At 31.3% G+C, this 51,410-nt stretch overlaps 3 protein-coding genes across 4 annotated transcripts; 2 read left to right on the forward strand and 1 right to left on the reverse strand.

Moving 5' to 3' along the window:
• The first annotated feature begins 832 nt into the window (after positions 1 to 832).
• On the forward strand, positions 833 to 25,159 carry LOC111419081 (GRIP domain-containing protein quick-to-court). 2 transcript variants are annotated; one of them, XM_071195684.1, is made up of 7 exons: positions 833 to 918; positions 1,643 to 2,036; positions 11,300 to 11,520; positions 11,580 to 12,396; positions 12,455 to 12,550; positions 16,062 to 16,163; positions 24,942 to 25,159. In XM_071195684.1, exons 2-7 carry the CDS (start codon positions 1,650 to 1,652, stop codon positions 25,140 to 25,142), a joined length of 1,824 nt encoding a protein of 607 aa, XP_071051785.1. In that variant the 5' UTR covers positions 833 to 918; positions 1,643 to 1,649; the 3' UTR covers positions 25,143 to 25,159. The 2 variants fall into 2 exon arrangements, with proteins under 2 accessions (XP_071051785.1, XP_071051786.1); XM_071195685.1 differs by lacking the exon at positions 16,062 to 16,163.
• A 261-nt stretch (positions 25,160 to 25,420) lies between these two features.
• On the reverse strand, positions 25,421 to 26,117 carry LOC111423067 (ribosomal protein L11). Its single transcript, XM_023056320.2, has 2 exons — positions 25,966 to 26,117; positions 25,421 to 25,912 (listed from the first exon to the last, which is right to left on the reverse strand). Exons 1-2 carry the CDS (start codon positions 26,044 to 26,046, stop codon positions 25,487 to 25,489), a joined length of 507 nt encoding a protein of 168 aa, XP_022912088.2. The 5' UTR covers positions 26,047 to 26,117; the 3' UTR covers positions 25,421 to 25,486.
• Positions 26,118 to 36,517: 10,400 nt separating this feature from the next.
• LOC111423066 (dynein regulatory complex protein 1 homolog) lies at positions 36,518 to 47,419 on the forward strand. Its single transcript, XM_023056319.2, has 6 exons — positions 36,518 to 36,765; positions 36,820 to 38,054; positions 46,169 to 46,552; positions 46,608 to 46,938; positions 47,003 to 47,178; positions 47,232 to 47,419. The coding sequence occupies exons 1-6, from the start codon at positions 36,593 to 36,595 to the stop codon at positions 47,399 to 47,401; spliced, it is 2,469 nt and encodes an 822-aa protein (XP_022912087.2). The 5' UTR covers positions 36,518 to 36,592; the 3' UTR covers positions 47,402 to 47,419.
• The last annotated feature ends 3,991 nt before the right edge of the window (positions 47,420 to 51,410 follow it).

Consider the following 51,410-nt stretch of genomic DNA (forward strand, 5'->3'; position numbering starts at 1 on the left):
ACTTCCTGTTTAGGTTGATCAACGGTTACTGCAATTTGTAGTGGTCTTTCTATTGTTGCTTACATATGTAGTTGTGAGGTAGTTCCTAATGGGATTTGTCCTATCACTACCTCTATGTTTAAATAAATAAATAAAAACATTTCTAACCTCAAAAAATTTTTAAGTCAATTGTAGCATTAATTAATTATTTGAGTTAAGTACTTACCCAAATAAAGTTTAAATCACATTTTTCATCTCCTAAATATGGAAATTATCAAAGAATAAAGTATCTCGTTTCATTTCTCGCCCTCCTAATAGTTATTTTAGCACCTCATTTTTTAGAGGTTATGTTTTCATCTGACATCTACATCTAAATATAAAAAAAAAACTTACAAATTAGTTTTCTAATTAATCCTTATAAAATTAAGTTATCATAACAAAACTGAATTAATTTTAATTAAACCTAAATGAATTAACAAAAAGTTAAAATTTTAAATTAAGAATTAAATTACAGATTTCTGTAATTATCGTAACGTGAAGTTGGTTGCTGTCACTTTAAGTTATGTGTCAAAATATAAATGAAAACGTTTTCAAAACGTCATAATTTGTAGAGATCGCGATAAAACGCGAATAATCTCGTCGAGTAAACAAATAGAGCGTATAGAAGACGAGGAGTTTAGCACGCGGAAAGAAAGGCGCCTTAAAACAGAAACGCCGACAGTTTCTATACGAAAATCATCGTGTTAGAACCGCAACTTTTCGCTCGGAAAATGAATTGTTCGCGTCGTCAAGTCAGTAGTTAGCAAAACCTCGAACTTGTAACACATAATATAATCCAATTATCTCATCCGAGTTGAACACGTATTTATATAGAAAATTTAATCAACAATAAGTTGTAAAGAAAAAAATAAAAATTATTTAATTGTTCTAAAATAACAGGTAAGTGAAAGTTGTTTTCGTCAATTTACTTCCGTTTTCATTCAAATTATTTATTATTACGCAAAGTTCTCGTTAAAAATTGTATACGTGAAAGGTAATGTTACCACATAATTTTATTTTAGGTTAGTTTAGATTGAGTATTGTTTAAATTTTTCCGTTATCGTTCTTTTTAATGAGATAAGTCAAGTTTATTTTAATTATTTTTTTGTTGGTTTGATCGTTATCTCAACCCGTTTTGAGTACAATTCAAAAAAAAGACCTTGAATTCGAGCCAATTTTTGTTGCAGCTTTTTTACTTTTATGTATAATATTTCAAGCTTTTTAATTACGCTAATGGTTCGTTTTATTTTTGTATTTACGAAATTATTTTATCTTGAATAATACAATAATCGTTTTCTATTAATTTAATAATTAACAAATCGCTGATAACTGCATTTATTTTTTTTTCAATTTCTAGCGAAGAAAGCGTAAAATTACCGGTATTTAACCCAGATCATTTACAAACATAAAGAAATCTCAACATTTTCCTTTGAAGCGATCAATTTTTATCACCACTTATTAAGAAAGTTGAAAGTTTTTAACTGTCAAATTTAAATTAAACGTCAAAATTGTTTCAAAATGGCCGATTTCAAAGTTACCAACCCCTAAGTTTGAAATAAAACTAAATATTTTTGACGTTTATCATTTTTTGTGTTAATTTTGTGTTAAATTTGAATGTGTTTAGTTAAAGGATGTCAAAATCAAGCCACATCGTCAGTAATTCAGAATCAACCACGAAAATCCCAACGTTAAGACGTTCGGGTAGTTTGCGATCGTCAACGAATTTAAATTTTCGTCGTTCAATAGATAGTGGTAGTTTCGCGGCGTCGCCGTCGCATAAATCGGGGGTCGCCACCGCGGCTCTGCAAAGACCACCCCCGCCGCCTCGCCTCCAAAGGGGCTACTCGTTCGTTGAAAAAGGAACCGTCCCCGTCGTCGGTGGGGATGGACTGCAACGGAGGCGATTTTCGATCAGCACCGGCGGAAGGAGACGGAAAAACGTGACCACGGAGGGGTCGACGATTCAAGAGCCCCAAAACGGGGGGGCCAACAACACTCCGTCAAGAAGCAGAAGCCTGGTAAGTTGCTACATCTTTTTTTGTATCTAGTTAAACGGAAATTAACGAGTAAGGGTATTGATTTTTAAGATATTTAGGTTAAATTTAAGATTATCTTACATAACCTAGAATATTTTTTTAAATATTATATCGGGGTGAAAGATGGTGTGATTTTGTGTAGAAAGTATCGATTTTTTGCACTTGTGCAACTGATAGGTTTGTGGTTTCACTTTCTTGCGTTAATGTTACGCTTCTTGCTTGCAATCCATCCATAAAGAATCATTTTCGCGTGAAAGTATTAAAAAAAAAATAACAATAAAATCACAAAATTGTTGAAAATTTTGACAAGTAATTCAAAATGGTTGATTTCAATGATGCCAACCCTAAAAACTCCTAAACTTAATTAAGGCAACTGTCAGTCATCGCCCTTAATGACCCCATCAAAACTTGAAAGTTCTCTTAACCTTGTTGGGTTTTTTATCTCATTTGTTCAAAAGCAAGTAATGTTGAGGAACTTCAAAGAACGCAAACGATTATTATTATGATCTTATTGTAATAATCAAAATTCTTCCAAAACTTTGTGTATACAGGCTATTTAATACTTACCTAATACTCAGGCCCTCCACATCAAGCCATTTCTGTATCTGATCTTCTAATAGCAGTATCTAGTCCCTTGCAAGCTGTAAATAGTCTTCTGCGCAGTACCTACTCTTCTGCTAAGAAAATGTAGACTGCTGTAAAGAGTACCTAGTGTTCTGATAAAGAAATAATTAATAACTCTGCTACTGGGCCTTAACAGTTCCAACCCCAATACCAGCTAACAGCCAAAAACTTCTTAAAAATAACCTTCCCTCCACACACTGCACTGTACCTATTAGGGCACGCAACTTTTGTAACAAAACGACACGATTTCCTCCCTCCACTCGTTCTCAGCAGAAAATTTCATACAAAAGTTGTTCTAAATTAAATTCCAAAACAATTTTCTCAATACAAAATATATAAAAATATATATATAAAAATTTTTTTGAGGCTATGTTCTTAATTATTGATCAAATCAAAAATTTTTATCAACAACATTTGTTTAGAATTACTTCAGGAGCAGTGTTTGTTAATAAAAATTTTTGCTAACTTGAAATTTTAATTTCCCTCTGAATAGTATGCTATCAAAATTAATTATCTCGATAATTATTGTTTTTATCAAAGAATCTTTTAAATAAAATTTGTTTCAATTTCGATTTTGAATCAATTATCTTAATAAAAAAATTTAAATCTCTATTAATTAAGCATCTAAGTGTTAATATATATAAAAACGGAAAAATTATTATTTTGAGGTTATCTCCTTAATTATTGATTAAATCAAAAAAGAATGTTGACAAAGTTTGTTTAGAATTGTTTCAGGAACAATGTTTGTTAAAACAATTTTTTTCTAACTTGAAATTTTAATTTCCCACTGAACAGTATGGTACAAAAATTAATATTTTTGAGGTTATATCCTTATTGTTGATTTAATCAAAAAATTTTGTTAACAAAATTTGTTTAGAATTACTTCAGGAACAGTGTTTGTCAATACAATTTTTTGCTAACTTGAAATTTTAATTTCCCTCTGAATAGTATGCTGTTCTTTTAATCAAGATTTTCTTGCTGAGAACGAGTGGAGGGGGAAAATCGTATCGTTTTGTTACAAAAGTTCCGTGCCCTAGTACCTATACATTAATATATCTACGCAAAACGTAATAACTTATTAAATCTCTCCAAAAACAGCATAGTTCAACGTAAAACATGTTATATATATAGAAATATATATATATATATATATATATATATATATTATAATAATAAGTTATAGTCTTACTTAATCCTACCTAATGTTACGATGTTACAACGTCCATACTACTTCATTGCCAGCAATATGTAGTTTTCTGCTAACCATATCTTATCTTCTAATAGCAGTATCTGATTTTCTAATAGCAGTATCTAGTCTTTTCCAAAATATAAGTAGCTTTCTGTAGCAGAATCTAATCTGTCGGCATCATCCGGTGTTGTATCAGCAGTCTTGTATCTAGTCTTTTGCCGGCAGTGTCTAATTATCTGTTACTGGTAGTGTCTAGTCCATCATAGGCAGTAGATAGTGTTCTGCAAACTGCATGAGGCCTTCTCTTGGCTGTTGCAATGTTACAACGTCCATACTATTTAGCACTAAGCAATCCTGCGTCCAACTCGAACTACACAATAAGGTTTCAATAAGCTATTATACACAACATTAATTTTCCATAGCCTCGAAAAGGCCTTCAACATGGTTGGGATTGAGAAACCTGTACATAACCCAAATAAACAACTCTCCCCAATTCATCAAAGTAGTAGCCTGTAGTAGCTAGTCTTCTATCAGCAGTATCTACTTTGTTGTGAGGACTATCTAGTCTTCTATATACAAGATCTATTTCATTGACAGTAATATGTAGTCTGCTAATCATATCTTAAACTGTATCTGATCTTCCAATAGTAGTATCTAGTCCCTTGCAAGCTGTAAGTAAGTAGTCTTCTGCAGCAGTACCTACCCTTCTGCCAGGTAAATATAGACTGCTGTAAAGAGTAAGCAAGCAATATCTTGTCTTCTGACAGCAATAGTTAGTCTTTTGCGAGGTGTATCCAGTCTTCTGTTAGTAGATCTAATTCTTTGGTAGCAATATGTACTCCTTTTCCCAAAACAAAACATGTAAATAATGCAAACAATACAAATAATGGAGTTCTATATTAGAAAATAATCAATTTCTGGGAAAAGAACATTAAACAATATTATTTTCTAATATAGAACTCCATTATTTGTATTTATTAGTGTAAATATTTTTTGGTTTTTATGTCTGTTACATTAGCAGACATGTATGTCCTATTCCAACTGCCAAATATCAAATCTTTTGGGTCTATGGCTCCTACTTCTTGTAGATAGCTTGCTATCTACATTATAAGATGTGATAGCTAAATACAACTATGTTTTCTATTGCATACTAGATGTACCTAACAAGAATCATTATTCGAGATATCGAGACATATATCATTTTTAGCCACAATTTTTTTTTAATGTTTTTCGCCTCAACATTTTTTTAACACCTATCTTGAAGGTATCATCATATAACATCCACAATCATGTACTCCTCTTACGATGGATAATCCCGAAATCATACAACCTAACTGCACAACTCGATAAATAATCTGCCGCATCTTTAACATTTAGAAGGCATGTAAGGAATCTGTAGTATGTGTCTTTTTAAAGATGCATTAATTTTGCTCTTTATATGTATGTCAGTCTTATGAATGTAGTAATATTCAACAATATAGTACCAACACTGAAATTTGGACATGAAAGCTTGAGAATAACAATGACGCATTCGTGTAAAAATAACCATCTCTGTCTTCTTGGGATTGACGGAGAGGGATTGTTTAATACACCAGTTCGCAGTTATATTGAGTGCCTCCGCATCCTCTCAAGGAGTACATTGACGTACTTCCCTCTAATAAGGATTGCCAGGTCATCTGCGTAGCCGACGGTTTTAAAACCAGCTAGTTTTAAGCGTTTCATCAGACTATCCAGGTTTTTGCTCTTTTTCTCGAGCTTTTTATGTAAATGAGTGTTCGAGAAAACGAAGTAGTTTGCTCCTCTAATTGATTCTTTACTGATTGGTCTACAGACGTTATAGTAGATAAGATTAGTTCTCCAGGCATTTGAATTTTCTTGACATTGTTCTTGACATACACACAACTTTCACAAAAAAAAATGTTGCGCTTTAAATCTGACACCTATATTTTTTTATATTGATGCTCCCCACTCCTTTTACTTGAAGCATCATTCCCTAATCTGACGGTTCTCACATGTATCTTTTCCAAGATGCTGAAACAATCTTTGTTTGAGGTTATGTGATATGATGCACCCACAATTCGATATCTTGCGCTACTTCAGTGTTGAGGGCAGTTCTTTGGAAATCCGAACGTTTGGTGTTGTTGTACTTCTTGCTCCAGAAATCCCTAGCACAATATCCCTTTGGAATTTCCATTGCTGGTAGTTTTTCTCATCAAACTTATTTACTTGCATAAAGCTTCATGTGTCAGCCATTTTTATCTGTTTCGTTGACGTTGCTTGTATACGGTCCGAATATAGCCACGCGAATATCATTCAAAAGACTACCACTATTATTATTATTATTGCTGCCGGGCTGAGGAGAGCGGCCCCTCTCGTTACCGCGACCTATAAGATCTATTGTAACTTTAGCCCTCCAAAGGTTTTGGGCAAATGTAGGTCCTTAATGAACCTTAGTATTGTCCCGATGTCTTGAACCTTTATGTCGGTAGGTAACAGGGGAGTTTTACCGAAGACGTTGTGCCTTAGACGGCCTCTGGCGACGCAATTGCAAAGTATATGTTCAGCAGTTTCTGACTCGTCGTTGCATAGTCGACAAGTTTGATCCTCAGCTTGTCCAATGTGGAAGAGGTGGTATTTTAGAGGCACATGGCCGGTCAGGTAGCCTGAGAGCGTTCTTAGATCCCCTTTGCTGAGGCATAAAACCTCTTTGGTTTTGTTTTGCGACGGAGTTATCATACTCTTCGCTTGTCTGTGACCTCGAAGTTCTTTTCAGCGTAAGGCTATCTTTGAAGCCTCCCAGTTGTTGATTATTTGTTTTAGGTGGCTTTTTTGTAGTCCACATCCAGGTTGGGTTCCAATGAAGAGTGTGTTTGCTGCCTCTTTGGCCAGCTTGTCAGCCTTCTCATTGCCCTCAATGTTGCTGTGACCTGGGACTCACCATAGGGTAACATCATTGCCCCTAGCGAGTTCTCTCAGGTTGTTGGTACACTCTCTGATCAGTGCGGAGCCACACGTGTAGGCCTGAATTGCCTTTAAGGCGGCCCGACTGTCTGTGAAAATGTTTATGGATGTACCTTTTCGTCCCTTCTGTAGGTTCAAAGCGGTGCAGAAGTTTATAGCAAGAACTTCTGCTTGGAAAATTGTTAAATCCGAGCTGAGGGGCAATTTGATGTGGCTATTTGGTCCACTGATGCCCATGCCTACTCCAGATCTTACTGTCTTTGAAGCATCGGTGTATCAGGCTAGGGCTCCTCTTTTTAGTTGAGGCCCTCCCTTCGCCCAATCATCCCTGCTACTAAATATGACCTTATACCATTGCACCCGTTATGTTAAGACATGCTAACCGCTGGATTTGTGCCAGCTGTTGTTGAGCTGTCTTATGTTTTGTTTTGGGCCACCAAACCAATGAGGCGTAGGCGACCATGGGTCTGATTATTGCTACGTAGGCCCAATGAGCCATTTGTGGTTTTAGACCCCAGTTCCTTCCTAGGAGCCTGCGGCAGATCTGGTTTGCCATGATGGCCTGTTTCCTCGCCTTATCTAAGTGTGAGTTCCAGTTTAGTTTACTGTCAAGTATTACCCCTAGGTATTTAGTTTCTGTTGTGAGGTTAATAGTTCTGCTTTCAATGGAGGGTGCTTTTATTTGTAGCTTCCTTCTCCGAGTGAAAGGGACTATTTCGATTTTATTGGGATTGATGCTGAGCCCATTGCTTCTGCACCAAGTACTGGTGAGTAGTAGGGCTTTCTGCATTAGCTGAGTTATGATTGAATCATATTTACTTCGGATTGTGATTACCAGGTCATCAGCATACCCTTGTATCTTAAATCCGTTTTTAGTTAGGATGTTCATCAAGTCATCAACTACCAGGCACCATAATAGAGGTGATAGCACTCCCCCTTGGGGACATCTTCTTAGCGCCTTTATAGTCAGCGACTCGCCTCCCAGACTGGTTGTGATCTGCCGACTTTTCAACATGGCTATACACCACTTGATTGTCGACGGATGTATGTCTTTTATGTTTAGAGCCTTCTCTATGGATTCATATGAGGTGTTATCAAACGCACCCTCTATATCTATGAAAGCATAAAGGGCTATCTCTTTGGTTGCAATTGCCTCCTCTAAGGTGCTAGTCAAAGCATGGAGAGCGGTAATTATTGATTTTGCTTTCTGGTAAGCATGTTGGCTAGGGTGGAGTGGATTTGTGACAAGCACTCCATTCCTTAAGTATTGATCGATTACCTTTTCCATCCCTTTGAGGAGAAATGAAGTTAGGCTAATTGGTCTGTACGCCTTGGGGTCCGCGTTTGAACGCCTACCACCTTTAGGTATGAAGACCACCTTTACTTTCCTCCATAGAGTGGGTATATAGCTAAAGCTGTAGCTACCTATATATAGGGATATTATTATTGGGAGAAGGTCTTCTAAGCCTTTTTGCAGAAAGATAGGCAGAATTCCGTCTCCTCCAGGCGATTTTAGGGGCTTGAAATTCGAGATAGCCCATCTTACTCTGTTGGGTTTGAAAATATTCCCAGCTGTGCTGCGAACCCTACCTGATGGACGGGTTATGTCCATTACTTCAGGGTCGGCATCTGCATGGGGGCAGACTTTTGAGGAAGGAAAGTGTGTACTCAGTAAGAGCTCCAACGATTCCTTAGCATCCTCTGTATATTTACCATCTTGTTTGCATAGGTGGCCTAGATCAGTGTTGTGACCTTTTGTCAAGATCTTATGCAGACGAGCAACTGTAGGCGTATTGTCTATGCCTTCACAGAAGCTGCGCCAGGTTTTTCTTTTGGCTTTGCGGATAGCCAAGTTATATTCCGTTAGGGCTTTTCTATAGAGATCCCATGTTTGTTCGAGTTTGGAATTCCTGACTTTATTGTATAGTCTTCTAACCATGACTCGCTGGTTTTCAAGGTCCTTATTCCACCAAGGCACATTGGATTGTGCTCTTTTGTGTTTTATTGGACAGCTTGATTCATACGCACTATGTATGAGATTGTTTAGTTGAAAAGAGGCTATTTATCAACCTCTTCGCTGATGTGTCTACAAAAAGAGCACCAATCAGTGAGTGAGGGGATTCCAAATTCTGTTTGTTTTGTCATGTCTGCTACAATGACAAAGCGAATATGCTTGTGATCTGCTAAAGTGATTTCACGTGAAACATGCCAGTTTGTGATTTGCGAACTGAGGCGAGGCGTGGCTAAGCTTATGTCTAGCACCTCTTGTCGACTCTTGGTAACAAAAGTCGAGATGATGTGCGTTCGCATCGCAGCCCAGGATGAGTTGTTTCCCCCTCTTATTGCAGTAGTCGATGAGGTCTTTCACCTCTTGTGGCGGTGTATCGTCCGATTCACCGGGGAAGTATGCCCAGGGTATAATCGCCTCTTGCTTACCTCCCGGCGTCGGCAGTACCGCTGACATTGCAACCAGGCTCCTAGAGATAAACTGGGTTAAAGGTAGGCAGTTTAAAGAGGATTTAGCGAGTATCGCTGCTCTCGCAGGGCACTCTCCTCTGTGATAAAATAACTTACCTGCTTTTGTTGATAGTCTTCTGACTATTCCTCCATATACATATGGCTCCTGAATCAGCGCAACATGTATGTTGGCGCCAGCAAGTCGGAGGCGCTTTTACAGTGCTGGATGTTAGCCTGGATGAAGCCTACTCCCGCCATTATTGTTTGGCGGGTGCAATTTTGGGAGCGGCAGTTTTGCCCTTACCCTTTTTTTCGGAACTAACCTTACCTATACCCTTCTTGGGGTCCTTGGCGGTTCCGGAAGTTCCAGGTGTTGGTTCGGGTTCTTCCTTCTGTGGCGTAGGCTTGCCGCTCTTTTGCCTCGGGGTGATTTGCCCAAACTTGTAGCTAACCTTGTAGTTAGTTCTTTGTATGTATGTATGTAGTTTCATGTGAGGTTGGTTAAACCACAGGTGGTATAACCAAAGCACTTAGGCCCCAACGGTCCCTTTGTACATCCTCACGGTTTACTTCGGCCATGTGTAGGTCTATTTGGAGGAGTGAAAGATGTTCGAAGATGGCATCCGATCAGGCTGATACTCGCCTCGCCTTCAGCCGGGCTGGTACTCCAACGCCCAGCAATTTGAAGACGACCCCCAAGCCGGGCTGGTACTCCAACGCCCAGAAACTTGGGTGCATGGCTGAGTACCGCTCAAAGAGCGCAGACGCGCTTTCAACCCGTTTTTACGTTCACAACCTCCAACTACACATGTATCTGACGACAATCAGAGATGTTAGACTGGTTGCCGGGACCGACGGCTTAACGTCCCCTCCGAAGGACGGGGAGGCGACTCGGCGTGTATTCACTGGGAATCGAACCCAGGACGCCGGCGTGGTAGCCCGAGAGCTTACCACGGGGCCATTCGCCCCCCTTAGTTAGTTCTTTTAAGGTTCTCTACAGAGGGATGGTCAACGGACAACGTAAGAAAGGCACTGCTGCCTTCGGTCGTCCTTTTGAACACCCTCCATTCGTTGGTGTTCAGGCCTTCGTTTTGGCCTTTAACAATTTTTAAAAGGCGGTCTGATTTCTCATCCGCACTGTTGGGGAAATAGGCGTTCATGATAGTCGCTCTAGGTAGCTCCTTTTCATCGATAGCCATTAGGAATGCCCCCTCCCATGGTTGTAGGGTTGGAGTTACGGACTTTATCCAGTCCGCTGTTTCCTGGTTTTCGCAGTTGACTACCAGCCATCCTGCCTTAAATGTGGTGCCGAGGAACTTTGGCTTCATGTCCCTCGCTAAGATCCACAATTCTTGAGATGATGACCTCTTGAATAGCCTGCATTTGGACTGTTGTGTGGTTCACCTCTGGAAATAGGGAATCTGCAATTCCCATCTTTTTGCCTTTGAAGCTGGCAGCTGTAGGCTTTTGCCCCTGCGGAAGATTGCCTCCGCTAGGAGCGCTACGCCTTTCAGTAGCAGCTCGTTTGGTGTCGGGCCCTTTAGGCGTTGTGCTTTCGGAGCGAGGTCTCTTAGCCCTCATCTCCTCCTCACTGATAGGCTGTGTGGCCTTTGCTCGGGCTTCCTCGAGAGTCAGCCCAAGAAGACTACCACTAGATGGCATTTCAAACATGATTTCCTAGAAATATTTAATTACTTCAACACAAGATGTAGCTAAGTCTTCCAAAGGCAGTTTAGATTAACCCTATTCTTTTGTCTCATGGCCTTCATGTCTTAGGTATTTGGACGAATATACTTGCTCAACATTGGAATATTGGAATCTCAACCTCTCTTGATGCCAGGTTCCAGCTTGCGTAACATTTCCATTGTTTCATACCTGCGTTTTTATTTCACAGTCTTGGATCCACCTCAAAGACCATCTTCCCCGCTTCCTCAAACCATTCTCTCAATCCAATTCATTTTCAATTCACTTCCTACAATCATCTCAAAATCAATAACTTAACTAATTTTTTTAGTCGCTCTCTTTATCAACAACTCACCTGGGAGTACCAAAACCGTCGACGTCGCGAATATCATCACCAAAAACGCCCCCGGTTTCACCGGAAGTCCGAAAAAAATATAAAGATTGGGATACAGAGAGTTTAACGAGTATTAATAGCGGCCTCAGTGTGGCTTCGTCATGCGATCACGCAAGTGTGGCTCTAAACGGAACCACATTTTCTGGAAGAAGCATGAAGTAGCATTAATAAATTTAACTTTTAGATATAAATTACTTAATTAATTTTTTAATTTTAGATATGTGGTTCATTGCAATCAACACGCTGGCGTTACCGGCGAAGATTACTTAACACCAACGCAAAGAGCGCATAGGCAAGTTAAAAAATTAAAATATTTATTACAACAGGCGCAAAAAGATCTAGAACAACGAGATAACGACATAGTAAAATTAACCAAAGAAGTCGTCGAATTAAGACTATATAAAGCAGCTTTGAGCTCGCCCGAAGATAAATCGAATTCAAGCGATGCCGTTACTGTTAGAGAAAATCCTACGGATGAGCAAGCGACCCCTGATGATCTCATCGATACGATAAGTAACCATTTAGTTAATGATATGAGTTGTTCTTACGCCGATTCGGGTCATTACGATGATTTTACAAACTCATCGATTCATTCCAAAGATTCCTCGGTTGTTTTAAGCGAAGATTTTAATCCTTCGCCGTATAAACAGCGTAAACATGTTTTAATGAGCGATAAAAGTACGAGTGTTGATACAACCAGCAAAGATTTTCAACAAGAACACCAAGAATTAATTATGGAGTATGAGAAGCGATTACATGAATTAATTAGGACTCACGAAGAGGAGACTCACGTGATTAAACAGAAACATAACGATAAAGTCGAGGAGTTATTACAAAGAATAACCGAGATTAATAGTAGATATTGGCAGTTGGTGCCGGAATTGGATTGCGCGCGGGAAAAAATTAAGGAATTGGAGAAAGAATTGGATGAAGCGTGCAAAAATTTGGAGGATACAGAGGAAAAAAATAAAAAAATGTATTTGCAAATGTATAAGAAAGGGGAGGAGGCTGCTAAAATAGAACAAGAAAATAAAGTAATTAACATAATAATCAAATAAATATTAATAATCGATTTTATTATTTTTATTTGAGGTTATGGAAATCGCAGTTCAACATCCGAGTAGAATATCAGTTCCTGAATTACTTCATCAGTTACAAATAACCCAAACTGAATTAGATAACATAAAGGTAAGTAATCATTTAGGGCACGGAACTTTTGTAACAAAACGATTTCCCCCCTCCACTCGTTTTGACACCATACTGTTCAGTGGGAAATTAAAATTTCAAGTTAGCAAAAAATTCTATTAACAAACACTGTTCCTGAAGTAATTCTAAACAAATTTTTTTAACAACATTTTTTGATTAAATCAACAATAAGGATATAACCTCGAAAATATTAATTTTTATAGCATACTATTCAGTGGGAAATTAAAATTTCAAGTTAAAAAAAAATTGTGTTAACAAAAATTGTTCCTGAAACAATTCTAAACAAACTTTGTCAACATTTTTTTTTGATTTAATCAATAATTAAGTAGATAACCTCAAAATAATAATTTTTTCGTTTTTATACATAATTATACTTAGATGGTTAATTAATAGAGATGTAAAAAATTTTTATTAAGATAATTGATTCATAATCGAAATTGAAACAAATTTTATTTAAAACATTTTTTGATAAAAACAATAATTATTGAGATAATTAATTTTGATAGCATACTATTCAGAGGGAAATTAAAATTTCAAGTTAGCAAAAAATTTTATTAACAAACACTGTTCCTGAAGTAATTCTAAACAAATTTTGTTAACAACATTTTTTGATTAAATCAACAATAAGGATATAACCTCAAAAATATTAATTTTTGTAGCATACTATTCCGAGGGAAATTAAAATTTCAAATTAGCAAAAAATTGTATTAACAAACACTGTTCCTGAAGTAATTTTAAACAAATTTTGTTAACAACATTTTTTGATTAAATCAACAATAAGGATATAACCTCAAAAATATTGATTTTTGTAGCATACTGTTCAGTGGGAAATTAAAATTTCAAGTTAGAAAAAAATTGTGTCAACAAAAATTGTTCCTGAAACAATTCTAAACAAACTTTGTCAACAATTTTTTTTGATTTAATCAATAATTAAGGAGATAACCTCAAAATAGTAACTTTTCCGTTTTTATACATAATTGTACTTAGATGGTTAATTAATAGAGATGTAAAAATTTTTTATTAAGATAATTGATTCAAAATCGAAATTGAAACAAATTTTATTTAAAACATTTTTTAATAAAAACAATAATTGTTGAGATAATTAATTTTGATAGCATACTATTCAGAGGGATATTAAAATTTCAAGTTAGCAAAAAATTGTATTAACAAACACTGTTCCTGAAACAATTCTAAACAAACTTTGTCAACAATTTTTTTTGATTTAATCAATAATTAAGGAGATAACCTCAAAATAGTAACTTTTCCGTTTTTATACATAATTGTACTTAGATGGTTAATTAATAGAGATGTAAAAAATTTTTATTAAGATAATTGATTCAAAATCGAAATTGAAACAAATTTTATTTAAAACATTTTTTAATAAAAACAATAATTGTTGAGATAATTAATTTTGATAGCATACTATTCAGAGGGAAATTAAAATTTCAAGTTAGCAAAGAATTGTATTAACAAACACTGTTCCTGAAGTAATTCTAAACAAATTCTGTTAACAACATTTTTTGATTAAATCAACAATAAGGATATAACCTCAAAAATATTAATTTTTGTAGCATACTGTTCAGTGGGAAATTAAAATTTCAAGATAGCAAAAAATTGTATTAACAAACATTGTTCATGAAGTAATTCTAAACAAATTTTGTTAACAACATTTTTGATTAAATCAACAATAAGGATATAACCTCAAAAATATTAATTTTTGTAACATACTATTCAGAGGGAAATTAAAATTTCAAGTTAGCAAAAAATTGTATTAACAAACACTGTTCCTGAAGTAATTCTAAACAAGTTTTGTTAACACCATTTTTTGATTAAATCAACAATAAGGATATAACCTCAAAAATATTGATTTTTGTAGCGTACTGTTCAGTGGGAAATTAAAATTTCAAGTTAGAAAAAAGTTGTGTTAACAAAAATTGTTCCTGAAACAATTCTAAACAAACTTTGTCAACAATTTTATTTGATTTAATCAATAATTAAGGAGATAACCTCAAAATAATAATTTTTCTGTTTTTATGCAAAATTATACTTAGATGCTTAATTAATAGAGATGTAAAAAAATTTTATTAAGATAATTGATTCAAAATCAAAATTGAAACAAATTTTATTTAAAACATTTTTTAATAAAAACAATAATTGTTGAGATAATTAATTTTGATAGCATACTATTCAGAGGGAAATTCAAATTTCAAGTTAGCAAAAAATTTTATTAACAAACACTGTTCCTGAAGTAATTCTAAACAAATTTTGTTAACAACATTTTTTGATTAAATCAACAATAAGGATATAACCTCAAAAATATTAATTTTTGTACCATACTGTTCAGTGGGAAATTAAAATTTCAAGTTAGAAAAACATTGTGTTAACAAAAATTGTTCCTGAAACAATTCTAAACAAACTTTGTCAACATTTTTTTTTGATTTAATCAATAATTAAGGAGATAACCTCAAAATAATAATTTTTCCGTTTTTACACATAATAACACTTAGATGCTTAATTAATAGAGATGTAAAAAAATTTTATTAAGATAATTGATTCAAAATCGAAATTGAAACAAATTTTATTTAAAACATTTTTTGATAAAAACAATAATTATTGAGATAATTAATTTTGATAGCATACTATTCAGAGGGAAATTAAAATTTCAAGTTAGCAAAAAATTGTATTAACAAACACTGTTCCTGAAGTAATTCTAAACAAATTTTGTTAACAACATTTTTTGATTAAATCAACAATAAAGATATAATCACAAAAATATTAATTTTTGTAGCATACTATTCAGAGGGAAATTAAAAATTCAAGATAAAAAAAAAATGTGTTAACAAAAATTGTTCCTGAAACAATTCTAAACAAACTTTGTCGACAATTTTTTTTGATTTAATCAACAATTAAGGAGATAACCTCAAAATAATAATTTTTCCGTTTTTATACATAATTATACTTAGATGGTTAATTAATAGAGATGTAAAAATTTTTTATTAAGATAATTGATTCAAAATCGAAATTGAAACAAATTTTATTTAAAACATTTTTTGATAAAAACAATAATTATCGAGATAATTAATTTTAATAGCATACTATTCAGAGGGAAATTAAAATTTCAAATTAGCACAAAATTGTATTAACAAACACTGTTCCTGAAGTAATTCTAAACAAATATTATTAATAAAAATTTTTGATTTGATCAATAATTAAGAACATAATTTCATAAAAATTTATTTTTATATATTTTGTTATTGAGAAAATCGTTTTAGAATTTAATTTAGAACAACTTTTGTATGAAATTTTCTGCTGAGAACGAGTGGAGGGGGGAAATTGTATCGTTTTGTTACAAAAGTTCCGTGCCCTAGTAATCATCATAAAAAAGCTTCAATAATTAACGCAAAAATCATCAAAATGTGTGTGTTGAAAAAACGAAAAATGTGTTTCTGTTTTTTTTCCATGTCTTACTATAAAATAATTAAATAAAAACTAGGATATAGAATATGCGTCATCATCCGCTAACCAACACCCTCAATCTCATCCCTTATTAAGCGCTAAAGAAGCTGTTTCCTTATGGGTTTTAGGTGCTAGAAAGGTAATGATAACTAATAAAAGTACCTTCTTAATTTATTTGCATCATAAGTTCAGATATGCGCGGATTTTTTTCTTATCACCAAAACTACTAGTTATAGAAATAGGTATTATTTACACTATTATAATTACTTAATGTACTGGAATGAACTTAACACTATCATTAGAACTAACACTAAATCTAGAACTAGAAACATTCGGATATACTGGGTGAAGACTAGATACTGTTTGCAGAAAACTAGATACTGCTAATGAAATACTAGAATCTGCTGGCAGTCTTACTGTGCTCTGGCTGTATTTATAATTATTAGATACTGTTAATGCAAGATTAGATACTGCTAGAATATTGCTAGATACTACCAACAGAAGACTAAATACTGCTGACAGAAGACTATAAACTATTGGCAGAACGTTTGACGAGAAAGAAGAGGTTCAATTATTATGTTGTGAGTTGTCAAAGGTGTCATGTTGTGTGCAGAAACTTTATTAAATAAACTGGGACATTATGGTATAAGAAGGCTACCAAATCACATGATCCGTAGTTATCTAAGCAATGGAATGCAGTGCGTGCAATAGAAGGGTCGAACTTCAGAAGTTACCAATATTACTTCTGGTGTCTCACAAGGATTAATTCTGAGTCCAGTGCTTTTTATTATTTATATAATTGACCTTCCTGTAAATATCTCGGCAGAAGGTAAATAAATGTGAGCTTGAAAAAAGAAGAGAACAAGAAAGAAAGAAAATCGGAGAAGCAAAATAAAGCTGCCAGCTGAAGAGGGAAAAGAGAAGAGGCAGATGATGTCAAAAATCAGTCTCAGATAACTGTAGATACAACAGGTGATTTCTTGGCGAAGCTTTGAATACGGAAAAGCTACGAGCATTACGCAATTCTGTGGTTAAATTATTCCACAGAGTTATAGCTTGTACAGTGAATGATCTGTGATATATTTCAGTAAATGAACGGGAAACATGAGTGAGACATCAGACTGTGCTCTTGTGGGAAGACCGCGAGATGCCATGAACTGAAATGCAGTGAGCTGTATAAGGTAGTTAATTTAAGCTTCTCAACGCTGAGCATCTCGAGATGATTACGATATGGTATAACATAGTCATACTTTCTCAAGTCGAAAATAAAACGCAGACAATTATTTTGTACCTTCTCTAATTTGTTACGGAGACTAATCGAAAGGTTTGGGTACACAGCTTCGGCATGGTCCAAATGGGGGAGAATTAAAAAGTAACAGAGGTTGCGACGAACAAAAGGTGGAAGGAAACAACCAAGTTTGCGAAGGGATTAGAAACAGAAATAAACCTTCCTGCAGACAGACTGAATCTCGGACTGCCAGGACAATGCAAAAATGGATGATGCTACCATCAAGTGTCAGATGGGTATTGATGGAGTAAAATTTTGTTAGCAAAGGTCTTAATCCGAAAGCAATTGCTTGAGTCTTTGTCTTCAAACTCAAGCCATAGCATCTAGACCAGTCTAGAACACTAGCAAGATCTGCATATAGGTTAATATTGCACTTAATCATCTTAGTAATGCAATTTATGAAGACGGAAAAGAGAAGTGGACCCAAAACACTGCCCGCAACGGCTTGTAAATACAGACGAGAAAGATGAATAGTCACGTACATACAAAGATTTGCCATCAAAAAGCTATGATCAACAGAATCAAATGCCTTGCTCAAATTAAGCAAAACCAATAAGCTCAAACGCCGGTCATCACAAACACGTCTAATATCATCAGTAATTTTGATAAGCGCCGATGTGCTATGACCTCGCCGGAAACCAGATTGAAAATCACTGATAATCTTGTGCTCATCAAAATATCGCATATACACCAAGTGTTTAAAAAATTACAGAAATAATAGATATAGGACGAAAATCACTTAGAAGAGGACATAAATTTTCACAAAAATAGTGGCAGTAATTTAGCAGAATGCATGATGAACTGAAGTCATCTGTCAAACGGTTTCTAACCGAGTCTTTAACTCTCGAGTCTTTGCCTCGCAGGCATAGGTTGATGAAAATATTGTTAAAATAGCATGAGCCAGCTTCTTCAAACAATTAAATGTATCTGATAACGCATTCCATGTTTTCAGAATTTTGTTATTAGCATTTTCACTTATATTACTCTGTTTCAATTAATTCTAACTCTTTCCTTGTTTCAATAAATTTTTGAATCCATATTGAACTAGACTGGAAATCAATCAGGTGCATTGCAAATTCTTCAATTTCCAACCAATCCAATTGGGACAAATTCAGTTTATCCAATGACGTCACATAAAGGTACATAATAAGCTTGAGTATTTCCGATAATTCTTAGAACTGAGAAAATTTCCTGATTGAAGAATCAATCACAAAAATAAATTCTTGAGTAACTTGGTCTTCGTCTGGTTTCATTCAAAAGCGCGAATGAGGTATACCATGACGATAACTGTTTTATTTATGCCTCATGTTTAACTTATTTAAATGTTGGCATATGTCTGTAAAAAATATCAATTTTGAAAGCCACATAACATCCAAAAACTGTGGGTATTCTTCAACTTTTCCTTCATTTTGCAGAAACAGTCTGATTTCTTCCAAGCAATCAACAAATCTTTGAAGTACGATCCTGCGACTCAACCAGCGAACATTATTGCATTATTTTATTATGCAAACATTATCGCCTGTTTAAAGCCTGCGATGAGATGAGGTTGATTATTTTTGTGACTACCGCCATTACATTATCAAGAGACTGTTAGCACACAGGCTTGTTGGTGAATGATGCAATGGAATTGCAATTTTAGTCTTTAAAAAGCATTATTTAGTGTTCCAGACGCTGTATTTAGACCTGTCGGAAGTATCTAGTCTTCAGAAAGCAGTATTTAGTCTTCTAGAAGCAGTATCTAGTCTTCTGCCAAACTTGTGTATGTTTTCTCCAAAATATTTTATCTTCCTTTTGCAGTATTTAGACCTGCTAGTAGTATCTAGTCTTCAGAAAGCAGTATTTAGTCTCCACAAAGCACTTTTAGTCTTTAGAAGGCAGTATTTAGTGTTCCAGACGCTGTATTTTTAGACCTGTCGGAAGTATCTAGTCTTCAGAAAGCAGTATTTAGTCTTCTAGAAGCAGTATCTAGTCTTCTGCCAACGTTATGTATGTTTTCTCCAAAATATTTTATCTTTCTTTTGTAGTTTTTAGACCTGTTAGCAGTATCTAGTCTTCAGAAAGCAGTATTTAGTCTCCACAAAACAATTTTAGTCTTTAAAAAGCAGTATTTAGTGTTCCAGGCGCTATATTTAGACCTGTCGGAAGTATCTAGTCTTCAGAAAGCAGTAGTTAGTCTTCTAGAAACAGTATCTAGTCTTCTGCCAACGTTATGTATGTTTTCTCCAACAATATCTTATCTTTCTTTTGCAGTATTTACACCTGTTAGCAGTATCTAGTCTTCAGAAAGCAGTATTTAGTCTCCACAAAGCAATTTTAGTCTTTAGAAGGCAATATTTAGTGTTCCAGACGCTGTATTTAGACCTGTCGGAAGTATCTAGTCTTCAGAAAGCAGCATTTAGTCTTCTAGAAGCAGTATCTAGTCTTCTGCCAACGTTATGTATGTTTTCTCCAAAATATTTTATCTTTCTTTTGTAGTTTTTAGACCTGTTAGCAGTATCTAGTCTTCAGAAAGCAGTATTTAGTCTCCACAAAGCAATTTTAGTCTTTAGAAGGCAGTATTTAGTGTTCCAGACGCTCTATTTAGACCTGTCGGAAGTATCTAGTCTTCAGAAAGCAGTATTTAGCCTTCTAGAAGCAGTATCTAGTCTTCTGCCAAACTTATGTATGTTTTCTCCAAAATATTTTATCTTCCTTTTGCAGTATTTAGACCTGTTAGTAGTATCTAGTCTTCAGAAAGCAGTATTTAGTCTCCACAAAGCAATTTTAGTCTTTAGAAGGCAGTATTTAGTGTTCCAGACGCTGTATTTAGACCTGTCGGAAGTATCTAGTCTTCAGAAAGCAGTATTTAGTCTGCTAGAAGCAGTATCTAGTCTTCTGCCAAAGTTATGTATGTTTTTTCCAAAATATTTTATCTTTCTTTTGCAGTATTTAGACCTGTTAGCAGTATCTAGTCTTCAGAAAGCAGTATTTAGTCTTCTAGAAGCAGTATCTAGTCTTCTGCCAACGTTATGTATGTTTTCTCCAAAATATTTTATCTTTCTTTTGCAGTATTTAGACCTGTTAGTAGTATCTAGTCTTCAGAAAGCAGTATTTCGTCTCCACAAAGCAATTTTAGTCTTTAGAAGGCAATATTTAGTGTTCCAGACGCTCTATTTAAACCTTTCGGCAGTATCTAGTCTTCAGAAAGCAGTATTTAGCCTTCTAGAAGCAGTATCCAGTCTTCTGCCAAAGTTATGTATGTTTTCTCCAAAATATCTTATCTTTCTTTTGCAGTATTTAGACCTGTTAGCAGTATCTAGTCTTCAGAAAGCAGTATTTAGTCTCCACAAAGCAATTTTAGCCTTTAGAAGGCAGTATTTAGTGTTCTAGGCGCTGTATTTAGACCTGTCGGAAGTATCTAGTCTTCAGAAAGCAGTATTTAGTCTTCTAGAAGCAGTATCTAGTCTTCTGCCAACGTTATGTATGTTTTCTCCAAAATGTTTTATCTTTCTTTTGCAGTATTTAGACCTGTTAGCATTATCTAGTCTTCAGAAAGCAGTATTTAGTCTCCACAAAGCAATTTTAGTCTTTAGAAGGCAGTATTTAGTGTTCCAGACGCTGTATTTAGACCTGTCGGCAGTATCTAGTCTTCAGAAAGCAGTATTTAGTCTTCTAGAAGCAGTATCTAGTCTTCTGCCAAAGTTATCTATGTTTTCTCCAAAATATTTTATCTTTCTTTTGCAGTATTTAGACCTGTTAGTAGTATCTAGTCTTCAGAAAGCAGTATTTAGTCTCCACAAAGCAATTTTAGTCTTTAGAAGGCAATATTTAGTGTTCCAGACGCTCTAATTAGACCTGTCGGAAGTATCTAGTCTTCAGAAAGCAGTATTTAGCCTTCTAGAAGCAGTATCTAGTCTTCTGTCAAAGTTATGTATGTTTTCTCCAAAATATTTTATCTTTCTTTTGCAGTATTTAGACCTGTTAGTAGTATCTAGTCTTCAGAAAGCAGCATTTAGTCTCCACAAAGCAATTTTAGTCTTTAGAAGGCAATATTTAGTGTTCCAGACGCTCCATTTAAACCTTTCGGCAGTATCTAGTCTTCAGAAAGCAGTATTTAGCCTTCTAGAAGCAGTATCCAGTCTTCTGCCAAAGTTATGTATGTTTTCTCCAAAATATCTTATCTTTCTTTTGCAGTATTTAGACCTGTTAGCAGTATCTAGTCTTCAGAAAGCAGTATTTAGTCTCCACAAAGCAATTTTAGTCTTTAGAAGGCAGTATTTAGTGTTCTAGGCGCTGTATTTAGACCTGTCGGAAGTATCTAGTCTTCAGAAAGCAGTATTTAGCCTTCTAGAAGCAGTATCCAGTCTTCTGCCAAAGTTATGTATGTTTTCTCCAAAATATCTTATCTCTCTTTTGCAGTATTTAGACCTGTTAGCAGTATCTAGTCTTCAGAAAGCAGTATTTAGTCTCCACAAAGCAATTTTAGTCTTTAGAAGGCAGTATTTAGTGTTCTAGGCGCTGTATTTAGACCTGTCGGAAGTATCTAGTCTTCAGAAAGCAGTATTTAGTCTTCTAGAAGCAGTATCTAGTCTTCTGCTACGTTATGTATGTTTTCTCCAAAATGTTTTATCTTTCTTTTGCAGTATTTAGACCTGTTAGCAGTATCTAGTCTTCAGAAAGCAGTATTTAGTCTCCACAAAGCAATTTTAGTCTTTAGAAGGCAGTATTTAGTCTTCTAGAACCAGTATCTAGTCTTCTGCCAAAGTTATGTATGTTTTCTCCAAAATATTTTATCTTTCTTTTGCAGTATTTAGACCAGTTAGCAGTATCTAGTCTTCAGAAAGCAGTATTTAGTCTCCACAAAGCAATTTTAGTTTTTAGAAAGCAGTATTTAGTGTTCCAAACGCTCTATTTAAACCTTTCAGCAGTATCTAGTCTTCAGAAAGCAGTATTTAGCCTTCTAGAAGCAGTATCTAGTCTTCTGCCAAAGTTATGTATGTTTTCTCCAAAATATTTTATCTTTCTTTTGCAGTATTTAGACCTGTTAGCAGTATCTAGTCTTCAGAAAGCAGTATTTAGTCTCCACAAAGCAATTTTAGTTTTTAGAAAGCAGTATTTAGTGTTCCAAACGCTCTATTTAAACCTTTCAGCAGTATCTAGTCTTCAGAAAGCAGTATTTAGCCTTCTAGAAGCAGTATCTAGTCTTCTGCCAAAGTTATGTATGTTTTCTCCAAAATATTTTATCTTTCTTTTGCAGTATTTAGACCTGTTAGCAGTATCTAGTCTTCAGAAAGTAGTATTTAGTCTCCACAAAACAATTTTAGTCTTTAGAAGGCAGTATTTAGTGTTCCAGACGCTGTATTTAGACCTGTCGGAAGTATCTAGTCTTCAGAAAGCAGTATTTAGTCTTCTAGAAGCAGTATCTAGTCTTCTGCCAACGTTATGTATGTTTTCTCCAACAATATCTTATCTTTCTTTTGCAGTATTTAGACCTGTTAGCAGTATCTGGTCTTCAGATAGCAGTATTTAGTCTCCACAAAGCAATTTTAGTCTTTACAAACCAGTATTTAGTGTTCCACACGCTGTACTTAGACCTGTCGGCAGTATCTAGTCTTCAGAAAGCAGTATTTAATCTTCCAGAGCAGTATCTAGTCTTCAGAAAACAGTATTTAGTTTTTTAGACGCAGTATCTAGTCTTCTGCCAACGTTATGTATGTTTTCTCCAACAATATCTTATCTTTCTTTTGCAGTATTTAGACCTGTCAGCAGTAGCTAGTCTTCAGAAAGCAGTATTTAGTCTTCTAGAAGCAGTATCTAGTCTTCTGCCAACGTTATGTATGTTTTGTTCTTGATACTGACAGCTACTTCTTTCTGGGGGGATAGATCATCATCTTTTTGGGAGCCTCTTATTATCTATACGGATCTTGTACCACCCGGTACCTCATTTCTGCAGCTGTTACTTTGCTTTTGTGCTTATCCTGCATTGCGAATTTTTAACAGCCGTACAAATATCAGTGCCCTTTGCAGTTGTTAGCAACGATTTGATTGCAATTAATTCTTCCTTAATGACGTTTCCAACGTGATATTGAGCAAAAACAGCTAAACGAGCAGATTTAGTGCTTTCGTCAAGACATAGCGATATAAAAGAAGCAGAGCTAATGTCAATTTTTTGTTGATCTGTTACATTTTCGGCCAGTTTTAAGATTCCTTCTTTTATTGTGTTTCTGGACAGAGGAGTATCTTTGATGCGCTGAATTATCTTATCTTTATTATCGAAATCATCAAAAAGAGAGGGCGCGCATGCTAACCAGACTTCCTTCAAAAACTCTCCCTCTTGAAAAGGTTTACTATGCCGAGCAATGACATTTGTAGCCGCATAACTATTTAGTCATAGATGTTGACTGTTTATTTCTGTCTTTCAATGCACTTGCAATTAATTCTTTTTGCTCTGGTTCGCTTTTTTGACTAACGGATTTGTGACTTGTTTCAAAATGCCGTTTCACAGATGATGTTCCAGAACATAAAACACACCGGCTTGTCACCTTTACTAATCATGCCATATTCCTCTGTTCATCAAGTTTGAAATTCTCTGATACTCTTTCTATCTTGCACTTTTTGTTTTTTTTGCTGAACTTGCCATATTAAACAACAGTTAAAATCATAGATAAATCTATGCCATACGAGCCTATGCGGACAACGAAATTGGGACACCCTGTATAGAGTGGGCCAAATTGGGCACTTTTAAAGGAAAACTCCTATTTCTATAAGAGATACAGGAAAAATGATATCAGTGTCTGAGGCTCGATTTTTATAAGAAACTTAATGGCGAAAACCGTATATCGATATCTCTTACGGTTTTAGAGATACAGGGTGTTTGTCAAAAAAGTGCATTTTCGAAAAGTCGTCATAATTTTTTTCTTGTTGATAAATCTTTTTTCCTGTGAAAACATTTCCAAAGCAACTTTTTAGGTAAAATTCGATGGAATAAGTTAGCTTTCCCTCAAAGCAATATTTTATCAATTATTGACATAAAAATGATTTTTGTTAAACGGAACATCCTATATATTTTTGCTAATTCGACGAGAGCATAAAATTTCCTTTCCAAAAATATAGCACAATTGAAGTCTTTTTTGAAATATACAACTTTAAAACTTATATGTGCAAATTTTGAAAAGGTAGGCTTTGGAAATAAAAGAAAAACATCACTTTAACTTGTAACATGAATCATAGTATTCATGAAATCAGTTCATTTGATACCTCGCTCATAAAAATCGGAATGTAAATGACAGAGTTGGAGCGTTTATTGTGTGACACCTGTATATTCAGATTAAACACTTTTGTACGTATACAGGATGTTCAATTAGTCCGATATCGGACGATATCTCCTTACAAAGTAGTTAGAAGGTCGCTAGAAGAAAATGTTTATATATATTTGGTGCTCGAAAGTGCATAACCTAAAAATATTTTTGTTTATACAGGGTGTTGCAAAAATGTATAATAAAAAAAGTTTGGTGATATGAACCATTTTATCATTTCGTCTAATCTAAACGATGCAAATGGGTTAAACAAACTCCTTTTTTACGCTTAACTATTTTCATTTAATTCTTAAGTAGAATTATATCAATTTTTAATATTATCTTTTTCTTTTAGGCTATGTACAGGCAATTGATGGAGGCTAAAAACGCCAAAAATAAGATCGACCCGGAAATAACACTGCAATTTTTAAAATCAGCAATTTACTACTTCTTAACTGACAAAGAAAATAGTCAAGGTCATCTAAAAGCGATCCAAAGCATTTTAGGATTCACCCCAGCCGAAATTAATCAAATTGATAAGAATAGAACTAATTAAATTTAAATATAAACGTATTTAAAAGTATTTTTTTTTGCACAGATATTAATATTAATAATTTAAGAGTAATTTAGCACAAGATATTTTTCTATATTATCAAATTCGTCCATTTTTGTTGTTTTAAGGTTCTTATTTTTATTTATTTAGTTTTTGTGCAATCATAGGAATTTCAATCATCTCTAGCTTTCAAATAGAAATGTTTTTGAAATTAATAAAAATGATATTGTTATAAACAAGGAAGAAAGAAATTGGTGTTGTTAATAAAAATTGTTTCTAAATCAAAAAAAAAAGTTTTATTCTCCTCCTCATAAACAAATTAACTTAACCATTAAAGTTAATTTAATTTATTTTTTACTTGATAGAATAATTCCATCATATTTCTGTTGGAACCATTTCATTGCATCCTCTTTAGTTAATCTGTGTGGATGTCCAACTTTCCCTTGCTTCCTCCTCCTATGGGCTACATTAAATCCAGGTCTCCCCAAAACAACGAAAAAGTCCAAACCATAAATACCAATACTTGGGTCATATTTAATCCCTAAATCAATATGTTCTTGGATTCCAAACCCAAAGTTACCAGCATCTGAGAAATTATCCCTTCTCAATTCGTATTCTCTCACTTTTAACCCACGCTCGAGGATTTCTTCAGCTTTGGCCCCCCTTACAGTGCAATGTACAGCAATTTTTTCATTACGTCTAATACCGAATGAACGAACGGTGTAACGTGCTTTTGAAAACACCGGTTGTTGCCCGGTTAATTGCTCAAGTACCTTTAATTAATTATTATTTAAAACATAACTTATTATTAATTAAAATTACTCACTTTTGCAGCCCTTGTTAATCTATCACCAGACTCCCCCACACAAATATTTAAACAAAGCTTTCTTATGTGCAAATCCCTCATTACATTTTTGGATTTGTCTTTAACTTCTTTCTTCTCTTTCTTTGCAACGGGCTAAAACATAAATAATTAAATCAACAATTAACATAACCTCAATTAATAAATTTTTTTTATCAATAAATCATTATTGAAGCAAATATGAGTTAAATCTAACTCAATTAAACTATATTTAAAGTATTAGCGTAACAAAGTTAAGAAATAAAGCCGAAAAAAGGTGATTTTATGCGATTTTAACATAACCTCAAATTGGTTCAACATGACAACAACGATTATTTTATGAGTTTTTGAGAAAAAATTTTGTTGCAAATTAATGAATTTAGTACTAAAGGGCGAGATTTAAGTAGATTTAATAATTTTAGGGCTTTATTTTTTAAGATGATTGCTGATTTAAGCGAATAAAAATAAATAACGCAAGTACTCACCGCCATGTTTGACTGGAAAAAGAGCTGTTTGACAGTGTCGGTAAAACAGCGTGCTTTTTATGAAATTAACTCTTTGATATTTTTATTGATAAAATAAGTTTTATTTTGTTATTTATTATTTAAACGTTAAAAAAACGATTTATATTTTAAAATCGAATTTAATAATCATAATCAAGGTTGAGTATCCATATGAACGCTGTTGTTATGAACGTATCCCCCCTACGTTGTGACGTCATTGGAAGAATTGATATTTCTATGTTTTTATTTATTTCACTTAAAAAGCAATACACAAAAATATTTAAAAAAATATATAAAATAAAATTAAAAAAATTAAAATATAAAGCGAAATATTAACGGTTATAATTTTATTTTTGTTAGGTTATCCAACTTGACTCTGTTACCATGGTGATTAAGATCCAAATATTGCAGTCAAGTTGCTTGTCAAAATTGACGTCGAATTTAAGTTTTTTTAATAAAAAAACACATAATTAATTGGATTTAAAGGTTGTATTTAATTCAAAATAGGTAAATGGACGAAATTATAAGCAAGGTAAGTGGATTAAATCGAAAAAAAAAAATTTTTAGATCAATTAAAATGTGCAAGAATTTAGGGTTAAATAATAATTAAAACTAGAATTACCGTTTTAGACTAGCGTCTTAGACACGAACTTAGAACAGTCTGAAGACACACGACTAAACCCGAATATTTCTAGGGTTAGTTCTAGTTTTACCATTGATTATACTACTCTATAGTATAAAATAGTCAATGGTTTTACACTAGCACCATCGCTAGAACTAACACAAGACCTAGAACTAGAAATAGTCGGGTTTAGCCGTGAAAAAAATTTTCAGTTGTCAATGTCAACTTTAATTTTATTATTATAATCGTAATCTTCATAAAAAATCCTTTAAAATGAGTACAAACTCGACATATTTAACTTTAATATTAATGGAAATATAATCACTTCCGGTTTGAAACGTCAATTTTGACGTTTGTCAATTTGTCATTTTCATTAAAAAACCTTTAAAATGAGTCCAAACATGACGCACTTATCTCAAAAAACAAAAAAGTCAGAATAAAAAACGTTAAACCCGATGTTAGCAACAATGAAGATAGCAATTTAATTATTAAATATTAATACCAACCTTAATTTTTAATTTTTCTTTATTGTATTTTTATTTTTGTGATAAATTTTAAGAGATTTTATAAAAATTAAGAATTTGTTAAAATGACATTGACATTTCAAACCGGAAGTTGCTTATATTTTGACTAATATTTGAATTAAACGTATCATGTTTGGGCTCATTTTAAAGGATTTTTCACGACATTTACAAATATGTCAAAATTGACGTTGACATTTCTAACAGGAAGTTGACCATAACTTCATTAATATTGAAAATAAATATGTCGTGTTTGTACTCATTTTAAAGGATTTTTAATGAAGGTTACAAATATGTCAAAATTGAGGTTGACATTTTAAATCTGAACTTGGTTATCGTATAATAAACAAATGGACAACTTCATAGTGTTCTTTTATGATGTATTCTTTATTAAAAAACTTTTAAAATGAGTCCAAACATGACGCACTTATCTCAAAAAACAAAAAAGGTAGAATAAAAAACGTTAAACCCGAAGTTAGCAACAATGAAGATAGCAATTTAATTATTAAATATTAATACCAACCTTAACTTTTAATTTCTCTTTATTATATTTTTATTTTTGTGACAAATGTTAAAACATTTTATAAAAATTAAGAATACATATGTCAAAATGACATTGACATTTCAAACCGGAAGTTGCTTATATCTCGAGTAATATTGGAATTAAACGTATCATGTTTGGGCTCATTTTAAAGGATTTTTCACGACAATTACAAATATGTTAAAATTGACGTTGACATTTCTAACCGAAAGTTGACCATAACTTCATTAATATTGAAGATAAATATGTCGTGTTTGTACTCATTTTAAAGAATTTTTAATGAAGATTACAAATATGTCAAAATTGAGGTTGATACTTTAAATCTGAAGTTAGTTATCGTATAATAGACAAGTGGACAACTTGATGGTGTTCTTTTATGATGCATTCTTTATTAAAAAAAACATTAAAATGAGTCCAAACATGATGTTGCTAGACGTCATGTTTGGACATCATCTCTATGTTGTATATTTTTATTGCACTAAAACTAGAACTAACACTAGACAAAGTTTTCAAAGTTTTTTTTTACAAATTTTTCTAGTTCTTTGAGGAATTCCGTGTACTTGACGATCTCGAATATCTAAATTCATGTTATTAGTTAAATTTTCTTAATAAACAATTTCTAAATTTTTTTCAAACCAAATAAAATATTAAACAACTTTTGTATAATATGTTTTTTTATGAAGTCAATATTTACCGAGATATATACTATATTTCATACGTATCGTCAAGTACCTCTAATTATTACCGTAAATTAAAATTATATACAAAATAAGACAAATAAACGAAAAATTAGTGTACATCTCCAATAATTCGAGGTAATCGAACTCGATAAAAACTTGATACACTGGTCATCTCATCTCACGTCTAGTGCAGAAAAGTTGTGGCGTTGCAGCAGGGATGCGTAATCCGTTCCACGATCCGGGCATGATCCGTCCAAGCGTAGAGACAAATATTTGAAAAATCTTTTCTGAATTCGCTCCAACATAAGTCTATGACACACACATTGTGGCTACCAAATTACAGAGCCATACTCTAATTTGGACAATACAAAGGTCAAAAACAGGCACTTGTACACACCGATGTCAGAAAAGGCACGCGGTGCAGCAGAAGATGCAATATTTTCAATGTGCGATACAAAAGACAATTTGCGGTTAAAAATAACTCCCAAATCATCCGCATAAGCTAGTACGCTTGATGAGAATTCGTTAAGAATATCATTCAAGAAGATAACAAATAGTAGGGAGCCTAGATTTGAGCCCTGAAAAACACCAACTTAGCCATAAACTCCATAGACGCATAACCGATGTAGTACATATAATTTATACGACCTGATAAGTAAAAGCTAAATAGTTTCATAAACTTAGGAGATAAGCCAAAAGCATTAAGTTCATACAAGAGGACGTCATGATGAATCATATCGAATGCTTTAGAAAAATCAGTGTATACCACCTGACTCCAAAGATTCACAAATCACCTCAGTAACCACCGCGAGATTTTTAATGGTTGAACGACGGTTGATAAACCCATGTTGATATGGTGATACAAATGACTGAACATGCGGATAAATCATCTTGTAAATAATCTGTTCAAATACCTTAGCGAGATTGGACAATAACGATAACGGCCGATAATCAGTAATGTTGGAACCATCTTTGAATACAGGACCAATACGTGAGTGCTTCTAAAGTTTAGGAAACGAGCAAATGCTTAAGGATAGGTTAATTATTAAATGAAGCGGAACTGCAAAAACTGCACAGCAATTACGAACGAAAAATGCAGGAAGATCATCATCACCAGCAGTAAATTTATTCGGTAACCTTTTTAGGAAATGAAGAACCTGTTCTTCAGTGACATCGGCAACAAATACTGGAGGATACGTAGAATGTACATCAATCATGTTGTAAACAGAGACACCAATATATACTCTAGAGAATTGATCTGCAAAAGCATTAACTATTTTTTCAGGATCATTTTGTCGGGAAGTCGTGAGGTCGTTGTTTTCTGTCTAATGTAACTCCGAAAGTTACGGGAATCAGAACTAAGCGATTGTTCAGCACTAATAGTAAAGGAACTATACGTATCAGAGAATTTTTGTTTAGTCAAACACCTCAGTCTTTTATATTCCGCTGAATAGAAAGTACCATTGCTTCTACTTCACTTCTTCCTATAATACTCTTTCAACTTTATTAGCATCTTAATTTCTGGAGTGTACCAAATAGGATATGAGAAGATAGAACATATGCTTACGTAACCTGCAGCGTCCGGTTAGGAAGTGGATGAAGAGCCTCAAATCACTTTTTGATTTTCTCAGGAACTGAGTAGACATCTTCAGGTCAGAGTAGAGCGTAAAGTTTTCTTTGCAAAGACATCTACTACAGACTCATCCCATCTATCCCAAAAAGCTCGATGGGAGATGGAGTTGATCAGCTTTGATGCTGTATTAAAAGTTAGCGGTACAAACGGTTCAGGGGAAACCGGTGACTTCTTAACCGCCAGTTTCGCTAGCTTATCTGCATGATCGTGTACCTAATTTCCGATATGTCCTTTCCGCCACTTTATGGTGACGTTGTTATAAACATTATCCTCCTCAAGTGATTGCCGACAGAACTTCACTAATGGTGATGTAGTTCGATGCCTATTAAGCGCTAGCATAGCCTGTCTGCTATATTTATAGCAGTTATTTCGGCCTGAGCACTCGTGTAGTAAGACCCTAGCGAAATGAACAAGTGCAGCTGGAGATCGTGCGAGAAGATTCTCGCTTCGGAGCCTCCAGTCTTTTTTGATCTATCAGTGTGGTCCGCGTTTTACCTGTGCTAAAATTGCTCTGGGGTATCGTCTCAGTGCCAAAGTGTAACCTGTTTAAGAAAATAGGTTTGATGTAGTCTATGCTAGCTTCAAGGAGGGGTTGTTTACGAACACCCTCACTCCAGAGTTCGCTCCGGACTATTTTTACAACCTGCTTATTATCCACTGATCGCAATCGAAGCAACACCATCACGGCCACCTCCCTGATAATAATATCTAGGAACAGCACATTCAGCATAGTCTCAGGAGTTGCAATTTTCGCAGCAGTCTAGTCTTATATGCATGTTTTAGTGCTGAGCACCAAACTATGGCTCCATGAGCTATCATAAGTATTATCACAGAAGTGTAGATCCACATTGTAACCCACGGATTTAGGATGTAATCCCAATTGTCCTTCGATATAGGATGAGTGTAATCGTTTGTTTTTTTTTTTTTGGTTTTGCAACTAATGTGTGATTTCCAAGTCAGTCCAAGATATTTCACCTCTGGAGCAAAGGTAATTGGACTGTTGCAGAAATAGGGTGGTGTTAAGTGTGTCAGTTTCCTCTGTTTGGTGAAGAGAACAATCTCGGTCTTTGCATCTATAACAAAGAAAATCCACGTCGTCAGCGTAGCCGACTGTGAAGAGATGTTTGTTTGAAGCATTGATTTATCCAGCCCGCGATGACCAATGGCACTCTTCGAGATTGCAGTACCAGATTAAACATTGGGCATAATTAACGACGTCGAATATGTCATTAATATAAATAATAAACAGTAAAGGACTTAGATAGCTACCTTTGGGAACACTAGAAAGAAACGACACAGAATGAGAGAAAAAACCTCTAACCGAAACAAACGAAAAAGAACACCAAACTTCATTTGTTTAAACAGAAGTAAGTTGTGATCCACCCGGTCGAAAGCTTTACTAAAAGTCGTATAAACTGAATCAACTTGACAACAATCATCCAGAGAAGATAAGATTATGAGTATATTCAAACAAGTTACTTTCAACCGAGCGACCATGTTACATCATGTAAAAACCATGTTACAATTGATTTTAAACTTAAGACCAAAGAATAGATGTGCTTGAACCACTTTGTTAAACACTTTCCCAAACGCTGACAAAACAGATGTTCTTTATTTCATCATGTAATCTCAATTCGTTCTAGAGATACGCTTTTTTAAAATTTATGTTTATTATTTATAACAATCAAATATGCATAGTTGGGTTTAAAAAATCATAATAACAGTGATTATGGAAAATAAAAAATTATTTATTTTGCATTAAATATTCATCAAATTTGCTTTAAGGTCGCGGTTCAATCACGTGATGTTCGCAAAAGTGCAAAAAAAATTTGTATAGTTCCGCTGTTGGTTAAAAGAGGTCGTCGAGAGTTCAATTCAGTTATTCATAGCGACGCTTTTTTATATCAGCTTACAATTAGTCATCCTACCGTTGAAATATTTTATTCATTGAGGAATATATTCTGGTTTAGCCTTACGCGATGCCTATTCTCGATATTATTTGGTGTTCTTTTTTTTTTTTTGCGAAATGTTAATATTGTTATAGTTGGTGTTATTTTCATAACTTAACAACTAATTACTTTTAAACAATTAATTTTTATTTTCAATTATTTATTCAAATATTTCTATTACCTAAATTTTGGTTAACACAAATTTTTTTTATCAGTATTAGATCCTAGCTCAACATTAACAATATATTAAACATTTTCGACCCAATTCCACAGGAATCAGATTTTTGGCCATATACAGGGTGGATCAGTTTTTAATCGGGAAGCTTTACTAGGATGTAGTACTTGCCAAAATAACACAAGTTTTTTATATAAACATAGGGTCCCAACTCTTTTGTTTTCGAGCTATGAGCTGTCAAAGTTGAGCCAAAAATTTACATTTTATCTTTTATTTCGAGTATAAGTAAACCATAGAATTTGAATTTTTGTATGTATGTACTACTGGCTGATACCTTCTTTTCAACCATACCTTAAACTTCCCTAGCACCCTCTAAGGGGATGCAATTCACCATCCCCTTGATTTATTTTACAAGAACTTTTTAACGCTATGTAATATTAACATAAAAAATATGGGTTATAAGCACATACTTTAGTGGTACTTTTTTGTCTCTTTAGTATTTTCTTTAAGGTGGCGATTCGAACGTCTTGGGTTCATAAAATTGATAAAAAAATCGGTTTAATTTCGTCAGTCAATGATTAATATTTCAACAATATTCATGCATTTAATTTTACAACATTACTGAATTCGTCACTTGATTATATTGTATACAGGGTGTTTCGGTGACTCGGGGAATAAATTTAACCACATATACTAGAGCGAAAATGATGACGATTCATGTAAAAAAAAATAGTAAAAGTCTTCAAATTTCAAAGATACAGGCCATCAAAGTTAGGAAATTTTAACACATTTTTCCAAATATCTTAAACACTATTTATAGTAAAGCGCTGAAATTTGGTACAGTATAAATCAATGTCGTGTAAAATTGTTAGGCAATTTATGAGTTGGATCGGTCCGCGGGAACAATGCTTACCGGCTGTTCCTAAAGTTTGTTTGCTCAGAACTTTTTTATTCTTTCATAACCCTACATTTATTTTTGCAGTTTCTAATAGTAAATTTAGTTTAGAAACTTTTATTACTCTTAGATAATATTCATAAAAATCACCATTTTCGTGTTAAATCCAAAAATGTTGGGTTCCGATTTCAATAGTGCTATTACTAAAAAAAAGAAATCTAAGTTTTTAAACATCCTTTAGTATTTTTTATTACTTGTCTTGTTATTTTATGTACTTTTCTTATTATTCCTGTTAGTGTTGATTTTTAATTTATTGTTTTTGAGTTCTTTTATTAAACCAACTAAAGCAAATTAAAAATGTGATTTAGCTAAATCTACACTTGGACATGTTGCATACATAATAGTTATGACAGCTCAGTTCGATTTTCACTTGTCATTGCTAATTCAAATTATTTATTTATTTATTTTTTTTAGTGTTATTGAATTCGGAGCCTAACATTTTTGCATTTAATACGGAAACGGTGGTTTTTATCAATATTCTCTAAGAGTGATAAAAGTTTCTAAACTAAATTTACTATTAGAAAATGCAAAAATAAATGTAGGGTAATGATAGGATAAAAAAGTTCTGAGCAAACAAACTTTATGAACAGCCTGTATAGCATTGTTCCCGCGTACCGATCCAACTCAAAAATTGCCTAATGATTTTACGTGATGTTAGTTTACGCTGTACCAAATTTCAACGCTTTACCATAAATAGTGTTTAAGATATTTAGAAAAATGTGTTAAAATTTCATAACTTTGATGGCCTGTATCTTTGCAATTAGAGGACTTTTACTAATTTTTTTTACATGAATCGTCATCATTTTCACTCTAGTATATGTGGTTACATTTATTCCCCGAGTCACCGAAACACCCTGTATATGATGGTTTTTTATTGTGAAATAGTTTTGTAAAAATTGTTATTCTAAGATGGTTTTTTTATTGTAAAATAAAATTAAAGTTGTTATTGATTTTTATTATTTTTTATAATGTAGAACCGTTTTTTTTTTGTGAATAAATAGTATTATTGTTATCTATGTCTATTACAAATTATTATTACTTTACTTTAGATTATTTATGTTCTTATATCTTGATAACAATTTGCTGTGTTATTTTTTATTTTCTCAGTGTTAATATAATCACTAAAAGTTAGGGCGGAAGGACTGTGATCAGCAACTCATTCATAATTGCCTACAAATCTTCTTTCTGTTATATGTATTTATTTACTCAGTAGTTAAAAGAGAAATTGGCCATGAACAAATGTTATTACTAACTCAAGATTAGTAATCAATTTATAATACGTTTTATAACATTTTATTGGCAATTAATTATTTTTTATATTTATTTTTTTTTTAAATTTTTAATTAGTACCTAAAGCCATCTACAATGTAATTGCCAAAGGTTTACTTAGTACTGTTTTGTCGATTTTAGGCAACCCATTTTACACCTTTTCGTAATGACTAAAAATTGAGACAAAATCGCATATCTTCAGAAAAAACACATTCATGAAATAATCATACAGCTATTGCACTTTTACGAATACGGAATCTGTTCCTAAGATACATAAGCATTAGATGACATATTTGCCATCTCGTTTAAGTCCCTAATCTCTTCTAGAGAACGATTTGTATTAAGCCCTTATTATGACTAACTTTCGTAATTTATTTCTGTCAGCGTCATGATTATTTTAGAATACTAAATATGTCATTCCATAGAGTAATATATGTACTTCAAGCCTACGTATTTACTTTTTTATAAATATGTAGCATTAAGTCGTGAATGTACATCTACGTAACCTCTCCCGGCGTATATAAAAATGGACGCTTTGAACCGCCCCCTTAAAATGTTCTTTATTTTATGATGATATCTCCACTCGTTCTTGAGATACGATTTTTTAAAATTTATATTTCATAATATATCTATTACTCATTTCTACCTTTTTATGATTTTCTCTATATTTATGCATCTAAGAGCAAAAGTGTAAAAGGACAATATTGTTAAGAATAATGTTTGCTACAACTTTTATACTAAAACTTTTTTCTGAAACGTCGCGAATAGCGGCTTTACCAACAAGAAGATGTAAAAGCACCGAATTTTGTGCTTCACTAACAAGAAGATGTAAGATCTAATTTTCACCTTTTACAGTTTATCTCGATATTTATGCGTCTGAGAGCAAAAGTATAAAAGAGCAATATTGTTAAGAATGTAGTATACTACAACTTATATACTAAAACTTTTTTTCTAAAACGTTCCGCACCCCGTGCTATACCAAAAACAAGATGTAACCATGATTTCATCTAATTTTCACTTTTTAGAGTTTTTCTTAATATTTAAGCATCTGCGAGTAAAAGTGTATAAGAGCAATATTCTTAAAAATGAAATATTTTACAATTTTTATATAAAGACTTTTTTTGTAAAACGTTCCGAATCTCGTGCTCCACCAACAAGAAGATATAAAACCACGATTTCATCTAATTTTCACCTTTTTTAAGTTTTTCTCAATATTTAAGCATCTGAGAGTAAAAGTATATAAGAGCAATATTCTTAAGAATGAAGTATTTTACAACTTTTATATAAAGACTTTTTTTATAAAACGTTCCGAATCCTGTGCTCCACCAACAAGAAGATATAAAACCACCATTTCATCTAATTTTCACCTTTTTTGAGTTTTTCTCAATATTTAAGCATCCGAGAGTAAAAGTGTATAAGAGCAATATTGTTAAGAATGAAGTATTTTACAACTTTTATATAAAAACTTTTTTTCTAAAACGTTCCGAATCCCGTGCTCCACCAACAAGAAGATATAAAACCACGATTTCATCTATTTTTCACATTTTCGAATTTTTCTCGTTAAGAGTAAAAGTATAAAAAAGCAATATTGTTAAGAATGAAGTATTTTACAACTTTTATATTAAAAGTTTATTTCTGCCACTTCCCAACCTTTGTTGCAGCGATCGATATTAATATTTTAGGTTGCTAGGAAACGTACACAAATTTATTTTGGACGTTAGACAGTTAATAAAGTTGTAATAAGCTTAATAATTTGTAAAAAGAATGGATGAACCGCCTGAAGAATGCGAAGATGAAGTTGCCCCGGTTCAGCAAGAACCTCAAGTTACTTCATCGGATCCAAACGAACGAAAATTAGCTCGAAGGTTAAGGATTGAGCGCAGAATTGAAGCTTTAAGGAGAGCTGCTTTAAGTCGCAGAAACACCGAAGAAGAAGGGTAAGTTAATTCAAATTTGGGTTTCTTATAATTTACAGCTTTTAATTTTGATAGGATAGAGATGCAGGAAGATGAAGGGGAACAGGATGAATCTGATAGTCCGGCAGAAAAGAGTCTGGTACAAACACAACTGGAAAAAAGTGCAGCAGTGATGGATAAATTAATTACGGAAGCTTATGAGAATGTTACAAATGTAAGAGTAGCTAATGAGAGTCGTGAAATTGATCGGAGGGAGATTGAAGGGATTAATCGTGAGAAATTAATCGAAGCTTTGGAGGAAGAGGCCAAAAAGGCGGAGGAAATGTTTGAAGAAATTGCAGATCATTGGAGTGATATTTTAAAGTATCACGATCCATTAGCAATCCACGATGAAATGGAGTCGCAAAAAGAAAAATGCGAGGAATTATTAAGGCAGAAAGATGGAATAATAGCAATGTTAAAAGACGAAATAAAAAAAGCTGAAATAAACTTCACAAACGATCAAAAAAAGCAAAACCAAGACATAACTTCATTAACACACCGCATCGAAAATCAAATTAAAGCAATGAGAGTGGCTTACAAAGCGGAAATACAACACATCGACGATGTTATCATAGAAGAAAGAAAAATCTTAATCGACATAAACAATCGTCAATGGGAAGAATTATACAAAAAACGTGAACTCGAAGAAGAACGCCAAGTTAAAAGAAAATTCGAACAACAAGAAGAATTCATAGTAGCAATGGACGAAATACGTCGCGTTCAACAAGAAAAATATCGCGAAATAAAAATCAGATTAGAAAAAGAACTCGAAACGATCGAAACCGAATTTGAAGCCATCAAATCGGCCGCGATGATGAATTGCGAAAAATTAGATTACAACTTCCAAATATTAAAGAAACGCGAGGATGAAAACTTGGTTTTAAATTCGCAACAAAAAAGGAAAATTAATAAATTACAAGATGTCGCGATTGCGATACGAAAAAGAAACACCGAATACGAGGAGAAAACTAATACGGAAATTGCGAAGTTGATTAAAGACGTTACTAAGTTGCAAAATTCCGCTGTTGAAATCAAAACGAAAGCTGTTACTTTGTCGAAGAAAAACGACGAGAAGTTTCAACAAATTTGGGAATTGAATGCTTTTGATGCGAATAAATTGGTTAATAGAATTATGGGGATCGATAAAATTTTGTATGAACAACAATTGGGGATTGAATGGAAAAAACCTGAGGGTGTTATATTGAATCAGAAACAACTTGGGAGTTATATCAAAGCGATGGACATTTTAGGAAACGAAGATTCTAAAAGTAAGTTCTTCATTAATTTTAATTTTTGAGTTATGATCAACTTTATTTTAACATTTTGGGGATTTTTACTTTCTAATTGGAAAATGATAATAACTAAGTTGAATTTGGTGATGGATTATGTACTTTTGGTTCATTATAAACAATTAATATGTAAAATATTTTTCTCCATCACCTTTAATTTTTAACTTATGATCAACTTTATTGTTGAAAATCATTGATTTTAACATTTTGGTGATTTTTACTTTCTAATTGGAAAATGATAATAACTAAGTTGAATTTGGTAATGGATTATGTACTTTTGGTTCATTATAAACAATTAATATGTAAAATATTTTTCTCCATCACCTTTAATTTTTAACTTATGATCAACTTTATTGTTGAAAATCATTGATTTTAACATTTTGGTGATTTTTACTTTCTAATTGGAAAATGATAATAACTAAGTTGAATTTGGTAATGGATTATGTACTTTTGGTTCATTATAAACAATTAATATGTAAAATGTTTTTCTCCATCACCTTTAATTTTTAACTTATGATCAACTTTATGATCGAAAATCATTAATTTTAACATTTTGGGGATTTTTACTTTCTAATTGGAAAATGATAACAACTAAGTTGAATTTGGTAATGGATTATGTACTTTTGGTTCATTATAAACAATTAATATGTAAAATATTTTTCTCCATCACCTTTAATTTTTAACTTATGATCAACTTTATTGTTGAAAATCATTGATTTTAACATTTTGGTGATTTTTACTTTCTAATTGGAAAATGATAATAACTAAGTTGAATTTGGTAATGGATTATGTACTTTTGGTTCATTATAAACAATTAATATGTAAAATGTTTTTCTCCATCACCTTTAATTTTTAACTTATGATCAACTTTATTGTTGAAAATCATTGATTTTAACATTTTGGTGATTTTTACTTTCTAATTGGAAAATGATAATAGCTAAGTTGAATTTGGTAATGGATTATGTACTTTTGGTTCATTATAAACAATTAATATGTAAAATATTTTTCTCCATCACCTTTAATTTTTAACTTATGATCAACTTTATTGTTGAAAATCCTTGATTTTAACATTTTGGTGATTTTTACTTTCTAATTGGAAAATGATAATAACTTAGTTCAATTTGGTAATGGATTATGTACTTTTGGTTCATTATAAACAATTAATATGTAAAATATTTTTCTCCATCACCTTTAATTTTTAACTTATGATCAACTTTATGATCGAAAATCATTAATTTTAACATTTTGGGGATTTTTACTTTCTAGTTAGAAAATGATAATAACTAAGTTGAATTTGATAATGGATTATGTACTTTTGGTTCATTATAAACAATTAATATGTAAAATATTTTTCTCCATCACCTTCAATTTTTGAGTTATGATCAACTTTATGATCGAAAATCATTAATTTTAAGATTTTGGGGATTTTTACTTTCTAATTGGAAAATGATAATAACTAAGTTGAATTTGGTAATGGATTATGTACTTTTCGTTCATTATAAACAATTAATATGTAAAATATTTTTCTCCATCACCTTCAATTTTTGAGTTATGATCAACTTTATGATCGAAAATCATTAATTTTAACGTTTTGGTGATTTCTACTGTCTAATTGGAAAATGATAATAACTAAGTTGAATTTGGTAATGGATTATGTACTTTTGGTTCATTATAAACAATTAATATGTAAAATGTTTTTCTCCATCACCTTTAATTTTTAACTTATGATCAACTTTATTGTTGAAAATCATTGATTTTAACATTTTGGTGATTTTTACTTTCTAATTGGAAAATGATAATAGCTAAGTTGAATTTGGTAATGGATTATGTACTTTTGGTTCATTATAAACAATTAATATGTAAAATATTTTTCTCCATCACCTTTAATTTTTAACTTATGATCAACTTTATGATCGAAAATCATTAATTTTAACATTTTGGGGATTTTTACTTTCTAGTTAGAAAATGATAATAACTAAGTTGAATTTGATAATGGATTATGTACTTTTGGTTCATTATAAACAATTAATATGTAAAATATTTTTCTCCATCACCTTCAATTTTTGAGTTATGATCAACTTTATGATCGAAAATCATTAATTTTAACGTTTTGGTGATTTCTACTGTCTAATTGGAAAATGATAATAACTAAGTTGAATTTGGTAATGGATTATGTACTTTTGGTTCATTATAAACAATTAATATGTAAAATGTTTTTCTCCATCACCTTTAATTTTTAACTTATGATCAACTTTATTGTTGAAAATCCTTGATTTTAACATTTTGGTGATTTTTACTTTCTAATTGGAAAATGATAATAACTTAGTTCAATTTGGTAATGGATTATGTACTTTTGGTTCATTATAAACAATTAATATGTAAAATATTTTTCTCCATCACCTTTAATTTTTAACTTATGATCAACTTTATGATCGAAAATCATTAATTTTAACATTTTGGGGATTTTTACTTTCTAGTTAGAAAATGATAATAACTAAGTTGAATTTGATAATGGATTATGTACTTTTGGTTCATTATAAACAATTAATATGTAAAATATTTTTCTCCATCACCTTCAATTTTTGAGTTATGATCAACTTTATGATCGAAAATCATTAATTTTAAGATTTTGGGGATTTTTACTTTCTAATTGGAAAATGATAATAACTAAGTTGAATTTGGTAATGGATTATGTACTTTTCGTTCATTATAAACAATTAATATGTAAAATATTTTTCTCCATCACCTTCAATTTTTGAGTTATGATCAACTTTATGATCGAAAATCATTAATTTTAACGTTTTGGTGATTTCTACTGTCTAATTGGAAAATGATAATAACTAAGTTGAATTTGGTAATGGATTATGTACTTTTGGTTCATTATAAACAATTAATATGTAAAATATTTTTCTCCATCACCTTTAATTTTTAACTTATGATCAACTTTATGATCGAAAATCATTAATTTTAACATTTTGGGGATTTTTACTTTCTAATTGGAAAATGATAATAACTAAGTTGAATTTGGTAATAGATTACGTACTTTTGGTTCATTATAAACAATTAATATGTAGAATATTTTTCTCCATCACCTTTAATTTTTGAGTTATGATCAACTTTATTGTTGAAAATCATTGATTTTAACATTTTGGTGATTTTTACTTTCTAATTGGAAAATGATAATAACTAAGTTGAATTTGGTAATGGATTATGTACTTTTGGTTCATTATAAACAATTAATATGTAAAATATTTTTCTCCATCACCTTTAATTTTTGAGTTATGATCAACTTTATGATCGAAAATCATTAATTTTAACATTTTGGGGATTTTTACTTTCTAATTAAAAAATGATAATAACTAAGTTGAATTTGGTAATAGATTACGTACTTTTGGTTCATTATAAACAATTAATATGTAGAATATTTTTCTCCATCACCTTTAATTTTTGAGTTATGATCAACTTTATGATCGAAAATCATTAATTTTAACATTTTGGGGATTTTTACTTTCTAATTGGAAAATGATAATAACTAAGTTGAATTTGGTAATAGATTACGTACTTTTGGTTCATTATAAACAATTAATATGTAAAATATTTTTCTCCATCACCTTTAATTTTTAACTTATGATCAACTTTATGATCGAAAATCATTAATTTTAACATTTTGGGGATTTTTACTTTCTAATTAAAAAATGATAATAACTAAGTTGAATTTGGTAATAGATTACGTACTTTTGGTTCATTATAAACAATTAATATGTAAAATATTTTTCTCCATCACCTTTAATTTTTAACTTATGATCAACTTTATGATCGAAAATCATTAATTTTAACATTTTGGGGATTTTTACTTTCTAATTAAAAAATGATAATAACTAAGTTGAATTTGGTAATGGATTATGTACTTTTGGTTCATTATAAACAATTAATATGTAAAATATTTTTCTCCATCACCTTTAATTTTTAACTTATGATCAACTTTATGATCGAAAATCATTAATTTTAACATTTTGGGGATTTTTACTTTCTAATTAAAAAATGATAATAACTAAGTTGAATTTGGTAATAGATTACGTACTTTTGGTTCATTATAAACAATTAATATGTAAAATATTTTTCTCCATCACCTTTAATTTTTGAGGTATGATCAACTTTATGATCGAAAATCATTAATTTTAACATTTTGGGGATTTTTACTGTCTAATTGGAAAATGATAATAACTAAGTTGAATTTGGTAATGGATTATGTACTTTTGGTTCATTATAAACAATTAATATGTAAAATATTTTTCTCCATCACCTTTAATTTTTGAGTTATGATCAACTTTATGATCGAAAATCATTAATTTTAACATTTTGGGGATTTTTACTTTCTAATTGGAAAATGATAATAACTAAGTTGAATTTGGTAATAGATTACGTACTTTTGGTTCATTATAAACAATTAATATGTAAAATATTTTTCTCCATCACCTTTAATTTTTAACTTATGATCAACTTTATGATCGAAAATCATTAATTTTAACATTTTGGGGATTTTTACTTTCTAATTAAAAAATGATAATAACTAAGTTGAATTTGGTAATAGATTACGTACTTTTGGTTCATTATAAACAATTAATATGTAAAATATTTTTCTCCATCACCTTTAATTTTTAACTTATGATCAACTTTATGATCGAAAATCATTAATTTTAACATTTTGGGGATTTTTACTTTCTAATTAAAAAATGATAATAACTAAGTTGAATTTGGTAATGGATTATGTACTTTTGGTTCATTATAAACAATTAATATGTAAAATATTTTTCTCCATCACCTTTAATTTTTAACTTATGATCAACTTTATGATCGAAAATCATTAATTTTAACATTTTGGGGATTTTTACTTTCTAATTAAAAAATGATAATAACTAAGTTGAATTTGGTAATAGATTACGTACTTTTGGTTCATTATAAACAATTAATATGTAAAATATTTTTCTCCATCACCTTTAATTTTTGAGGTATGATCAACTTTATGATCGAAAATCATTAATTTTAACATTTTGGGGATTTTTACTGTCTAATTGGAAAATGATAATAACTAAGTTGAATTTGGTAATGGATTATGTACTTTTGGTTCATTATAAACAATTAATATGTAAAATATTTTTCTCCATCACCTTTAATTTTTAACTTATGATCAACTTTATTGTTGAAAATCATTGATTTTAACATTTTGGTGATTTTTACTTTCTAATTGGAAAATGATAATAACTAAGTTGAATTTGGTAATGGATTATGTACTTTTGGTTCATTATAAACAATTAATATGTAAAATATTTTTCTCCATCACCTTTAATTTTTGAGTTATGATCAACTTTATGATCGAAAATCATTAATTTTAACATTTTGGGGATTTTTACTTTCTAATTGGAAAATGATAATAACTAAGTTGAATTTGGTAATGGATTATGTACTTTTGGTTCATTATAAACAATTAATATGTAAAATATTTTTCTCCATCACCTTTAATTTTTGAGTTATGATCAACTTTATGATCGAAAATCATTAATTTTAACATTTTGGGGATTTTTACTTTCTAATTGGAAAATGATAATAACTAAGTTGAATTTGGTAATGGATTATGTACTTTTGGTTCATTATAAACAATTAATATGTAAAATATTTTTCTCCATCACCTTTAATTTTTAACTTATGATCAACTTTATGATCGAAAATCATTAATTTTAACATTTTGGGGATTTTTATTTTCTAATTGCAATATGATAATAACTAAGTTGAATTTGGTAATGGATTATGTACTTTTGGTTCATTATAAACAATTAATATGTAAAATATTTTTCTCCATCACCTTTAATTTTTGAGTTATGATCAACTTTATGATCGAAAATCATTAATTTTAACATTTTGGGGATTTTTACTTTCTAATTGGAAAATGATAATAACTAAGTTGAATTTGGTAATGGATTATGTACTTTTGGTTCATTATAAACAATTAATATGTAAAATATTTTTCTCCATCACCTTTAATTTTTAACTTATGATCAACTTTATGATCGAAAATCATTAATTTTAACATTTTGGGGATTTTTATTTTCTAATTGCAATATGATAATAACTAAGTTGAATTTGGTAATGGATTATGTACTTTTGGTTCATTATAAACAATTAATATGTAAAATATTTTTCTCCATCACCTTTAATTTTTGAGTTATGATCAACTTTATGATCGAAAATCATTAATTTTAACATTTTGGGGATTTTTACTTTCTAATTGGAAAATGATAATAACTAAGTTGAATTTGGTAATGGATTATGTACTTTTGGTTCATTATAAACAATTAATATGTAAAATATTTTTCTCCATCACCTTTAATTTTTAACTTATGATCAACTTTATGATCGAAAATCATTAATTTTAACATTTTGGGGATTTTTATTTTCTAATTGCAATATGATAATAACTAAGTTGAATTTGGTAATGGATTATGTACTTTTGGTTCATTATAAACAATTAATATGTAAAATATTTTTCTCCATCACCTTTAATTTTTGAGTTATGATCAACTTTATGATCGAAAATCATTAATTTTAACATTTTGGGGATTTTTACTTTCTAATTGGAAAATGATAATAACTAAGTTGAATTTGGTAATGGATTATGTACTTTTGGTTCATTATAAACAATTAATATGTAAAATATTTTTCTCCATCACCTTTAATTTTTAACTTATGATCAACTTTATGATCGAAAATCATTAATTTTAACATTTTGGGGATTTTTATTTTCTAATTGCAATATGATAATAACTAAGTTGAATTTGGTAATGGATTATGTACTTTTGGTTCATTATAAACAATTAATATGTAAAATATTTTTCTCCATCACCTTTAATTTTTGAGTTATGATCAACTTTATGATCGAAAATCATTAATTTTAACATTTTGGGGATTTTTACTTTCTAATTGGAAAATGATAATAACTAAGTTGAATTTGGTAATGGATTATGTACTTTTGGTTCATTATAAACAATTAATATGTAAAATATTTTTCTCCATCACCTTTAATTTTTAACTTATGATCAACTTTATGATCGAAAATCATTAATTTTAACATTTTGGGGATTTTTATTTTCTAATTGCAATATGATAATAACTAAGTTGAATTTGGTAATGGATTATGTACTTTTGGTTCATTATAAACAATTTATATGTAAAATACTTTTCTGCATCATATTTAATTTTCGAGTAGAATTTTTGAATAGTATGCCATCAAAATTAATTATCTCGATAATTATTGTTTTTATCAAAAAATGTTTTAAATAAAATTTGTTTCAATTTCGATTTTGAATTAATTATCTTAATAAAAAATATTTACATCTCTATTAATTAAGCATCTAAGTGTAATTATGTATAAAAACGGAAAAATTATTATTTTGAGGTTATCTCCTTAATTATTGATTAAATCAAAAAAAATTGTTGACAAAATTTGTTTAGAATTGTTTCAGAAACAATTTTTGTTAACACATTTTTTTTCTAACTTGTAATTTTAGTTTCCCACTGAACAGTATGCTACAAAAATTAATATTTTTGAGGTTATATCCTTATTGTTGATTTAATCAAAAAATGTTGTTAACAAAATTTGTTTAGAATTACTTCAGGAACAGAGTTTGTTAATAAAATTTTTTGCTAACTTGAAATTTTAATTTCCTTCTGAATAGTATGCTATCAAAATTAATTATGTCAATAATTATTGTTTTTATCAAAAAATGTTTTAAATAAAATTTGTTTCAGTTTCGATTTTGAATCAATTATCTTAATACAAAATTTTTACATCTCTATTAATTAACCATCTAAGGACAATTATGTATAAAAAAGGAGAAATTATTATTTTGAGGTTATCTCCTTAATTATTGATTAAATCAAAAAAAATTGTTGACAAAGTTTGTTTAGAACTGTTTCAGCAACAATTTTTGTTAACACAATTTTTTTCTATCTTGAAATTTTAATTTCCCGCTGAACGGTATGGTATTTTAATCAAGTTCCGTGCCCTGATAATTATTTATATATTGTTTTAATTTCAGTTGTAACAAAATCAAAAGCAAGTCGCACTCCGTCCGAAATGTCAAAAGGTGAAACCAAAAAGCAACATGAACCCCCCAAAGATATACGGGCTTACAAACGACTTTTAAGGCATATTTTGGATCGCATCTCGGAAAGGAGCGGGTTCTTAATGGAAAAGCGTCTCGAGGAGTTATTAAAACCCTACGAAATAAACAACCAACATTTAGTTCAAATCGATAACGTATTCACCGCCCTAGGAATAAAAGAACAAGAAAACATCGATCAATTATGCTATTTTTTTCTACCTTACGCTAAATGCGCAATTTGTGCCAAATCGGGAACCCCCTCTATTAAAGGATCAGAGAAATTTTCTGCCACGGCTTTAGACGATACGAACACAAGTTGTAAGAAAAATAAATTAATTTGTTATTTGATATAATCACAAATTTATTTTTTTAGCAACAATAAGTCTTGAAGAACCGCTTTTTAAACGTATCCAACAAACCGTTTCTCAACCCGAAGATGTTATCTCAAACATAATCCATAACTTAGTGGCTATAGAAGATAGTAGTGATAGCACTTTAAGTGAAAGTTCAACAACGACGGATGAATGTATGGCGCCTTCGGTTCCATCGGAAAAAGGGGATACACAAACGATTACAACGTTACGAAAATCGGTGCATAGCACGAGATTTATGTGCAGATTTAATCACCCCTTACAAGTGAGCCCAGCGTACGTTATTAGGGCTTTAAGAGAATTTTTAGCGGCTTATTTCAACGATAATTCAAGGTTTAATTTAACTTTGCTTATTATAAATTAATTCATTAAAATCTTTATTTTGTATCAAATTTAGTTTGGAAGGGGCCGGGGTGGTTCATATTGATAGACACGAAACTTTATCGAGATTATTAAGCGATGATGATATAAAATTATTTTGGATGAAATATAAAACGTTTTTTAATGTGGGTAGGATGAGAATGTGGCATGGATTGTTTATCGGATTGCAGAAGTATTACGAAATGTTGAAAGGTAAAATTAATTATGGTTTAGTGTTAAAGTTGGGGTAATAAGAGGTTGTTTAGATCGGAGGAAATTGAATGATGAAGTTTTGTGTTTGCGAACGCAAAATGTTGAGCTAAAACGCTTGTTGGCACGTTATGACAAAGATGAAGAAAAGTTGGAGAAACCACCTTGTGCGGGACAAAGGGAAGTTTATATGGCGCCGTATCAACCTAAACCATGTCGAAAATAAACAATAAAATTTATTTTTTTTTATTCTTGTATATGTATATTCTAATTATTAAGTTTTTCCCTTTTTATGTACAGGGTGGTTCAAATTCGATGTCCGAATAGGCTAACTCGGATACTATAAGAGTTAGAAAAAAAGTAGCTAACATGTCATGATCTCGTTTTTCGAGAAACTGCTAATGCCGAAAACCTCATAGCGCTATCGTCTTTAGTTTTTCCCCTAGAGGCCAAAATTGAAAATATCGTAAAACCAATAAGTGCAATTATCTTGGTTATTATTATAGGTGGAGTATTATAACTACGACATTATATGGACACTTTTTTACAGAGAATTTAATGACGTAGTCAAAAATAATTTTTCGGTTTTAGATTTTGAGATGTCATGACAATTTTCGTTTTTTTAAATGGAAACAACCACTGATTATTCGCTTATTAAATTCGTTATTTTTTTCTGATTACAAAAATATAGGGTTCGACAGGTCTATTTCTTATTGTTTTAGAATAAAGCTAAAAATAAACTATTTTTATAAAATTTCTATCTAGTGTCGTCGAGGAAATTAAATTTACAGTTTCCTGTAAGTTACCTGTAAATCTAAAAAGTTAACAATTAAATACGAAGATAACTTCTGATATTTAAAAACAAATAATTTTTTAATATGTAACATTCTAACATGTCAAACTTTTCAAAATTTTCGTAATTGATCTTAAAAACAGGATTTTTAAAGTGACACTTCAGAAAATTTTTGAATACAAACAAATGTTGCTAAGTTTATTTGAAATAAAAAAAAACATGAGCGCCATCTATCGATAATTTATTAAGTCATTTAAAAATAATATTAAATCGTAATAAAAAAGGTGAAATAATGCAATCTATTCCAACTTTTGTGTAAAACATATAAAAATAAACAGTTCAACAAATATATTTGTTTCAACTATCAGAAATATGTTTTCTTAATTTTTAGTTATAATTTACAGGAAACTGTAAATTTAATTTCTTCGACGACACTAAAAGAAAAGTTTATTTTTAGTTTTATTCTAAAACAATAGGAATTAGACGTGTCAAACCCTATATTTTTGTAATCAGAAAAAAATAACGAATTTATTAAGCGAATAATCGGTGGTTGTTTCCATTTAAAAGAACGAAAATTGCGATAATATCTCAACATCTAAAACCGACAAAATTTTTGTGACTACGTCATCAAATTCTCTGTAAAAAAGTGTCCATATAATGTCTTAGTTATAATTAGGGCACGGAACTTTTGTAACAAAACGATACGATATTGTATTAACAAACACTGTTCCTGAAGTAATTCTAAACAAATTCTGTTAACAAAATTTTTTGATTAAATCAACAATAAAGATATAACCTCAAAAATATTAATTTTTGTAGCATATTATTCAGAGGGAAATTAAAATTTCAAGTTAGCAAAAAAATTTATTAGCAAACACTGTTCCTGAAGTAATTCTAAACAAATTCTATTAACAAAATTTTTTGATTAAATCAACAATAAAGATATAACCTCAAAAATATTAATTTTTGTACCATACTATTCAGAGGGAAATTAAAATTTCAAGTTAGCAAAAAAATTTATTAGCAAACACTGTTCCTGAAGTAATTCTAAACAAATTCTATTAACAAAATTTTTTGATTAAATCAACAATAAAGATATAACCTCAAAAATATTAATTTTTGTACCATACTATTCAGAGGGAAATTAAAATTTCAAGTTAGCAAAAAAATTTATTAGCAAACACTGTTCCTGAAGTAATTCTAAACAAGTTTTGTTAACAAAATTTTTTGATTAAATCAACAATAAGGATATAACCTCAAAAATATTAATTTTTGTAGCATACTATTCAGAGGGAAATTAAAATTTCAAGTTAGCAAAAAAATGTATTAACAAACACTGTTCCTGAAGTAATTCTAAACAAATTTTGTTAACAAAATTTTTTGATTAAATCAACAATAAGTATATAACCTCAAAAATATTAATTTTTGTACCATACTGTTCAGTGGGAAATTCAAATATCAAGTTAGAAAAAAGTTGTGTTAACAAAAATTGTTCCTGAAACAATTCTAAACAAACTTTGTCAACAATTTTTTTTGATTTAATCAATAATTAAAGAGATATCCTCAAAATAATAATTTTTCCGTTTTTATACATAATTATACTTAGATGGTTAATTAATAGACATGTAAAAATTTGTAATTAGATAATTGATTCAAAATCGAAATTGAAACAAATTTTATTTAAAACATTTTTTAATAAAAACAATAATTGTTGAGATAATTAATTTTGATAGCATACTATTCAGAGGGAAATTAAAATTTCAAGTTAACAAAAAATTGTATTAACAAACACTGTTCCTGAAGTAATTCTAAACAAGCTTTGTTAACAACATTTTTTGATTAAACCAACAATAAGGATATAACCTCAAAAATATTGATTTTTGTAGCATACTGTTCAGTGGGAAATTCAAATTTCAAGTTAGAAAAAAGTTGTGTTAACAAAAATTGTTCCTGAAACAATTCTAAACAAACTTTGTCAACAATTTTTTTTGATTTAATCAATAATTAAGGAGATAACCTCACAATAATAATTTTTCCCTTTTCATACATAATTATACTTAGATGGTTAATTAATAGAGATGTACAAATTTTTTATTAAGATAATTGATTCAAAATCGAAATTGAAACAAATTTTATTTAAAACATTTTTTAATGAAAACAATAATTGTTGAGATAATTAATTTTGATAGCATACTATTCAGAGGGAAATTAAAATTTCAAGTTAGCAAAAGATTTTATTAGCAAACACTGTTCCTGAAGTAATTCTAAACAAATTTTGTTAACAACATTTTTTGATTAAATCAACAATAAGGATATAACCTCAAAAATATTAATTTTTGTACCATACTGTTCAGTGGGAAATTAAAATTGCAAGTTAGAAAAAAATTGTGTTAACAAAAATTGTTCCTGAAGTAATTCTAAACAAATATTGTTAATAAAAATTTTTGATTTGATCAATAATTAAGAACATAATTTATTTTTATATATTTTGTTATTAAGAAAATCGTTTTAGAATTTAACTTAGAACAACTTTTGTATGCAATTTTCTGCTGAGAACGAGTGGAGGGGGGAAATCGTATCGTTTTGTTACAAAAGTTCCTTGCCCTAGTTATAATACTCCACCTATAATAATAACCAAGATAATTACATTTGCGGGTTTTACGATATTTTTTATTTTCGAGTTAGCCTATTCGGACATCGAATTTGAACCATCCTGTACACTGTGTTAATTAATTATCGTACCCCACGTCATAATTGCAAGTATGCAACCACGTACGCAAATCGCGTATTGCAATACCAATATTGTGATATTGGTTGCATACTTGCAAATTTTTTAATTGTGATACATTAGTAAAAAATTAAACTTTGAGAGCTTCTCATACCATTTAGAGAATGATGCAACGATTTATTATTTATTAAAGGTAACGTATTTGGAATATGAACAGTTGGTGAAGAGAAGTATTAATTATGACGACATGAAGAGAGGGGAACAAGGGACTTTATCAAAAAACTAGACGGGAGAGGGGATAAGCCAGAGAAGAGCGAGGGGTTGAAAATGGTGTTCTGGAATATAGCAAGGATTACGAATAAGGGAGGGCAGTTCTGGGAATATCTGAAGAGATTTGTATGGTGGAGACCTGGGTTGATATCTGAAGATTGAGGGAAAGTTGCCAGAAGGGTATAGATGGGTTTACGTGTTTGCAGAGAGGAGAAGTAAGAGATGCGGGGGTATTATAACAGGAATAGCGAGAGGAATTACGGAGGAGAGTAAGACGGAGGGGAGATGGAGGCAGAAGGGAATGGTAAAAAGGCAAATCAGCTGGGAGAAAGAGGCGGTGCAGATAGTTACTGTGTATAGTAAGTGAATGAAAGAGACGAGAAAGCAATGGGATGAGATGGCAGGGGTTGGGACGGAAGGATATATAATAATGGGAGGGGATTT

The sequence above is a fragment of the Onthophagus taurus genome, chromosome 5, assembly GCF_036711975.1.
Source record: "Onthophagus taurus isolate NC chromosome 5, IU_Otau_3.0, whole genome shotgun sequence".
Lineage (NCBI taxonomy): Eukaryota > Metazoa > Arthropoda > Insecta > Coleoptera > Scarabaeidae > Onthophagus > Onthophagus taurus.

Coding starts and splice junctions, on each gene's coding strand:
- LOC111419081 (XM_071195684.1), top strand. CDS start 1,650: ATGTCAAAATCAAGCCACATCGTCAGTAATTCAGAATCAACCACGAAA. Junction 2,037..11,299: donor CGTCAAGAAGCAGAAGCCTG/GTAAGTTGCTAC, acceptor TAATTTTTTTAG/TCGCTCTCTTTATCAACAAC. Junction 16,164..24,941: donor GGGTTTTAGGTGCTAGAAAG/GTAATGATAACT, acceptor TTTTTCTTTTAG/GCTATGTACAGGCAATTGAT.
- LOC111423066 (XM_023056319.2), top strand. CDS start 36,593: ATGGATGAACCGCCTGAAGAATGCGAAGATGAAGTTGCCCCGGTTCAG. Junction 36,766..36,819: donor AGAAACACCGAAGAAGAAGG/GTAAGTTAATTC, acceptor TAATTTTGATAG/GATAGAGATGCAGGAAGATG. Junction 38,055..46,168: donor AGGAAACGAAGATTCTAAAA/GTAAGTTCTTCA, acceptor TTTTAATTTCAG/TTGTAACAAAATCAAAAGCA.
- LOC111423067 (XM_023056320.2), bottom strand. CDS start 26,046: ATGAGGGATTTGCACATAAGAAAGCTTTGTTTAAATATTTGTGTGGGG. Junction 25,913..25,965: donor GATTAACAAGGGCTGCAAAA/GTGAGTAATTTT, acceptor AATTAATTAAAG/GTACTTGAGCAATTAACCGG.